This window comes from Callorhinus ursinus, unplaced genomic scaffold, assembly GCF_003265705.2.
Source record: "Callorhinus ursinus isolate GAN/ISIS: 27379988/994484 unplaced genomic scaffold, GSC_fseal_2.0 scaffold10, whole genome shotgun sequence".
NCBI lineage: Eukaryota > Metazoa > Chordata > Mammalia > Carnivora > Otariidae > Callorhinus > Callorhinus ursinus.
This window is the reverse complement of record NW_027397072.1, coordinates 72,146,745-72,218,833: the sequence shown is the minus strand read 5'-3', so window position 1 is coordinate 72,218,833 and position 72,089 is coordinate 72,146,745. Positions and strand designations below refer to the sequence as shown.

General features: G+C 39.9%; 1 protein-coding gene and 2 pseudogenes across 4 annotated transcripts in view; 2 read left to right on the top strand and 1 right to left on the bottom strand.

The window, feature by feature from the left end:
• The window catches only part of FOXN2 (forkhead box N2), a 63,702-nt gene extending 41,536 nt beyond the window's left edge, over positions 1-22,166 (top strand). For all 4 annotated transcript variants that reach the window (XM_025868864.2, XM_025868863.2, XM_073897741.1 and 1 more), the window contains exons 3-6: positions 4,360-4,484; positions 6,882-6,946; positions 15,240-15,308; positions 17,784-22,166. In XM_025868864.2, coding sequence (XP_025724649.1) covers positions 4,360-4,484; positions 6,882-6,946; positions 15,240-15,308; positions 17,784-18,307 — 783 coding nt within the window. In that variant the 3' untranslated portion in view covers positions 18,308-22,166. The remainder of the gene's footprint in view (positions 1-4,359; positions 4,485-6,881; positions 6,947-15,239; positions 15,309-17,783) is intronic.
• Positions 22,167-44,227: 22,061 nt separating this feature from the next.
• Positions 44,228-47,029, bottom strand: LOC141373641 (large ribosomal subunit protein uL16m pseudogene; annotated as a pseudogene).
• A 4,764-nt stretch (positions 47,030-51,793) lies between these two features.
• On the top strand, positions 51,794-64,640 carry LOC112821593 (homeobox protein NANOG-like; annotated as a pseudogene).
• Positions 64,641-72,089: the final 7,449 nt, after the last annotated feature.

Genomic DNA, 72,089 nt, shown 5'->3' with positions numbered 1-72,089 from the left:
TCACTTACACATAAATTACCTTTTTTTTTGTTTAAAGATTTTATTTATTTGACAGAGAGAGAGAGAGAGAGAGCACACAAGCAGGGGGAGCAGCAGGGAGAGGGAGAAGCAGGCTCCCTGCTGAGCAAGAAGCCTGACGCAGGGCTCGATCCCAGGACCCTGGAATCATGACCTGAGCCCAAGGCAGACACTTAATGACTGAGCCACCCAGGTGCCCCTGAATTATCTTATTTGAATCTAATCACAACTCAGTGAAGTGGACTGTTTTTTTTTTAATTTTACGAATAAAATATGAATAAGAACACTGACTCTTAACAGATTAAATGATTTGTGCAATAACATAAGCAATGATTAGGACCTCAGTTTTTATACCTGTGGAACTGTTCTTACATTATACCATTCTGCTGTAATAATTATGACATGATGTTCAGAAGATAAAAGAGCCTCAGTAATAGAATAATATTACCTTGAAAAAGAGTTTGGGAAATGGTAGCATTCTGGAATTCATCACGTTAAATCTTAAGCAATCATAATAGCTTACATCATGTAGGATTTTATTTATTTATTTATTTATTTTTTAAGATTTTATTTGTTTGACAGAGAGACACACACACACAGCGAGAGGGAACGCAAGCAGGGGGAATGGGAGAGGGAGAAGCAGGCTTCCAGCAGAGCCGGGAGCCCAATGCAGGGCTCGATCATGACCTGAGTCGAAGGCAGACGCTTAACAACTGAGCCACCCAGGCGCCCCATCATAGAGGATTTTATATAAACAAAAAGGAACCAGGGGAATAGAACACACATAAATTTTATTGTTGTCCAAGTAATTCTTAATGTAATTGTGAAGTGTAATTCAGATTTTAAGAAAGGGTTTTTTAAATAGAAAAGGTGTAATATAAAAACAAAAATTACCAGTTTGAATCTCACTAATCTTATGAGTTCTGAGGAAGTTTTGTACATCACGTGGTGGGAGGGGGGAAGGTTATACCTTATAGTTGGTTTTCAGTATTTCTAGAGAAAAAGAAAAAAATCTTCAAAAATATTTGTTAAAATGTAATGCCAATATCTGGTGTAATAGAAACAGAAAAACAAATTTGCATGCTATTAGACTGGAGGAAACAGGAACAATTTTTGAAACTACAAAGAAAATGAACATATATCAACAGCAGTAGCCAATGTTTGTTGAGTGCTTATTGTCTGTCAGTGTTCTAAGCACTTTATGTGAATTAACTCTTTTAATTCAGTAATTCTTAAAGTGAAGTAGGTACTATTTTTTTTATAGTTCTATTTTGAGCATACTAATATACAGGAAACATACACATTTTTCTGAAGATTACACAGCTCTTAAGTGACAGAGTCAGGATTCCCAAGGAGACAAAATGGCTCCAAGGTTCACACTCTTAACCACTGTACAAGTAGTGTTTAGCTCTGGGGAAGTGAGATGAGATTGAATTTGTATATCTCCTTCTTGCATGGCTATGGAGTTCTGTATGTAGACTATGGATGTGGTACATGTGTAAGGATATACTCGTAGTCCAGCTTCTGTTCAAGATGTGCAGTTAGGGATGTTCAGCTAAGGAAGTAGAAGAGATTTATCCTGAAGGAAGAGTTAGCAGGTGATAGATAAACAATCACAGCTTCTAAAGTTCTTCAGTTATTTCCTTTGACTACCTCAACTAGGGTGTGTAGCATATTGACGGTTTTTTAGAATACTCTCTTGATTTATCAGTTCCATTCTTTCCCTGATTTCTAGTTTAATAATTTATCAATTTTCATATAATATATTTATATTATATAACATGTAATTTTCTCTCCCCCCCCTTCTCCAGATATGATAAAAGCTTATTTCAGATATTTCAATTGTTGTTTAAGAATGAAAGAGGATAGGGCGCCTGGGTGGCTCAGTCGTTCAGGGTCTGCCTGAGGTCATGATCCCAGCGTCCTGGGATCAAGCCCCACATTGGGCTCCTTGCTCAGCAGGGAAGCCTGCTTCTCCCTCTCCCACTCCCCCTGCTTGTGTTCCCTCTCTCGCTGTCTCTCTCTCTGTCAAAAAATAAATAAAAATCTTAAAAAAAAAAAAGGAATGAAAGTGGATAGGGGCACCTGGGTGGCTCAGTTGGTTAAGTGTCTGATTCTTGGTTTCGTCTCAGGTCAAGGTCTCAGGGTCGTAAGATTGAGCTAATAGTAGGGCTCCATGCCCAGTGTGGAGTCTGCTTGAGGTTCTCTTGCCCTCTGTCCCTCCACCTCATGTGCATATACGCTCTCTCAAATAAATAGTCTTTTTAAAAAAATGAATGAGGGGCACCTGGGTGGCTCAGTTGGTTAAACGGCTGCCTTCAACTCAAGTCATGATCCCAGGGTCCCGGGATGGAGCCCGCATAGGGCTCCCTGCTCAGCGGGGAGCCTGTTTCTCCCTCTGCTCCCCCTGCTTGTGCTCATGCTCGCTCTCGCTCTCTCTCTCTCTCTCTCTCTCTCTCTCTGTCAAATAAATAAATAAAATCTTTTTTAAAAAAATGAATGAAAGTGGATATAAATTTGCCTTTGGCCACGTTCTCTTAGTTTTCATATAACTGTGTTTATACCCTTTATTTACTAGATAGTCTGTAATTGTGGTTTGGATATCTTTTTAATCTAAGAGTATTATAAATTTCCAAATGGTCAGAATTTTGTTGTTGGGATTGTTAATATTTTTTTTTTGGTACTGCAGTCTTAAAATTGTGAACTTTAAGAGGGAATTTATTTTTCCTCCTGGCCTGATCAATGTAGTTATTTCCATTAATATTTGGAAATTATATTCTACAAGAATTAATTACATCAGTTTTTCTCATAAGTGTTCGACAGGACACTAAATTCCTCAAATACTACCTGGGAGAAGGAGGTTCTGTGTCAGGTAACTTTAGGAAACCATATAAAACAAGTATAATGGTAGCAAGACTATTTAGATCCCTTAACCTGCTGGTATGTAGTGTGACCTTCTAAGAAGGAGGGAAGTAAAATGTACAGCATTTTTCAAACCTGTTTGAAGGAATTATCTCATAGCCTGGCCTTCTTTCCTGCATGTTAGATAATATTAGTGACGTTTTTCATATATCTTGTCCACTTACCTTCCTCTGAGCTGTTCCTTCATATTGAGGGAACTGTGGATCACACAAGCCCTTCTTTCAGGTACCTCCCATTTGAAACTTAGCAGGCACTTTTGTTAATGGTTTCTCTGGTTTCCAGTAATCATAAAAATTCCATAATTTTTAGATTCTATTGATTATTTCAATGGAATCTGGGTTTGTGCTCATTGCCATGTTATCTAAAAGTCACTCAAATGTGGTAACTTAATCATCTTGAGGGAAGGTCCGATTCTTCCGTCCTCTCTGTTATCTTTTACAGGAGTCTTTTTCATACCTCAGTTGTTGATTTACCACTCTTTGAAACTTTTGCTATGCTTTTCAGGAAACCATTTGCTTTTGTTTTTTTTTTAAAGACTCTGCTTATTCATATAGAGAGAGAGCACGTATGTGAGCACAGGGAAGGGCAGAGGGAAAGGGAGAGAATCTCAAGCAGACCTGCGCTGAGTGTGGAGCCCAGTGCTGGACTCAATCCACAACCCTGAGATCACACCCAAGCTAAAATCAAGAGTTGGTTGCTTAACTGACTGTACCACCCAGGAGTCCCTGAAATCATTTGCTTTTTAAATTTAAACTTACTTTAAATGAGAACTTAAGCATTACTGTTAATGCCATTAAAAAATAAAATTTTTTTGCTGTATCACCTGATCTCATATTGCTTATCACTTTTGGGGAAATGATGCTGCACAGAAAGCTTAATTTTTCCTTTTCTTTCTGGTTTTTCTATAATAGTAACAATAATGGCTTATATTTGTTAAATCTTACCATGTGGAGGACCACATTGTACAGCCCACCATGCTGTTCACTGTACATCTTGGGATTGTACCATTCTCACAGACTATGAAGTGATTGTCATGTCCTGTGGCCCTGTGTGCTGGGTAACATGCAGAGTACTTTATGCATAATTTAATCCACATAACAGCCCTATGAAATAGGTAGTGTTATCATCCCTACCTTCCAAATGAAGGAGTAATGGCCTGGAGAGATAGAAGTTGGTTATTTTTCCTAAGATCACACAACAGGTAAATGGCAGAGCTGGAGCTAAGAACCCAGGCAGCCTGCCTCCAGGGCTTTTGACCATACAATGCACTTACAGCAAGCTTAATTCAACCTTTGCATTGTACTCAAAAGCATACTGTAGGATTTTTTTCCCCACGCACACATTTAGTGAAAACATTCAGGTACTGATTGTGTATGTCTTAAATTTGCACATTAATAATTCTTGTGTATTTTATTTTAGGTTAATGGAAAAGGTTCCTTATGGTGTGTTGATCCAGAGTATAAACCCAACCTTATGCAGGCACTGAAGAAGCAACCTTTTCCCTCAGCATTAACATTTTACACCCCTCCTGCATCTCCACAAAGGTACAGGATCTTCCATATAAGTGTCAGTGGTGACATAAGATTTCATTGTATGACATGGAAAAACCTAACAAAGTTGTAAGGTTTCGGGTTTTTTTTTAATTGCCTAGAGAATAACTTATGGATAAGACATTAGCCTAAGGCATTTTTACTTATAGTCTAACTTGTGTTATTAGGAAACAGGATATTTGATAGGTGAGAACATAAATTCTGTAAAATACAGTCACTCCTGAGTGTAAGTAAACCCTACAGAAAGTTATAATAATGATTTCAGGTACAAAAAGTTTAAATTATTTTAATTGCCTGCAATACTAATGCAGACTAAAGATATGGGAAATTAAAAGTATATTTAAGCTTTTTAAAATAAGATGCTTAACAGTTTGTCATTGTAACATTTTTATGGATGTATTTGTTGTATCTTTTTCTATTTTAAGTTTGGGTTTCTTTCACAACACATTTAATATTTGAAAATTATGTTCACAGTCTCAAGTTTTAAAATGTCTGACAAAATAATGCTTTGACTTTTTTATTTTGTTTCTGCTGGTAAATATAATTGTAATGTATTTCCTTGGCTCTTGTCTTCAAACTCAGTGACTCTTATGGATCTTACAGCTTTCCCATTTTAAGTCAAAGCTGAATATGACACCTCAAATCTGATTTTGTTTGCATTTCCTAAAGAAGCCTTCAGAATTTTTTTTTTAATTCTATTATGTACATTTGTTTGAATTGAAAATGCCAGATTTTGTTGAGATACTTTTGAGGGTGGCCTTATCATGGCTAATTTGTTTTTTGGAAAATTTTAAAAAGCTTTTTAATAAAATGCTAGATGGAGAATTTCAAACATACACAAAAGGAGGGAGAAAACTATAATGAACTTCTTCAGCTGCAACAATTATCAATATTTCCATACAATGTTTAATTTCTTAAATTATTATTAAATAACTTTAAGTGGAGTGGTTGTAGCTGAAATACAATAAAATATTAGTAAGGCTAAAGTTGAAATTAGTAATATATATCTTCTCACTGAGATTTTAAGCTTGTTTACTAGAAGATTGGAAGGATTATTGTCACAAGAATGATTGAGTGGTTTATCTTTATGAAATGAAACCTAGAAAAGTTATCAGAGTTTATATCCTCGTTGTTTGGGACTTGGTATCTTCTTTATCAGTTAATGTTGGTGCTTATGAGGTATCCTAGTTTTAAAAAAAAAACAATTTAGAAACTAATGGTAAGTTCTGTGTATGGTCATTTATGTGTTTTATTTAGCTATGCTTTTTTTAAATTCAAGATTAAATGAGAGAATTGACACTGTTGTATACCATCAAATACGCACTTCACTGTGCCTTTGATGGGTTGCATTTTCATGATTTTTATCTTTTAGCTTTATCATATGTTAAGTAAAAATGATTTTGTGGTTTAAAAACAGATAAATGACAGCATAAAGATAATTTTTCACTTTAAAACATTACCTTAATATTTTTAGAAACATTTTCTCTTTTTCATTGTTTGGCAAATGATGGCCCCATCTAATAGATCTTTGTGTAGCCTTTTCATATCATAATTGGTAAGTTGAGAAAAAGAATGAAATATAGTATATGTAAAACTATGAATGAGAAATAGACTTACAATTTAGTTAGCAAAACAGATTTTTTTATGGTATCACAAATTCCAAAGAACAGAAGTAGTGTGTCCCAAAAATGATTTAATATTTGGAATTTAAAAAAAAAGCCAAAACTGGGATGTTGGCTGGCTCAGTCAAAAGAGGCATGTAACTCTTGATCTTGGGGTTGTAAATTCAGGCCCCATGCTGGGTGTAGAGATTGCTTAAAAATAAGATCTTTAAAAAAAAAAAAAAAGCCAGGACTCCTAATCTCTTTATGACTGTAGCAAGTTTAATTTGATATTAATATTTCTTAATAAAATCAGGAACTTATCTGTTTTGCATCATTACCATATAGTTCTCTTCACACATTTGTTTCAATAAACGCTTTCATTTCTGTGGTAACACCTATATGAATATCATATCAAACTTAAGCATCCAATACAAAACCAAATAGTAACTATTATGTATTGTCTATTGTTACAGGCATTTTAAATGCATTATTATTATTCATCACAGCAGCCCTATGTGGGAGGTTTAATTATTCCTATTTTACAGATGAAGAAACTAAGAAATTAATTATTTTGCCTAAGAACGTCCAAATAGTTGTGATTTAATCTTGGATCTAATGCTCTTTCTGCTTTGGCAGACTCTTCTAAACTGAATAGTATTAGCAAAGAAAACAAGGTAAAAATAGTTTGTGTTTTTTATTGTATAAATTAGTTGTATTTGTGACTAAGTTCTATAAAAAGTGAAATGAAGGTTTTTATAAGCATATTTATCTTATCTTTATTTTTCAGTGGCTCTTTATCACCTCATTTCTTAAGCTCTGTACTCAAGCAAAACCAGGTGCGAACCCTCAAAGGTATGTACATTATTTTAAATCATAACAGCTCAGGTCAAATATCAGGATTTTTTGTTTATTTAATTTTTTTCTAATTATAGAAGTATTACATGTTCATTGTAGAAGATTTGGAAAATAAAAACATTTATAAAAAGAAACTAAATTTTAAGAAACAAAACTGATGGGGCGCCTGGGTGGCTCAGTCGGTTAAGCGGCTGCCTTTGGCTCAGGTCATGATCCCAGGGTCCTGGGATCGAGCCCCACATCGGGCTCCCTGCTCAGTGGAGAGTCTGCTTCTCCCTATCCCTCTGCCTGCCTCTCTGCCTACTTGTGCTCTCTCTCTATCTCTCTGTCAAATAAATATATAAAATCTTTAAAAAAGAAAAAAGAAAAGAAATAAAAATGATGAACATAGGGGAAGGGATGGAAAAATAAAATAGGATAAAGAGAGTGAGACAAACCCTAAATGACTCCTAGCTATAGAGAACAAACTGAGGGTTGCTGGAGGGGAGGTTAGGTGGGGGTTGGGGAAATGGAGTGATGGATATTAAGGAGTGCACTTGATGTGATGAGCACTGGGTGTTAAATGTAAGTGATGAATCACTAAATTCTAACCTGAAATTAATGATACACTGTATGTTAACTAACTTGAATTTAAATAAAAAAAAAACCTAAAACTTATTCTTTATTATCGTCAACATTTTGTTTTAATTACTTTGGTTCTTTTTACACCTTACACATGAGTAGATGTGTCTGCATGCATACACACACACACACAGTTTTTCTCCAAATGTTAGGCTCATACTGTGTATACTGTTGTATATCCCTTTTTTTTCATTTCCTTTTATGTGTATTTCTCCTTGAAAATAGGAAAATATTTCTTAGTAATACTATCAGTATAGAGTTCACTTTTCAAGTCTTAGACTAGAATAGAGATTGGCAAACTAGGCCTTGGGCCATATCTGGCCTGCCATGTGTTTTTATGTGGCCTGTGAGTTTATATTTATAAATAGTTGAAAAATAATAAAAATAATATTTCAAGGCATGTGAAAATTCACTATAAGAACAGAGTTAGGTAGTTGCAACAGAGATCTCTGTATTGTGTCCTTAGTTATGCCTCTTCTCTGGCAAAACCTAAAATACTTATTGGCCCTCTTCAGAGAAAGTTTGGATTAGAATATAGTTTAGAATATTTCTTTTATAGGTTTAGTGTAAAGAACTTTAAGAAGACAGCAAGTTAACTTTCAGAATTCTGTAGATGACTTTTCTAAAGTACATAAAAATTCTGAATTAGTAGTTTTTGCCCCCTACTCATAGTTAATATTATAAATTAGTGATGTATTAACATAAGATTTTCTAGCATTGTTGCTTTCAGGCCTAGAAACATTTCTGTGACTTTTAAAAACAGAAATCTACAGACCAGAAGTCTTTTCTGTGTATCAGACACATTTTGGCTCTTTGAAACTACACTAAGCCAAGGCTAGGAAGCAGTGTGATGATGGTCTGTAAAAATGAGGGAGGGAAAGGGTGTGAAAAAGCTGAAGAGAATTCTGCAAAGAAGTTAAGTGGATTGAGGGTATGTTCAGATAATGTTCTGGCTTAACGTAATGCAAGTATCCATTTTCTCCTTCCTACATGGATAGATGTGGTTTCTCTTTGCATTTAGGCATTGCAGAAACTGCATATTGTTATTATCCCAATAAGTTCTGACCTTTAGTCTTTCAGGCTCAGCTCATACACAGATTTTGAGAACATTTTCCTTGTGAATTCTGGGTTTATTTAGAATCTCTTCTTGCTCTTACTCCATTCTATCCTAATTCTGCTGCTTCTTTTGGGGAGCAGACACTTGTACAATCTTCTCCTGCTAGTTTTACTTTTTTTTTAAGATTTTATTTATTTATTTGAGAGAGAGTGAGCAAGCTGCAGGGGGTAGGGCAGAGGGAGAGGGAGAAGCCAACCCCCTGCAGAGCAGGGAGCATGACATGGGGCTTGATCCTGGGACTCCAGGATCAAGATCTGAGCCAAAGGCAGATGCTTAACTGACTCAGCCACCCAGGCGCCCCTCTCCTGCTAGTTTTAGCCGCAGTTTTTCATAACTAGAGCTTAGCACTTCTCCTTCGTCTAATGACGTAGACATATGGTGCATCATCTCTCCAGTGCTGCTAATAGCTTACTTCCCTCCATCTCTGTACTGGTGAGTCTTAGGCTTGATGGCAAGGGGCTTTGGAGTTCCGGGTTAAAACAAATGCAGGCCTGTCTTGGAATAGAATATACAGTTCTTATGAGTTTTAGAGGAAAACATAAGACCACACAAAAACCTAAGAAAATTTATATTTAAATCAGGTTGCTTTAGGGCCTGTTGATTGACTTATGAGGAAATTTGCTTTTTCTTCTCTCGATATTATTTCTAGAGAAAAGTTTGAAAAAAACACAGCACTAAATGGACTAAACATTCAACTGTTTATTCTACAAGTAATTGTTGAATTCCCACATAGTGCCAAGTCATGTATGGGTGCTTTGGGATATGCAGAGATGAAAGAGATCCAGGACCTGCTCTCAAAAACTGTACAGTTTAATTGAAGAAGGTTGAGAAGATTATGCAGAGTACATTGGGGAAAAAGGAAGTAAGTGGCAAAGTAAGCTTAGAGGTAGATCAGAAAAGTCCCCTTAGAAAAGAAAGTGGTGCTTGAGCTGGACCTCAGAAGTTGGAGAAATACTTGACCTTGTTGGAGGGTATCTGCTAGGAACTGCAGGCCAATGAGTATGGCTGAAGCCTAGGATTATAGAAGAGGATTCGGCAGCCTTGGTCCAGTAGCTGTAGATGTGATCATTTAGTATGGGCAAGCCAAATGAAGAAGTTTAAGCGAGCATTAGCCAAATCAAGGAGAACTTATTTAGTGTAATGAGTTTGAACTCCTATAATTATAACATTAGCATTGAGTTCCTTACGGTGCTGTAAGTGCATTATCTCATTTAATACTTACAACTCTTTGAGGTATTCTTACCTAATAAGGAAACTGAAATTTGGAGAGATTAAGTAACTTTCTCATGGCCACATCACTAGTAAAAGGCATACAAGGAACTCAGAAACTCTGATTTCAGAACCTGCACTCCTGCTAGGTATGAGGCATTGAGGGAGCTGCTGAAGGGCTTTAAAGAATGAGGCAACATTGTCAGTTCTGTGTTTTATTAAGGTCACTTAGGTGTCATTGAGTTCCAGTATTAGAATCCAGTATTAGATTCATCTATCACTTAACAGAATCATCTTTACTAATCATTATAATAGAGCTACCTTCAAACACAATAAGAGCAATAGGAGACCTTATTTAGGCGGAGAAATTCCAGAAATAGTCACTATCACCCAAAGTAGGTGCAGCAGTTTTAAAGTGTAGTTGTCTCTCTTGCTCACCTTACAGTGACTAATTTTCTGTGCCAATATATATGTTACAGTATTGTATGACAGAGGGCAGGAGGCACAGGAATCTCATACTGAGATAGCAAAACAAAATCTTTTTTGTCAATATTTTGGTTTGGTATGGATTTAGAATAAACTCATCTGCTTAAGAAATATTTATTGAACATACTTGTGTGCTAGGCACAAGGATACATCAGTGAACAAAATGACAAAAATGGAACTCACATTCTAGTTACTGAATTACAGTATTTATACTGAAGCACTAGTATACTCAAGCAAATATAAACTTTAGGACAGTTAATGATGATGTTAGGGGCTAAGTGCAAATCTAGGTTCAAATTTAAGATTCCAAATTAGCATAATTTGTATCTTAATAGAAATGAAACTAAACCACTGGTTCAAGCAGCTTAAAGTATTGGCAGTTTATCAAAATTGCTCTCCTCTATTAGAGAATCACAAGAGACAGCTTCTGTGTTTGGATGCTCTGTAAATGTGTATGTTAGCTTTGATAGATGTAGTAAGTCCTTATAGTTATTACTGAGCTTATAACAATTTAAATTATACCTCTATGGTTCTCATATCATTCCTTAAGCAAATGGATTGAGAATCAGATAACAGAAATGTGTCAGTTTGTGTCATAACTCTCAGTTTCACATAGCTGAACCTAGTGTCTTAGAATTTTTTTCTCAATTATTGTTAGTGATTTCCCAGCATCAAGGCTAAGGAAATATAAACCAGGACATACAAATTAACACTTATGACAGAAATTTATTTGAATCAATTATTAAATCAGTAGCATGTTTTGAACTCCAGTCAGAACTATGAAGGAAAAAAAGAGAAATAATATGACTGAACTAAGTGGGTTTTTTTAATCACTATTTGGGTGGATCTCATGACTCTTAATGACAAATGACTTTCAACTAGAAGTGAATTATTTGCTTAAACTAAATAGTGTCAGAGAAAATATATACAAAAGACTTTATAAAAGAACAAAATTTTTATTCTTTATGAACTGGATATAGTGGTTACCTAGCTAATAGTATGTTTTTAAAAACACAGCTACATTTTAAAGAGCTAAAGTATTATCAGTGAAAAAATAACATGAAGTGTCTTCAGTTGTGACAATAAACAAGTAAGTCTTCAGTTTAATTTTAATACTAAAACAGATTGGGTACTCTAAATAAAAATTATTTGTAAAGTCTACACAGAGTTTCTGTTGTATTTGTTCTAAGAAGTTCAAGATTGTACCTTGGTCAAATCATTGGTAATCAGGTATTCTTGATTACTGAGTGGGGTCATTTCTCTTGCAGTTAGACATTTTTCTAGAGCTAATTGGCAAGGCATCATGGGAAGCATACCTAAAATATTTGAAACCAAACAAATTACATATAGATAAAATTCTTTTGCAGGGAGGTTTTCGGTTTCATAAAGTTAACTTCATGTGGGAGAATTCAGATTAATTTGGTTATAATAAATCTATACAAGAAATAAATGTGTTTAAGGTATACTTTTCCTGCCCTTCTGTTACAAAAATAGTATCTAATTTTATCATTTTAAATATTTGGAAACTAAGAAGAGAAGTGTCCATGCATCTTATGTTGTCAGGATAAGCCTCACCAATTTTCTTTAGTTTTAGGTATTGTTTTTAAGAAATATGACTCCTTGAATTCTAATGAAAGTTTACTATAGGAAGTTAAGCTAGAGATACACTAACTTTTTTGATAAGATTGTATAGGTACTTCATTTATAAGATTATAAATTTTCTGAAAGTTTTTCCTCATTATGCTTTCAGTGTTAGATTCTCCCTCACCATCACCTCCTTTTTTTTTTTTAAATGAAATTGGAAACAAGGTAGACCTTCTTTTATTAAAAGAAAAATTATTTTATGGAACAGGAAACTCTCTGTCAGGGCTTTTGCATAATGCCATGCAGGATTTGTCCTGCACAGGGCCACTTGGCTGAGGCAGTGAGTGGGGTCTGAAATTCAGCCCACGCTCCAGTCTTCAAGCTGTGTGCCTTCGTACAGGGAAGCATTCACCTGGAGGCTGACTTGCTTTTTTCCAGTTCACACAGAGATACAATATGGGCTAGAGTCTGAACCTTTTCTTCTTCAAAGACATGTTAGAATACTGAACTCTATCAAATTATAGTCAGGTCTCATTCTAAAAGACTAGAACTGGAGAGATCTTTTCTTGGCTATGACATGAGAAACACTGATTCATACTCTTTTTACTTACTGTTCTTTCTGCCTTAAAATACTTTTCCTTCGGATATCTTCTTTTTCTCATCTCCCTGAATCTTTGCTCAACGCTTGCTTCTTCTTGAAGCCTTCTCTAACCTCTGTATTTAAAGTGCAGTCACCCTTCCCAACACTCTCTATCCCCCTTTACACTTAGTTTCTCTCCCTCATGTTTGTCACCTTGTGACATACTGTGTTTTAATTATTCCTTTGTGTTCTGAGAGGGTAGGGGTTTTCCTGTTTTGTTTTTTGCTATATTCCCACAGCCTGGAATGATGTCTGGCTCATAACAGGATACTCATTTTATTGAGTGAATAACAGAATAGAGAATTTACAGTATATTCTGTAAATCCTGCAGAATTTCCTACTTTAGTCATGGATACTTAGTGAGTATTAATGATTGATGATTGATAGAGTACAAATAGAAGGACTAGGTTCTGGAAGTAGACTACTGAGAAGTTCAAGTTCCACCCCGCCCCCCAGAGACCTGTCTGTGTCTGTTTTTTTCATTTTTAAGATGGAAATACTAATAGTACCCACATCATAAAGTTGTGAGGATTAGATGAGTTAATAATACTCAGGGCGCCTGGGTGGTTCAGATGGTTAAGCGTCTGCCTTCGGCTCAGGTCATGATCCCGGGGTCCTGGGATCGAGTCCCGCGTCAGGCTCCCTGCTCTTTGGGAGCCTGCTTCTCCCTCAGCCTCTCTCTCTCTCTCTCTCTCTCTCTGTCTTTCATGAATAAATAAATAAAATCTTTAAAAAAAAATACTCAGAACATGCCAAGCCCATTGATACCCAACGTTAGTAATTTGGTGATAATTAGCTTGATCTAAGGAAAGGAGGGCAAAGAGATCACATACTTTATTATTGACACATTTATTTAGGACCTACTATTGTTCCAGGCATTGTGGAACATAGGGGATAAGACCAGTTCCTATCTTAATTGGGAAGGCATTCATAGAGACTCTTGTTTCACAAGGTCACAGTTTATTGAAGGGGAAAGAGTTGTAGTATGATATGCTGTTTCATAACAACCATCTTCTGATTTACTTACGTCTGTTTGGTAAAGTCAGTCACTTTCTCTGTCTTCACAGAGTTTATGGTCAAGTTGGGGAGAAAACAAGTCAATATCTTTATGGCCTTATTATCTAAAATAACTTTATAATTAGGTATTACAAATAAAATGGAAAACAGGGTAATAATTTTCTAGCTTTGAGATAGAAATGGGAAGTTTCATATCTGAATCTTATTTTAAACATCCTTTGTAATCTAAAATTTCTAAATATTTTTTTCTTTTTTTTTTTTTTAAGATTTTATTTATTTGACAGAAAGAGACACAGCGAAAGAGGGAACACAAGCAGGGGGAATGGGAGAGGGAGAAGCAGGCTTCCCGCCGAGCAGGGAGCCCGAAGTGGGGCTCGATCCCAGGACCCTGGGATCATGACCTGAGCCGAAGGCAGATGCTTAACAACCGAGCCATCCAGGCACCCCTAAAATTTCTAAATATTTTCTAACTTTTCCTTCACATTAGATTATACCATATTACTTTTATTTAATTACAGTTATTCAGAATAATAGATCACCAAGATGGAGAAGAACTTCTAGCAGAAAAGTAGATATGAGAGCATAATGACTTTATCTGGAGTAGAACCTGCTGATTTTACCATCCTTTTGAAGCTCATTTTCCTTCTGGAATATCCATAATTATGTTTGACCTCCTATGAAGGCTATAGTACTTGTGGGCTCATATATAATTATGATTAAAAACATTACTAATACTTTTGTGCCAGCAATAATTATTTATTTAGCATCTGTAAATTCACATGATCTAGACTGACCAAATACACATATTTTTAACTCCTGTAACTAGTATGTAATTAATAAAGTACTTCATAACTGCAGATATGCACAGATAAAGATATTTTTTAAATGCTTAGGGTAGGGGCGCCTGAGTGGCTCAGTTGGTTGGGTGTCCAACTCTTGGTTTTGGCTCAGGTCCTGATTTCATGGGTCATGGGAGTCCGCTTCAATATTTGCTCCCTCTGGCCCTCTCCCTGCTTGCGCTCTCTCCCTCTCTCTTTCTGTCTCTCTCATTCTCTCTCAGATAAATAAATCTTTTTTTTTAAGGTAAAAATGCTAAAAAGTAGTAATGCCTTAGTGTACATTTTTAGTTAATTACAGTTGACCCCTGAACAATGCCGGGGTTAGGGGTGCTGACCACTGCTTCCTTCCTATGCAGTTAAAAAAAATCCATGTATAACTTGATTCCCCAAAAACTTAACTACTAATAGTCTACTGTTAACTGGAAGCCTTAGTGATGACATACACAGTTGATGAACACATATTTTGTATGCTTTATGAATAACATACTGTCTTCTTACAGTAAAGTAAGCTAGATATTAAGAAAATCATAAGAAATTTTATTATCTACAGTACTTCTCAGTTCTCCTTTATTCAATACTATCTACAAAACTGTTCATAATTTTAAGTGAACCAAAACAGATTGCAGAATAATGTGTCTCATTTTGTTTAATGTGTGTGTGTATGTATTTAAGTAAAAGAATATACACCAACTCTTAATGTTGGTTACCTTTGCAAATACTTATAATAGCCTCTCTTTTATAAAGAACATTAATATTGTTACTCTTTTCCTTTTTCAGAATCTGATATTGATGCTGCCACTGCAATGATGCTTTTAAATACTTCTATAGAACAAGGCATTTTAGAATGTAAGCAATCATCCCATTCTTCCTAAAATACATTTTTGTGAGTGCTTTATGAAATGTAATTTAGAATGCAAAATATTTAAATATTATAGGCAAAATTGTTTTTTCCAACTAAGTGTGTTTTCTTTTGAATAACTTAGTTTCTATTTTATTATATTTCCATTAATATATGTGAGCAGTTATGAGATTGAAGTTAATACTGTGATAGATATTTTTACATGGACCAAGAAACAAAGAAATAATAGCATGTATAGAAATTAAGGTTGAGAATTTAAAAGTAAAAATGAAAGCCATAAATAAGAAAATACAGGAAAGTATATTTATAACCTTGGAATTGGAAAACCCTTCAGATACAAACTGCAAAATCCATAAAAGAAAACATAGGTAAATTTAATTAAACATCAACATTTTGTAGTTCTGACAACAAAAAATATATGTAAGAAAAGTCACACAAGGAGAACATTTTTTTACTATGTATATAACAAATGGCTAATATTGAGTATATGTATATAAAAGGACGCTACAAGTAAGAAATAAGAAAAATGTTCAGAAAAGCCAAGAAAATATATGAATTAGTGGGTCTCAGGGAAGGAAATAAAGTGGACAATACACATTTGAAAAGATAGGCAACTTCTCTAGAAGACGGAAATGCAAAATGAAACAATATTGAGATACTACCTTTTTTTGTCCATGAGATTATGAAAAATTAAAATGATTGATAATATTAGGTGTTAATTGTGGGAACTGGATATTGTCATACACTGTAAGATGTAAATTAGTACAACCATTTTGGAACACAATTTGAAAATACCAGCTACAAATGCAAAGCAAAACCTCAGTGAGATCTCATGCCAGTCAGAATGTCTAGTATCAGAAAGACAAGAAATGACAAGTGTTGATGAGAATGTAGAGAAAAGGGAACCTGCTGTTGGTGAGAATGCGAATTGGTGCAGCCACTATGAAAAACAGTATGGAGGTTCCTCAATAAACTAAAAATAGAAGTACCATACCATCCTGTAATTCTACCTCTGGATATTTACCTGAGGAAAAGAAAGACACTTAATTCGAAAAGATACATGCACCCCTGTGTTTATTGCAGCATTATTTGCATAGCCAAGATGTGGAAGCAAACAACCTCTGTCCATCAGTAGATGAGTGGATGAAGATGTGATATATATACACAATGGAATATTACTCCGCCATAAAAAAAGAATGAAATCTTGACATTCTTGACAACATAAATGGACCTAGAGAGTTTTATGCTAAGTGAAATAAGCCAGAGAAAGACAAATTCTGTATGATTTCACTCATATGGAATCTAAAAAGCAAAACACATGAACAAACCAAAAACAAATGGATGCCTGGATGGCTCAGTCTGTTAAGTGCCTGACTCTTGATTTTGGCTCAGGTCATGATCTCAGGGTCGTGAGATGGAGCCCTGAGATGAGGCTCCATGTTCAGTGTGGAGTGTGCTTGTCCCTCTCCCTCCCCATCTGCCCCTCTCCTCACTTGTTCTCTCTCTGTCAAATAAATAAAAATCTTAGGGAAAAAAAAAAAACAAAAACGGACACCTGGGTGGCTCAGTCAGTTAAGCATCTGCCTTTGGCTCAGGTCATGATCCCAGAGTCCTAGGGCCTGCTTCTCCCTCTGCCTGCCGCTCCCCATTTGTGCACATGGCACACGTGTGCTCTCTCTGTCAAATAAATAAGTAAAATCTTAAAAAAACAAACAAACAGACTTACAAATACAGAGAACAAACTGGTGGTTGCCAGGGGGAAGGAGGGTGGGGGGTGAGTGAAATAAGTGCAGGCAATTAAGAGGTTACAAATTTCCAGTTAAAAAATAAATCACAGGGAGTTAAAAAGTACAGCATAGGGAATATAGTCAATAATACTGTAATAACTTTATATGGTGACTACACAAGGTGAGCATTACATAATGTATATAGAATTATCAAATCACTATGTTGTACTCCTAAAACTAATATAAGATTGTATATAAACTATACTTCAGTTAAAAAAAAACAATTATAATTTGAAATGTATATATTCTTTTACTTAATAATTCTGTTTCTTGGTATTCTAGAAGAATATTTGCATATGTGTAAGAAGAGGCGTCTAGAATGATTTTCATTGCAGTATTATTCACAGTAGTGAAAAATTGGAAAAACCTAAATATCAATAAGAAAATGGTTAGCTCAACAGTGGCACATTCCCATTGAGGCATTCTGTACGAACAGCTCAAAACAATTATATTTTTCATGGAAAGGTCAAGACATATCATTAAGTGATTTTAAAATAGTTCAAGTTAATACCTACAGGATGATATGTGGTCTAAGTAAAAAAGAAACAAGTGAACAAAAACCTACAGAACATTACTAACCCTAAAGCACTACTCAGTAGTGATACAGTAGTTTAAATGGCCTTTTCTTGCAATCAGATGCATTTGACCTATTGATGGAAGTTTTCTTTTCCACAGGTGAGAAGCCTCTTCCTCTTAAAACAGCAATGCAAAAAAAGAGGAGTTACAGCAATGCATTTAATCATCCCAGTAGTGTGCGATTGCAAGAGAGTGATTCTTTGGCCACGAGCATTGATCCAAAAGAAGACCACAATTACAGTGCAAGCAGCATGGCCGCACAGCGCTGTGCGTCCAGGTCTAGTGTGTCTTCTCTGTCCTCTGTGGATGAGGCATATGAATTTATCCCAAAGAGTAGCCATGTGGGAAGTGATGGCAGCGAAGGATTTCACAGTGAAGAAGATACAGATGTTGATTATGAAGATGATCCTCTTGGAGACAGTGGCTATGCATCACAGGCTTGTGCAGATGCCTCTGAAAAAGGGCAGCCAGGCAAAAAGATGCGCAAACAGTTATGTCAAGAAATTGATGAGGAGCTCAAAGAGGCGGCTGGATCTCTGCTCCACCTTGCTGGAATCCGAACATGTCTGGGTTCCCTAATAAGTACTGCAAAGACACAAAATCAAAGGCAGCGGAAAAAATAGAAATACTTATTAGTGTGAAATTATTTTAAAGTGTGGCAATACTCTTCTACTTAATTCTTTACCAGGGATATCAAAGCCATAATGGACTTCTTTTGTTTTAGGGTGGGGGAGGGGTGCTAATTACTTGTTTATTTCACAACATGTTTGTTTTGATTTTTATTAAATAATTGCTGTTAGGATCATGCCCAACCATAGTTATGCTGCCAAGTCCTAAAAGCATAATTTTTGTGATAAGTGTCTCTAAGATTTGGAAATTTTTATATAAGAAAATCCACAGCCTGTCTTAAAACTTGTAGGAAAAATCTTTTATTCTGTTAATGTGTTAACGTGTAAGAATTGGCAACTCTGTAACTTTTTTTCATTTTCTTTTCCAATCATTTGTAATTAACTGTAGTTGCTGATCCAGCTAAAAATGTTGCTGATGTCTTTCTCACATACTTCTCTCTGGACACATGCAATCCAGTAGAATGAGATTTGGATTTTTTTATTTTGTCTTAATTTTAATTTTTAATTATCTTTTGTTGAAGCATGGACAAAGTTGAATATAAATTGGAAAAGATCCTAGATGTCTAGAAAGCTCCTTTTGGCTACATAGGCAGGAAGTATAGCAAAGAGTTTTGAAATTTAGAAAAGGCAGTTTTGTGGTAAAATTTCAAATAAGAACACTCCAATTCCTATTATAATATTATCTTTGAATTTTTTTTTACTTCCCAGATGTTGCATAACATTTATTGGGGCCTTTTGTTCATTCCCAAAGTGCTTTGCAACCATTTTAGCCACTAGCTGTCTTTGTTGAGTAAAAATAACCCATATATAGCCATAAAGTATGTTATGGAATTAACACTCATTTTGACACACTTTTTGCAATAAGAGAATCTTTCACTTGTTAAATGGACTACATTCTGGGAATTTTGTAGTAGGAATGGAGTGTAACCTAATGTAAACATTTTGAATACTTATTACTTCTGTCCTCTTAAATAAAGATAGATCATTTAGGAAAAAACTTCTGTCCAAGGTTTGTATGAATTAAGTTTGTATTACTAATTAAATTTAAGAGGATTTAACAAAACTGTAGAAACCAAGTACCTTCATGAGTTTCAAAATTCATATAAAATTAAATCTTATACAGTACACCCTTTGGGGGAGGCAATATAATAACGTATGTGCCATTTATTCCATGCTAAAAGATTTTATGTTGCTGTTCCAAAGGTGCATTGACAAAGCACCTTTTTTTTTAAGTATTTGAACAAATCTGCTTTATGAGACATTTTTCCATATCATTTTTATAGTTTGACTATATTAATTTAGAAAGAACACAGGATACTAATAAAACCAAACTTACTCATTATATATATTTTTTTACAGTGGTGGAAGCAACTTTCCAAAATTCAGTCTTATCTCATGGTGCATTCTGTTTTATAACAATGACCTTGTTTTCATTTTTCTGATAATTTCTGTATACATGTACATACATACATACATAGGCTCGTGATTTTGGTTGGTTACTTTCAGCTGTTTCTATGACTAAAGCATTTTCTTGGATTTTTTTTAAAGAGGTATTTTTATTTTAACTTGTAAACTTTATTTGGGCAAAACTGTCAGATGAGAAGCATAATGAAAACATCTTTTTCAATTGGCAAAACTTTAAGCCAGAGCCAGGGATAACAACATTAATATTATCTGTCCTGTTTCCATGTTAATTGTAATTGAACTTGGATAGCCACATTAATAGAATCGGTGCTGTTGAAATACAGTAATTTTTAAATTTGTTGATAATGAAAAATAGTTTTTAAGTATGCAGGATGAGGTATTTGGGGTTGTTTTTTTCTTCATTTTTGTCATATCTACTACAGAAAATGGCTAATCCAAGTTAACACCTTTTACATAGACAGTGACTATAACACACCAAAAAATGCTTATACCACAGTATAAGTAGTACACAGATTATAAAAATCATTTCAATAACAATATCTTAAAGCTGTTTATGGTGGCCCTCTGGATAGACCTTAGTAACAGTGTGTTTCAGTGACCTGGTTCCAGTTTATTTTGTTCTACTGAAATTCTGTACCCCAGATGTTCTCTCTGGTTCCTGTCCATTAGATAATTACTCTTCATAAGCAGAGGAGGATGATTTAAGATAAAGAGGGGGAGAGTTGTTCCCCCTTTAAGAGGGATCTTCAAAATTAATTTGGCTTAATATAAATAACAATAATTCTTTAAACTTAATATTCTCTCCCTCTTCGAATTTAAAAGTTTAAATGCATCACTAGCAAAGACAACGCTTTCATACTAAAAGCTAATGGGAAGAAGTCATATGGTATTTTACACTTAATATACAGAACTTAGTGCATCACTTTTTCCATTTGCTGATTTACCGAGGCAGTTATTTTTAAGGGGAAGTACCTTTTTAATTATGATTCCCCCATTATTACTTTCATAGATACTATGATCCCATTCCTCAGGTGTGTTGAGATAAAAACATGGCTAATAACCACCCAATTAAGGAAAGTCGTTTCAAGTCCTATGGACTGGAAATTGTATTTCTAATAATATATTAATAAATTATACTGTAATAGAAACAGCTTGGCAATCCCAGAGAGGTTATATATGTTCCAGCATATTTTAAGACTGTGATTTAAGCTAACATAATTTGCCTTACATCAATATAAATTGTTATAACCAATTCTAGTTTATAATAGATTTCTAGTGAAGTTTTGACTCAGCACAATTAATCTTCATCTTTCCCATCCCAAATAGAATCAGTGTTTCTTGAATATAGATTTTTGAAATTTATTTGTGCAATATATTACTAAATTCATTAATATTTTATTTTACCTTTCAAATTCAGAGAAAGAAAACATACATGTATTCATGGAAAATCTAATTATTGGTGGATTGCCTCCTTTTTTCCACCTTTGAGCCTTTCCTTTCTTCCCTATAGCCAGCATGACTTCTCTTAACTTAGATTCCCCTGTATATAGTAAGGCTTAGAATATACATTTTTTTCTTTTGCTACTTTCTGAGGCATTATGTAAAAGGTTCGTATTAGGTGGTCAGTTAAATATATGTAAGCACGAATTCAAAGGTAGAGAAAGTGTTGAGGGAATGTGTGTGTCTTTGTAGACGAGGAGGCCTTTCCTAGCAATTTAATCAACAGATGTGAATAATTCACAAAGCTGTAAAGATTTGTCTTAAATACTACAGTAACTTAACAACCATTTGTGAAGACCACACATTTAATTAAAGGCTTTCTGGTTTACATATACTTTACAGGTTTTTTTTTTTTTTGTTAGTTTGAAATGTGTAAACTTTGATTTAAACAAAGTTTACTTCACTATATTAATGATGTACTCAAAATATTTATTGAAAGACAAAGTAGAGTATTTTAATGTTATACCTGCCATTTTTTCTTAAAGCACATTTATTTCTGCATCTAACTGCCAGTGCCATTGTTGTACATTTCTTATTAAACTAAGTGCTTCATTTTAAAGTATTATGTTGCCATCATATAGTGTATAAAAATGTATAATTGCCAATTCACTGTAACTATTTATTTTCAAATGAAAGTGTAAGAATGCTTTCTGATTCAAGAAATTTGAGTTATTAAACTGGTTTCCTTATCCTCTTTTCTAATGTAGCATAAAAATTGCCTTGAGTTTGAGTTATAACTGCCAGTAGATGACCAGTCACAAGTGAACCACTTCTCAGTTGCCAGTCTTTGTTCATATTAAAAGCAACCTAACAGATATTTAGTTTTTGTATCTAATCTCTGATTATTAAAATGTTTATAAAGTTTATTTTTACCAAAGAGATGCAATTCATTATGATAAAGTATTGCAGAATAAACCTTGTTTTATAACATTGGTGTACTTTCTCTGTCCTTTTGAGGTGGGTAGTGTAGATGTAAGTGGCTCATACTTATACATACACACGCCCTTTCCATTTTGGTGTTACAAAGTTGAAGTCATACAAATGAAAAATAAAGTTTCAATTTCAGAATTCTTAAAAGTCTTTTTTAAGTATTGTTTCCCTGGTTTTTACAAGCCATTTTAATCATTTTGAAAGCTAAAATAGTGTTAATTCCATTTTTCTCTTCCTGAAGATGAACTTCTTTTCCTGTGCATATATAAGATATTTTGAAATATAAGAAAAATTGAGCAGATTATGAAATTAAGATTATTTCTAAATATAGTAGTTGTTACTTCAACAATTCCCAGTAATACCATGTGTTTAAAAATTGGGGCATCCATTATAAAATGAAATAATCTACAACCAGTATCTTAATTTTAATCCCCCACCCCCCACTTCCCTTTGAAATTCTGTGCTAGTAATTTAAATGGTATTAGTTATGTAGAGTTGTTTATTTAAAATGAGTCAAATGAGACAGCCATATTGATTTAAACTACCACGTTCTCTAAGGCCTAACTCCTTCCAAAGTACCTTTTTGATAGACAAAATTTTACCAAACATAGGCATTTGGGACTCATGTATTTATTCCTTAAGAGTTTTATTCTCACTATTGCATTCATCTAGCTCATACTAGTTCTGAAGGGGGAAGAAATAGATACCATTTTTAGAGAAATAATTTACTAAAATATGGGTTAAAACATTTAGTCTTTCCCTCAAGAATTTCGGGACATGCTAATTTGCTAGTTGTTTTTTTTTAACTGGAAATAAAGCTCACAGAAATGTAGATGTTAAACTGTTGAAAATCTTTAAGAAGGAAAACAATTATTAATCTTAGTGTTACTATGTTTCATGAAACTTTAAATAGAGAACTGTTAGAAGCTGTCAACTGCAAATTGAAATAGCCAAGTGCTACACATGTGTTTGATAGTTTGTGTTCCAAAAGTTTGTTTACAAGTGCATTCTTGGAAGAGGCATTTTTCACTGAACTCAAGGCAAGTTAGGAAGCCTTATTTACCTCATAATGTAGTGGATAAACAACGCCTTTTTAACTAAAAGTGATTCTTACACAAAATTTTTGTATAAATGGATTTACTTCCATTATAGATTTTCCTCAACTTTGAGATTTTGGTTCAAGTAAATACCTATAAATCAATCTTGTGGGGAAAATTTAATAAAAGCAGAAACTAGCAATTGGACAGAAAGGAGACATTGTAGAGGATATTAGGGGAGATTTTAGAACCCAAGAGGTTTTTTTTTTTAAGATTTTTTTTTATTTTAGGAGGTGGGGGAGGGGCATGGTGCTCCAGGCAGGGCTCGGGCAGGGCTTGATCCTAGGACCCCAAGACTATGGTACTGAGCTGAAACCAAGAGTTGGTCAGGTCAACCAACTGAGCCACCCAGGCACCCCTAATGGCTGAGGATTCTTTTTTTTTTTTAAGGTTTTTTTTAGGTTTTTTTTTAGATTTTATTAATTTGAGAGAGAGGGAGTGCAGGGTGGGGGAGCTGGGTAGAGGGAGAAAAAAGCCCACTCCACGCTGAAAGCAGCTCAGTGCGAGACTCTATCCCACAACCCCGAGATCGTGACCTGAGCCAAAACCAAGAGTACAACGCTTACCGACTGAGCCATACAGGCACCCCAGTGGTTGAGAATTCTTAAGTGGAGACTGCAGCCACATAAAGTACTCTGCAGTGTACTAAATTTATATGATGATCTTGTATATCAGGAAAGGAATTGAGAAAAAATTCCACACCCTTGGTAAACTGAGCATTTTTTCTGGGAATGCAAGATACTGCCACTTTGGAAGAAAGGTTGGTGGCTTCCTACAAAATAAACATATTCTTACTGTATTATCCAGCAGTTATGCTCCGTGGCATTTCCCCAAATGAGTTGAAAATATGTCCACACAAAAACCTGCACACAATTCTTTTTTTTTTTTTAAGATTTTATTTATTTATTTGAGAGAGAGCGAAAGAGAGAGTGCACAAGCAGTGGGGAGAGGGAGAAGCAGGCCCCCCGCTGAGCTGGGAGCCCAACATGGGGCTTGATCCCAGAACCCTGGGACCATGACCTGAGTTGAAAGCAGATGCTTAACCAACTGAGCCACCCAGGCACCCCCCTGCACACAACCCTTATAGAAGCTTTATTCACGGGGCGCCTGGGTAGTTTAGTTGGTTAAGCATCCAACTTGATTTCAGCACAGGTCATGATCTCAGGGTCGTGAGATCGAGCCCCACATCAGGATCCATTCTTGGCAAGGAGTTTGCTTCTCTCTCTCTGTCTCTACCTCTGCCTCTCCCCCAACTCTCATGTCTTCTTTCTCTCTCTCAAATAAGTAAATAAATCTTTTTTTAAAAAAATTTTATTCATAATTATTAAAAACTTAGAAGCAACCAAGATGTCCTTCAATATGTGAATGGCTAAACAAACTCTAGTATATATCCATATATCTATATAAACTATAGTAATATCCATACAATGGAATATTATTCAGCCATAAAAAGAAATGAGCTATTAACATCTCTCCAACAAAGATATACAAATGGACAACAAGCATGTGAAAAGATACTAAACATCACTAATTATTAGGTAAAATGTAAATCAAAACCAGAATGAGATACCACATCACATCACATTAGGATGGTTAGTATTTAAAAAACTAAAAACAAAGTAACAAGTGTTGGCAAGGATGTGAAAGAGCCAGTACCCTTGTACACTGTTGGTGGAAATGTTAAATGGTACAGCTCCTATGGAAAGTATATGGGAGTTCCTAAAGAAATAAAAAATATATATGATCCAGCAATTACACTTCTAGGCATATACCCCAAAGAAGTAAAAGCAAGGTCTCAAAGTAGTATTTGTATACCCATGTTCATCACAGCATTATTCACAATAGCAAAAATGGAAGCAACTCAGGTGTCCATTGATGGATGAATGGCTAAACAAAATGTGGTATTATATATACAATGAAATATTATTCAGCCTTAAAAAAGAAGGAAATTTTGACACGTGTTATAACACAGAAGAACCTTGAGGGTACTATGTTAAGTGAAATAAACAAGTCACAAAAAGATACACACTGTATGATTCCACTCTAGTGAAGTACCTGGAGTCATTTAATTGATACAAAGTGAAAGGGTGGTTGGAGGTTTTCGGAAGAGGGAAATGGGGAGTTGTTTTTTAACGAGCATGGGGTATGAGTTTTGCAAGATGAAAGAGTTCTAGAGATTTGTTGCACAATTGGTTGTACTTAACACAACTAGAAACAAACAACAACAACAAAAAGAAATGAGCTATCAAGTCACAAAAAGACATGGAAGAATATTAAATGCATATTGCTAAGTGAAAGAAGCCAATCTGAAAAAGCTACATACTGTGATTCCAACTCTATGACATCCTGTAAAAAAGCAAAATTATGGAGACAGTAAAAAGATCAGTGGTTGCCAGGGATTTCAGAGGGAGGAGACACGAATAGGTGGAGCAAGGAAGAAACCACCTTTATTTACAGCCAACATGACTGTGTCAGTAAAAAAGCCTAAGGAATCTACAAAAGGCAACTAGAACTAATAAATAAATTTATCAAGACCTCATGATACTGTCAATATTTTCAAAATCAGTTGTACTTCAGTATATTACCAATAAGCTTGGAACATGAAATTTAAAAAAATTACCATCTGCAGTAGTTTACAAAAAATGAAATACAGAGGAGCAAATTTAAATATCCAATTGTTGCAAAATATCTGCCAGACCTGTGCAATGAAAACTATAAAACATTGCTGAAAGAATATAAGAAGATCTAAGTAAATGAACAGATACACTGTGTTTGAGGATTCAAAGACTTAAATATTGTTAAGATGTCACTTCTCTCCAGATTGATCTATACCTTCAATTCAATCCCAACCAAAATGTAAAAGGCTTCTTTGAGGAAATTGACAGGCTGATTCTAAAATTTATATGGAAATGCAAATGACTTAGTATAGCCTAAATAATTGCAAAAAAAAAAGTTGAATGTATTGTGCTACCTGATTTCAAAATTTATTATACAGCTATAATAATTAAACAGTATGGTATTTGACATAAGTTTAAATAGAGAGATGGATGGAACAGCATAGTCCAGAAATAAAATCTACACATATATGAGCAATTGATTTTTAACAAATGTCTGAAGTTAACTCAAAGGTTTAAGGATAATTTTTTTAACAAATGGTGTTGGAACCATTGGATATACATGTGGGGAATGACAGACCTTGACTCTTAGCTCTCAGAATACATAAAAATATATTGGAAATCAATTATAGACCTAAATGTTAAAACTAACATTGGAAGACTTTTAGAAGAAAACAGAAGAAAATCTTTTTGACCTCAGAGTAAGCAAAGATTTCTTAGAACACACAAAGCATAATCCATAAGAGAAAAAAATTATAAACTGATCTTCATCAAAATTAAAAACTCCTACTCTCTAAAAGACACCATTAAGAAAATGAACAGGCAAACAACACATTGGGAAAAAATCTTCACAACACATATATATGATAAGCACTTGTATTCAGAATATATAAAGAGCTTCTACAACTCAATATCAAGGAGACACAAACCCAGTACAGAAGCAGTAAAAGATTGAAACAGACCATTGACCAAAGAAGATACATGAATAGCTAATAAGAGCATGGAAAGATGCTCAACATCATTAGTCATCAGGGAAGCGTATACTGAAACCCCAATGCAGTGCTTCTACACATCCAAGAGAAAGTCTGAAATTGAAAAGTGTTAAAAGACAATTAAAAGTCAATACCAAGTGTTTTTTTAAATGTGAAGCAATCATGGATCTCCTGTGTTGCTGGTGAGAATGGAAAATGGCACAACCACTTTGGAAAACAGTTCAGCAATTTCTTATAAAGCTAAGGGTGCAGTTGTCATATAGCCCAGTGTATTAGTTTGCTAGGGCTCCTATGATAAAATACCACTGACTGGATGACTTAAAAACCCAAAATTTATTTTCTCACAGTTCTGGAGGCTAGAAGCCCAAGATCATGGCGTCCAGCAGGTTTTGGTTTCTTCTGAGATTCGCCCCTTGGCTTACAGAAGGCTGTCTTGCTCTGCCCTCATGTGCCTTTTCCTTTGTGTTTGTGCCCCCCTGGCATCTCTTTTGTGCCTCTTTTTTTCTCCAAGTTCTTTCTTCTCACAAGGACACCAGTCAGATTGGATTAGGACCCACTCTAAATGGCCTAATTTTAACTTAATTTCTTCTTTGAAGGCCCTATCTCCAATACAGTCACATTCTGAGATCCTGGAGTTCATTCCCTCAAGATATGAATTTGGGGCAGGGGCCATACAGATCAGCCCAGAACACCCAGCAATTCCACTCCCAGGTTTTTACCCAGGAGAAATGAAAGATTTGTGTTTTAAAGGTTCACAACAGCCATACTCAAGATGGCTCCAAAATGGAAACAACCTAACTGCTATCACCAGGTGAATAAAAACATTATGGTGAATCCTGAGAAGAGATCACTACTCAGAAGTAAGAAGAAACAAACTGCTGATGCTAGTAACAATGTAAATAAAACCAGTCTTAAAAGAATACACACCATGTGATTCCATTTACATGGAATTTTAGAAAAGACAAATGGAATCTATAGGGACAGAAAGTAGATCAGTCCGCTGCCCAGGGCCGGGGTGTGTGTGTGTGTGTGTGTGTGTGTGTGTGTGTGTGTGTGTGTGTGTTTGTGGAAGGGGGTGAGAGCTAAGAACCGTCCACCTACAGAGGAGAGAAAAGCTCCTTGGGATTCGAATTTCTTTTTTTACAAAACAAAAATAATGTGTCCTATTTGAACTGCAGAATAAGGAAGATAATAAAAATGTGTCAGTAAGCCAACAGATGAGAAGTTGAAATACATTCAACAGCTCTGTTACTTTCAGAGATGAGAGTTGAATAAAAAAAAACCTTGGTTTTGGCTCAGGTCGTGATTTCAGGGTCCTGGGATCAAGCCCCACGTCGGGCTCCGCAGTGAATGTGTAGTCTGCTTGGGATTCTCTCTCCTTCTGCCCCTCTCTCTCTCTCTAAAAATAAACAAATAAATCTTTTAAGACAAAAACAAACAAAAACCTTGAAGTCAGACTGATGGCTTCCACATAGACTCTGAGATGCACTTGGGAGAGAGAAATCTTAAACGGCTTTTGGGGAGGGTTTGGTAGGTGTGGGGGACAAGTTGCTAGAAGTTCAATGGCTCTTTTTACAAAATTAAGTGAAGACCTACCTGAAGCTGATTTACTAATCTGTGATGGGCCCAGATCAGTCTAGAATACTCTAACAACTACTTATTGAGTGTTTTCTACTCAACAGCATGTGAGAACTAAGCCAAGCATTTGGATATTGCTTGTTATCTCATTTAATCTTCACATCAACTCTCTGAGGTTAATGAGGTAAATGCTATCATTTATAGATGAAGAAATCCACACCCAAGGAGCTTAAAGCGCCTGGGTTTACATGTGCTAGTAAATGGCTAAAAAACCAAGTCTGATTCCTAAATGTCTGCCTGCATTACCAGGTGTTACTGCCTCTAGTTTACAGGAATGTCCAGGCGCAAGAAGAACGCTTGACCTTTTACTCATTGATTCCACAAATCTTCCCCGAGCACTTGTGAGATGCCCATCACCGGGCTAGGCCGTGGTGGTTTGGCAGGGGACAAAACAGACAAAAGTCTCTGCCCTCATGGGCCTTGCATTCTCGCGGGAGGAGACTGACGAGACAAAAATTTGACATTAAATTTCAGAAATGGTACATGCTATGAAGAGAACTAAGGTGAGGAAGGGGAGGGAGAGAGGTGACAGCTGCTATTTTAGAAAGGGTGGATGGGGAGGACCACTCATCTAGGTGGCCTGGACAGGGATTAGAATGATGAGCAGGAGGGAGACAAACAAATACCCAGAGGAAGGGCCTTCCAGGTAGGGAACAGGGAAGGCTACAGAGCAGGGGGAGGCTGCAGTCTTGGGATAGTTTTACAGCCGAGCAGGAGGAACAGCTGGGGTGCCTGGAGCATTGGGTTCAAAGGAAAGGCAGCAGGAGGTGACCTGTGCAGGGGGCGTGCCGGCCAGAGCTCTAGGAGTGCCATGGTAAGAAAAGCGTATCTAAGACTGGGGGGTAATGGAATCAAACATACATTTTCAAAGGATCCCATTACACCTAGAGATTGGGAGATTGTTCCTCGAAAATCTTAAATACACTTTCTTAATCAAATACCTTAGGACAAAATACTACACCCTGCACCCTGATACAGTTACCCTTCAAGCCAAAATCTTCCAAACCCCAGAAATGGATAATCCAGGAGTTTAAGAAAGAAGGGGTTGTTTTCTCTAAACTGGTACATATATGAGCAAGGTGTTTCATAGGACAAAAATCTTACCGCTTTTTATTAGTGTAAAGGTCAGCCTACATTATTGAAAAGCCTATTGAAATACATATTTATTACTTTTTAAAATGTAATTGGATCTAAGCCATCCAAGTTTTTTAGGGCATTAAGGGAATAGAGAAGAATAATTTTATGATTAGCCCTCTGACAGTTTCATTAAGTAATACAAGCATTCCCTTAAGATCTTGTTTATAGTATTAAATCTCTTAATAGGTAGAGTAAAAGAATATATAAAACTGGGGGCACCTGGGTGGCTCAGTCAGTTAAGCGTCTGCCTTCGGCTCAGGCCGTGATCCCGCCCCACGGTGGCGGTGGTGGGCTCCCAGCTCAGCGGGGAGTTGGCTTCTCCCTCTCCCGCTGACCCTCCCCCCTGCTCATGCTCTCTCTCACTCATGCTCTCTCTCGCTCGTTCACTCCCTCATTCGAACTCTCTCTCTCAAATAAATAAATAAAGTCTTAAAAGAGAAAAGAAAATATAAAACTGAATCTTGATCAAATTATAGTACTATCAGTTCTCTATAATTTACTGCTACCAAGCAAACACTTCAAGAACACAGATATTTGCAGTCTTTCTTGTCGAATGAGCGAGAACCACACCAGCAGCAGAACTTTCTCCTCCCATGTATCAAGATTTCATTTAAAAGAACTCATACCCGCTTTCGGCTTTCATTTGCACAGCAATCTCAGTTCTTAAAGGAAATTATTTATGAAATTGGTTTTTTCCTAAATGTGTTTGACGATTATTCTGAGAAGAAGTGTTTCCTTGTAACTTAATTCTGTGTCAATACTATCTTTCCCTTCTTTTAGTTGGATTTTCCCCAGGAAATGTTCGGTCAGCTTTAATTCACTTTAAGAACAATGTTGATTATTCAAATGAGAAATTACAATATACAATTGCAATATACAATTACAACATAAAATTACAATATACAAGTGCAGCCAGCTCTTCGGAGAGGCGGGGGTGTACTTACACATTTCAGTTGACATATTACAGGTTCTTTATCAGTGGAGGTAAAAGCAGGGCCATATATAATTTATTAGTACTCTCTCTCTCTCTCTCTAATTGATTTCCAGTAGAATTGCAGGAAGGAATTCGCTCTCTCCTGTTTCCCAGGGGGGATTGCCTTTGTTACAGCTCAACTATAAGCTTTATATGGAGTTGTAGCTTTCAAAATAGAGCATTAATTGAAAGCAATTATCCAATTATACCCAGCTGTGACTATGCTGTATACTGAATATTTACCAAGAAAAGAACACATTTAACAGATGATTTAATATAGCAGCCTGGCATAATGAATCTGCAACCGACACTTCAATCACATAGCTAATGTCTTCAGCGGCTGAAATAGTCGAGAGTACACAAGTAGCTCAAGTCAGTGCAAAAAATAAAGACTATCAGGCTTGATTTTCAAAATAGTGCAAACATGTGTGATGTGAATTTCAAAAGTAATCAAAGAACTTATGTTTGTTTATTATCTACAATGCGTGAGATTTCTCCAATTGCTTGATTTTAAAAGTACGTGTGCTTTCGACTTTAATCAATTTTTTTTTTAACTCTTTTGATGCCTTATATAGGTGCCCTGAAATCTTAGAGGGCTGTCCCTGAAACTGATGCTTTGGAACCACTTTAGGTACTTCTCAGATAAGCACCAAGAAGAACCTGCACTGTGTGAAATTCCACTCTGTAACCAGTGGTGTGATAATGAGCCGCGGGATAGTCATTTTCTGCCTGTAATCTATTCAGCTTCTCAAGTGCTGACCAAGTGCTACGAGGGAAAAGGCTTTGGCTGGGCTGGCCGCTGAATAACGGACTTGAGGATAATCCATATTATCAAGGGATATTTTTAATGGGCAAAAATCCACTGCTAACCCTTGCAGAATGGGCTCTCTGCCAGCAATGAAGACCGTGTTTCATGAAATGTGTTAGCTCTATGTGAAAGAAACAAAACAAAGGAACCACAACACTTTGCTACCAACTCTTGAGTCATCTCATTGGTGCTGTCTTGACAAAGAGATGCCGTTCCTCCATGTGCTATGATGTCACCTTTGTCCAATCATAACCCTCCTTATGAGAGTGGGGGATAACTGTCTGGAGATAAGGTGAGTGACAACAGCAAGCAAGGCAGCAGTCACTAGGCAACAAGATCCAGCCTTGGGTGGAAGAGAATTCTAAAACATTTAACCCTCACACGGTCAGGGCTTTTTGTTGCTGATGCGGCAGTAATCTGTGGACAAAAGGCCTAATATGAATACTACTGCTTTTTCCTAAAGCTTTGCTCCTAAAGGCAACTCGAGGACACTTCCTGTTTGGACTAAGGACTTTATTCGGTTTGACAAGATCGGTAAAGTTAGAAATGTTTACAATCTTTTTTTCACAATGGTTACAGTTTAAGCCACATGATTATCTCCTCAGTGTTTTGGGACCTGTTAGTCGATGGCTCCCCACAAGCTGGGCTGTGATACGGGTGTGTAGTCTGTGCCCTGCACAAAGCCATACCACAGAGGGGTGAGCGGAGCCCAAATCAGCCTGTGCTCCATTTGCCAAGATGGCAATCTTCAAAAAGGTCCTTTATCAAATGTGTTGCCTTGATGAGGCGCCATGTTGTAATTTGTCTGCTGGGAGGGGTTGCTTTTCCCAATTTGCACAAAGTTGCTGTGTGAGCTCTTCGGGGCCAGGGGGTGGGGGGTGGACTACAAGTACCTCTTATTTTTCCAACTAGTCAGATAGTTCTGCAAGATTGTCCCTCCTCTTTCACTTGACTCAGCTAGAAAACTTAGCACAAGTCTGGATAGACCCAGGTGTGGCCTGGTGGTATTGTTTCCATACTGGATTTCTATCATCATCTCATTCAGATGACTGTTTTGGTTTGTTTCGAAAAAAATTTAGAATTTTTCTCATAAAGCTAATTTTTTACTGATTTGAAAGATCTAATAGTTTAACATTTTTTTCTGTACCCCAACAGTTAACATAGTATAATGATTTCCTCAAGAAGAGAAATCCTTTTCATTTTTTCTTTAGCCAGATAATACATCACTTAGCAAACAGGTTTGGGGTTGTTTTTTGGGGGGAGGAGGGGGGTTTAGTTTATTATTTCACTTTTTGTGTGTTGTTTTTGGTTTTGTTTGAATCTAGTTGACACACAATGTTACATTAGTGTCAGGTGTACAACATAGTGATTTGACAACCCTATACATTGTGCTCTGCTCACCAGAAGGATAGCTCCCATCTGTCACCATACAACACTATTACAATCCCATTGACCATATTCCCTATGCTGTGCCTTTTATTCCTGTGCCAGAGGGGTGGGGGTGGACCGATGGGCCAAACGGGTGAAGGGAAGTGGGCTATACAGACTTCCTGTTATGGAATGAAGAAGTCACTGGAATAAAAAGACAGCAGACACTTTTTAAGTGAGGACAGCAGGTACCATGTTTTCTCTAACAGGGCCTAGCATGTAGTAAGTGCACATATATCTTTGCATGAATGAGTTAATTGTTTATTTGATTAATTAGTTAATGGTATTCAGTTTGGGGGGTAACCAACAGGAGAGTTATATATGTTAAAATTGTCAGACACCCTCCACGTTATCTAGTACAACATTTATTTTGCAGTTGAGTAAACTGAGACCCAAATAACTAACCAATCAATGTATCTAGTTAAAAGCATAGCCAGGTTTCCATGTCCCTACAACTAGGTCAATGAGGAGACTAATTTAGATGTCAAATAAATAATTAAAAGAATAAAGTAAAATAAATACATAGCCATTAAAGTAAAAAAATGTTGATCTGTGTGCCACCTAAAATCATATCAAGGCTTCAGTGATAATTGTGGCACCCTTTGGAAAATACTACATGTTTTTAGAAGAGCAATGATATTAAACATAATGAAGCTCTAAACAATGCTATGGATTGTCCAAAAGAGGAAATGTCAGTGCTGACTGCAGCTGATTTAATCTGATTCTAACAAACCCTTCATGAAATTATATTAGATATTACAGTCTTGTGTTCAAATTTAGCTACTGGCTTGAACTTTGTTCATAAATGGTGTATCTTGTAAGCGGCCTATTTCCTCATCTGTCCTAGAGCAGATTGGATTAGACAAACTCTGAAGGCCAACATTCTATGAGCTAAAATGATCTGCATTCCTTATTAATCCCTCCAGTCAGAGAGAAGATCCCTACACAAAGGGAGATCCATATAATGTAGTGGAAACAGTGACCACAGTAAATGTGAACATATTAAATTCCCTAGTGAAGACTTTCAAATGATTTTTTGAAAAAAGCAAAATAATATATGCTAATGAGACATCCTTAATTTAAAAAAAAATTTTTAAGTAGGCGCCATGCCCAAAGTGGGTCTTGAACTCACAACCCTGAGTGTGAGAGTCACATGCTGTACTGACTAAGCCAACCAGGTGCCCCAGCAAAACATCCTTAAACAAAAACAAAACCCCTGGGGTGTCTGGGTGGCTCAGTCGGTTGAGCATCCCACTCTCCGTTTTAGCTCGGGTCTTGATCACAGGATCATGAGTGCAAGCTCCATATTGGGCTCCACGTTGGGCATGGAGCCTACTAGAAACAAACAAACAACACACAAACTAAAAATAAAGAGCTGGACAAACATATCAAACAAGAAAAAAGAAAGTGGTAAAATTAGTATCAGACAAGACAGAATTTGAGGCAAAAAGGAAGGATAAAAAAGAATATTTTATTTTTACAAATGTATAATCCATCAAGATGTTATAATATGTTGCAAATATTTGTGGACAAAATAAAACAAAAATTGGTAGAAATATATAATTTGACAAAATCACAGTTATATGGAAATTTTAATAAATATCCCTCTGGATTTATACAATACAAAGAACAAAATGAGATAAAGTTTGGATTATATATAGTTAGAAAGCTTGAATTGATAGATACTGTAGGACTTTGTATGCAACAAAAATCTCCATCCTTATCAAGTAGATATTTGAAATGTAAAAATTATACTGTCAGTTTCTGACCACAGTGAAATAAAACAAGAAATTAATAAGAAAAAACTTTCCTCTCATCAAATTAAATTACTCAGAATTATTCATGAGAATTTAAATCAAAGAGGAAATCAAAACTGAAATTATAGATAATTTAGACATTAATATGTGAAAATATACAGTAAAAAATGTATTCAGGGGAAAATCATAAAATTAAATGCTTTTATTAATAAACATGAAATGTTGAAATAAAGTAGAAAGAATAACAAAATAATATGAAGGCAAAAGTGAGAATTAATAAAAAGATAAAAGCAGAATCTAATTTATTAGGAAAAAAAAGAAAAAAAAGGCTTGATATATAAAACCAAGAGTTATTACTTTGAAGGTCAATGAAATAGAGAAACTTCCTGCAAGTCTGATTATGGAAATAAGTGAAACCACAAATATACAACATTAGAAGTGTAAAAGGGAGGCAACAAGAGGCACAACAAATTTTTTATAAGAATACATGGAGTTTTAGGCCAGTTAATCTGAACATTTAGAGGGGTGCCTGGGTGGTTCAGTCAGTAGAGCGTGTGACTCTTGATCTCGGGGTTGTGAGTTGAAGCCCCACATTGGGCGTGGAACTTACTTAAAGTAGAAAAAGAAATCTGAACATGTAGATAAAGTGAATAATTTAACAGAAAAATTGAAAATCCAAAAAGACCAATTACCAGAAATTATTGGAAAAGTTTTTCAAACACCTCCCACCTCCATTCCCCAGAAGAGTACCAGTCTGATGGTTTACCAGATGAATTTTACGTCTTTCAAGGAGCAGATAATTTCTCTCGTATTTCAACTGTTCTAAACAACAGGGAAAGGAGGGAAAGAAAGTGTCTTAGTTTATTTGACAAAGTTATGAAGCCCTGATACCAAAACCAGCAAAATGTCACAAAACTGCCATAGATCAGTCTCCGCAATAGCATAAAACTATAGACTTACGAGGCTGATGTAACTCGGTGTTGGCTTCGTGTTGATAGGGATATACATTGATATAACCTTTATGGAGAGCTGTCATTACAACTTGTTAATGTTCCCATTTATTTTTTTTATTTTTTTAAAAGATTTTTATTTATTTGAGAGAGAGAGAGAGCAGGAACACAAGCAGGGGGAGTGGGAGAGGGAGAAGCAGGCTCCCTGCTGAGCGGGAGCCCGATGCGGGGCTCGATCCTAGGACCCTGGGATCATGACCTGAGCCGAAGGCGGACGCTTAATGACTGAGCCACCCAGGCGCCCCAAGATTACCACTTTTATAAATAGATAAGTAGATAGGTAGGTAGGTAAAAAAATAAATGCATGAATATATAAATAGATAAAGGTGTTAAAGTGTTCCTGTCTCTCTTGCTCTTACCCCTTGAGATCAAATATAACTTTTGACTTTACTAATTTCCACTATTATTATACCAATATCCTTGCTTTTTCTCTTCCTTTTCTTGATTCTTCTTAGGGACACAAAGGAAGAAGAAATAGCTCATTTGATGGCCCACTTCTGAGACATGATCCTCAAAGTTCTTCTGAAATTTCTTTGTTTCTTCAGTTTTCCACTTATTTTAAAGTCATTTAATACCCTGTAATACATTCTTTTTGTTTCAGCCAGTTAGAATGGATTCTATGTCTTACAACAAAACCCTGAACAGTACTGAGAGTTATTAATACACACAACAAAAATAATGGCTCGCAAATTGGGTTCATTTTGCAGATATGCTTACAGTTGCATCATCACAATCAATAACTGAAAAACAAAATTGACTTACTTTATGTGAAATTCGCTACACTAACAATGAAGTTTCAGAGCTGGATGAAAATGGTTGCTTGTTGGGATTGTGAGTTATGAGATTCCAAGAGTACGTGTATCCACTGAAATTGTGAAAACAGTAGTTAAAAAAATAATGTCAGCAGACTTTCCATGTGGAGAAAATTCGTTGATCAGTTAGTTGTTCCTAGAGACAGTTAAAGAGCCCAGCCAGGGATTTAGAAGCTTTTTGGGTCTGTCGTGAAACATAGGTGTGGGAGGCAAAATAATGCCTCACCAAAGACGTCTCTGTTCTACTCCCTGGAACCTGTGACTATGTTGTTACGGAACCTGGACTGGATCGCCCGACAGCAGAACCAAGCGGCACCCGGAGATCTTGGAGGATAGGAGGTTTATTTAACGCCGGCAGGCCCAGAGGAGAGTGGTCTCCAAAGGTCTGAACCCGAGCACAAAGGGCAATTTATACACGTCTACTTTGCATACTTGGTACTTTTGGCGCGTGCATGAAGCGGGGCAGGGAGAAGGACCTGGATTGGTGCACGCAGGAAGCGGAGCATAGAGAAGAACCGGGAAGAGCCCCAGAGCAAGGACTGGGACACTCTCTCTCTCTGGCTGGGTCGGCCATCTTAGGACACAGATTTTCCTTATCAATGTTACCATTAGATGAGAAAGGGGAATTAAGTTTGCTAATCAGCTGACTTCAAACTAAGATTATCCTAGGTTATCCAGGTGGGCCCGTGTAATTACCGGGTCCTACTGTAGAAGAGGAAGGCAGAAGACTCTGTCACAATGGTGTGATGGGAGAAAGCCTTGCCAGTCATTGTTGGCTTTGCAGAAGGATGGGGGCCCGTGAGCCGAGGAATGCAGCAGCCTGCCCATTTGTAAGAAAATGCCATTTTCTTTTTCTAAGATTTTATTTATTTATGAGAGACAGAGAAAGAGACAGAGAGAGAGAGCACGAGCACAAGTAGGGGGAGCAGCAGAGGGTGAGAGAAGCCGACTTTCTGTGGAGCAGGGAGCTGGATGGATGCGGGCTCCATCCCAGGACCCTGGGATCATGACCTGAGCTGAAGTCAGGCACTTAACCGACTGAGCCACCCAGGCGCTCCCAAAACGCATTTTCTTTTTCTTGTTTTTTAAGGAACTTATTTATTTATTTGTCAGAGAGAGAGAGAGAGAGCACACAAGCAGGGGGTGCAGCAGGAGGAGCAGGCAGAGGGAGAAGCAGACTCCCCGCGGAGCAGGGAACCAGATTCAGGGCTCAGTCCCAGGACCCTGGGATCATGACCTGAGCCGAAGGCAGATGCTTAAACGACTGAGCCACTCAGGCTCCCCCAGTTTTATATTTTCTTTTAATGCATCAGGGGATGCATTTTCTAAGGTAGACCTTAAGAGTAGTCTGAAAGTATGGGGCAGATCACTTCTTTAGTGATATTCTAAGCATTTCTCCAGCAGTGCTAATAATGCAAAGACTAAATGCATCTCATCTGTAATAATCTATTTCTGTGAGTCTGGGCCTTCAAACATTATGGCATCAGGAAAAATTACTTGCATGTGGAACCTCTTCAATTTTTCCCGAATTTCCAAAATTAATAATCTTCATGCATCAGCACCTTGCCCATTAACCAATGACATAGGTTGCAGACCCCTGCCTTGCCAGGTGGTAATTGTAACCCGGATGCTGGCTGCCTGGATGTCCTTCAGTCCCCCAGTTTTTCTGAGATCATCTTATTTTAGTAAAATCGTTAGTGCTGAAGTAGAATTGGCCTCACTTCTACTGAAATACCTGATGGGAAATCAACATCCTTGTGAAGATTTCCAGCGATTCTGAATCCACCATAGGTTGTATAGGAATGCTCTTTTTGCTAGAAATACCCATCTCCAAATTGCTACTGGCCTTTCCTGATCTCCACTTTGTATTTTACCTCCCACAGCTGTTCCCTATTTTATATACCGTGAGACCCAACCTAGATATTTTGCTTTTCAATCTCTTCACTCTCCCGAATACCACCATGACTCAAGGCAATGGCCATAGCAGGCTTTATTAATAGTTTGGAGCAAAGGAGGGGTTGCACTGAATAAAATACAGACAACCACTTAATGCTGAGTATTAGACTTCCTTATCTGTAAATGCACACTGGCCGTTTTCAAGACTGTGGAACATCTTGTCACTTTCGCTTGTCCTTCTGTGATTCTGGGTTTCCTCTCCTTCCTTGATCCTCTTTTTCCTCTTTATGTATCTTTAAAGATTTATTTAAGAGAGAGTGAGCTGACGAGGAGGGACATAGAGAATCTTAAGCAGGCGCCACACCCAGCACAGAGCCCAATGTGGGGCTCAGTCTCACAACCCTGAGATCATGACCTGAGCCAAAATCAAGAGTTTGGTGCTCAACTGACTACGCCACCCAGGCACCTCTCTTTTTCCTCTTTAATTCAAAGATCCCAAGACCCCACACCACTGCTCAGTTTTCAGGGAGAGCAGTTTACTTATGTCTCTGTCCCCCTGAGGCCATCCAGCTACCTTAGAAGAGCCTTGTCTTTTTAACAAAACTGCCAAGAAGGGGCATACCAAGATGAGACAGATCTCTTGCTGAGAGGAATTCTTTTGTCAGCTTGCTGCAACAATTGTTTTCTCCCTCTACCCAAGTAATTTAAAACTTTTTACATTTAAAATGTCAACCTAGCAGAATATAAAATCCGTTTGAATTTTTGAAGTAAAATAGGAAACTCAGATACCTTTATTGTATTGGAGCTACTTCACACAATATCCCCCAAATTCTCCTGGGGCATGAGTACTTTTGCTTTCCTTTGCATTCAGAGGTACATACCTGGAAGCTGAAGAAGCACTGGTCTTTTTCTATTTCACTTTTTTCATAATAAAAGTTTTCAAGCAAACGCAAAAGTAAGGCACAAAAAATAGGATAATGAACTCTCATATATTTGTAACCTAGCTTCAGTAATTGTCAACATAAGGCCAATCTTTTTTTTTTTTTTAAAGATTTTATTTATTTATTTGAGAGAGAGAGACTGAGAGCACAAGCAGGGAGAGGAACAGAGGGGGAAGTAGACTCCCCACTGACCAGGGAGCCTGATGCAGGGCTCGGTCCCAGGACCCCAAGATCATGACCTGAGCCAAATCACTTAACCGACTGAGCCACCAGGTGCCCCTCCACCTATGCCCGTCTTGTCTCGGATATACCTCCCCACTCCCCGTTTTCAGATATACCACCCCCTCCCACACTGGATTATTTTTAAATGAATTGCATACATCATATTCTATCCATAAATAACTTCATTATGTGTATCTAAAAGATAAAGACAATTATCTAGACAGTGTTCAAATGTCCCCAATCGCCTCACAAAAGTCTTTTTACGATTGTTGAGAAGAGCTATTTCCAGACCTTGTCCCTGTTACAATCCAGAAATGCACAGACTTCTCAGGTGCTTGCCTCAGAGTAGTTGCCACTTGGTAAAAAAGGGACATACTGTTTCAGGGCGCCTGGGTGGCTCAGTGGTTATGCGTCTGCCTTCAGCTCAGGTCATGATCCCAGGGTCCTGGGATCGAGCCCCACATAGGGCTCCCTGCTCAGCGGGGAGCCTGCTTCTCTCTCCCTCTTCCTCTCGCCCTCCCCACCACTCGTTCTCTCTCTCTCTCTCTCTCTCTCTCAAATAAATAAAATCTTAAAAAAAGAAAGGAGATATTGTTTCAAGACTTGTCCAGCTTTGGTTTTCTTTTTGTTTTTAGGTTTTTTCTTTTTTCTGGAGTAAGACATCTCCAGAATGGTGTTCTATTTTCCAGGCTAGTTGAATGGCATTTTTAATTTGCTCCATGAGCAGGCTTGTCCTTACAAGCAATTAACCAATGAACAACTTAATCATACGCAAGCCCTTCTTTGGGCCCGGGCCCTCTGTCACTCAACAGCAGGGAAAGAACTTTGAACTTTTAGAAAATCTGTGCCTTTAGGAAGCAAAGAAGAGAGCTGGGCAAAGAAGGCCAGTTGAACCAAATATCTCCGGAGAAGCCTGGCCACCGGGTGGAGGCTCCTTTCCCGCCTGCAAAACTGGCCAGATGTGGTCCCTTGGAAGTCCAAGCAGTCCTGCCGAGTGGAACGCACTCACCATTCGCTGGAAGATCCTGTCGGGCAGATACCGGCATGTTAGTCCCTGGGTCTGCAGCGGCTAGCCCCACAGCAGCACATAGGAGACCCTTAAGAAGGTTGAGAGGCTCCCAGTGCAGACCGATGTCCTCCTGCAACTGGGCAGGGATCCTGTGCACTGGAGGAATTGGGGGCCTTGCTGGGGAGGAGGTGTGAGAGGTGGTAGCAAGGGTGGGCAGCTTGAATTGGGCAGGCCCAGGGAGCATGGTGTAGGGGTGCCCTGTGGCTCCACCTCTTTGGGGCGAGGCAGTTAGAGGTGAGCTACAGATGCTAAGAGGGTGACCAAAAAGATTCAACGACAAAGTTTGCATTTAAAAATGTGCCCTGCTTTGGCTAAACCTGCAACCGGAGCCTCGTGGTCAGGATCCTGGAGCACAAACCCACACTATTGGTACTTGAGTTAAGTACTTTAAGCTGTGGTGAAATGGGTTCTTGTGGGAAGGCCAAGGACCTGTCAAGAACCAGGGTAAGGGGTTGGGAAGATGGGTCAGATTTGGCAAGATGAAGACTGGGGGGTCTAGACAGACGGGCAGGGGTAGTTAGTTGGGAGATGGACAGATGTATGGCAGTGCGTCTGCCCATTCACCCAAATGAGATTGGTAATCAGTTAACTGACAGGTAGAATTAACAAGCTACAAGAATCATTCAAATTGTCCTCTGAGGACTGTCCTTTGTTGAAGGCCGTGGCCCCTCCTATACTAATCCCTACAAAAAGGGGCGGGTCCAGATGAGGACTGACAGTCGCCCTAGCTGAGTCAGGATCAGTGGTTGGTGGGTAAAGGATCAACAGGCAAGCAGTTCTCCAAGATTTGGGTACTAAAAATAGCAGGAAGAACCCATCGGCGTGAATCGGGAACTTGATTTACAAGGAAATATCGTAGAGCTGGGACTGAAGAGCTGTACCGCACTGCCTTCATCAGACAAGGACTAGGTCACAAGGAAACATGGAGGACAAAATGAAAGAAAAGAAAGCTTCCAGGCCTACTCCACACTGAGTCAGTCAGCCTCAGACCAGGGCTCCTGGTCACCATGCCTTGGCCTTGGATGCTTGGCCCTGGAGCACAGGGTGGAGATGAATCTGTAGGCAGGAGTTCCAGAGGTTATAGGGTAAGGGTAGAAGTATTGCAAGGTCATGGACTTCAATGCATCAAATGATATGAGCTTCTCAAATGACTTGTATATTTCTTAGACAAGTCCACTTGCTGAACTGAGCTCTGTCTCCAGGTGACACTTTTTGTGGCACGTGGGAGGATGCTGCACAGCCCTGGTCTCTTGTGGGGGCTGACCTCCAAGCAACATTCAGATGTCAGTAGATGTCATTTCCTCTCTGACCCTAGAACTCTACCTACGTGTCTTTGTCTTGTGTTCCCTTAGCGTGCAGACACAGCACTATCACACTGCAATGTAGTGGCCCATTTCCTTGCCCACATGCTCCCCTCATGGCATTTAACTATTGTAAATTGGTGTACCCAGTGAGTCTGAGTGTGATGTTCTTTGTATAGCTGTATAATGTTGAGATTACTGATGATATGTCTAAATGAAACTTTTCACCCTTGGATAGCCAAAATAAAGTATTATGTGGAAAATAACCGACAAATCGCCTAACTTGTGTGGTGTGAAACAACACTCATTGTTCAAACCAATCCCAAGGGGAGCCCGGACAGCCCAAATATCATGGCAGGGTAGGACTGCCAAAGGGGAAATTTACAACTAAATGCCTATATTAGAAAAGAAGGAAGATCTCAAATCAATTACCTAAACTTTCACCGTAAGAAACTAAGAAAGGAAAAAATGAACTAAACCCAAAGGAAGCAGAAGAAATGGAATGATAAAGAGAAGAGTGGAAATAAAGTAGAAAACCAATAGAAAATGTAACAAATGAAAAGTTGTTTCTTTGAAAAGATCAAGAAAATAGACAAGCTTTTAGCTTGACTGACCAAGAGGGGGGAAAAAAAGAGAAAAGACACAACACAAATTACTGAAATCAGGAATAAAATAGGAACATGGTTATCAACCTTACAGAAATGAAAAGAATTATAAGGAAATATTTGAACAACGGTATGCCAATAAATTAGTTAACTTAGATGAAATGGAAACTTCCCTAGAAAGACATGAATTACTGAAACTCACTCAAGAAGAAAATAGAAAGGGGCGCCTGGGCGGCTCAGTTGGTTAAGCCCCTGCCTTTGGCTCAGGTCATGATCCCAGGGTCCTGGGATGGAGCCCCACATGGGGCTCCCTGCTCAGCTGGGAGTCTGCTTCATCCTATCCCTGTCCCTCTGCTGGCCACTCTGCCTACTTGTGCTTTCTCTCCCTCTGTCGAATAAATAAATAAAATCTTTTTTAAAAAAGAGAAGAAAATAGAAAATAAATGTTTTTAACATTTTTTTTCCTGGAAGAATGTTTTTTTTTAGAGCAGTTTTAGTGAACAGCAAAATTGGGAGGAAGGGCCAGAGATTTCCCACATACCCTCTGTCCCCACACGTGCATCCCCCATCATCGACATCCCCCCAGAGTGGGACATTTTGTGACAATTGATGAACTTACATTAACACGTCATAATCACCCTAAGTCCGTAGTTTACATTATCACTCTTGGAGCTGTACCTTCTATAGGTTTGGACAAATTTATAATGATATGTATCCAACATGATAGTATCCTACAGAGTATCTTCACTGCCCCCAAATCCTCTGTGCTCTGCTTATTAATCCCTTTCTTCCACACCGACCCCCAGCAACCATTGTTTTTTGTTTGTTTGTTTTTATGATTTATTTATTTGAGAGAGAGAGGGAGAGAATCCTCAAACAGACTCCAGGTTGAGTGCAGAGCCTGGTGCGGGGCTCCATCCCAGGACCCTGATATCATGACCCAAGCTGAAATCAGGACTCAGATGCTTAATTGACCGAGCCACCGAGGCACTCCCCATTGATCTTTTTACTCTCTCCATAGTTTTGCCTTTTCTAGAATGTACTATAGCTGGAATCATACGGCATATAGCTTTTCCTGTTGGATTTCTTTTCCTTGGTAATATATATTTAAGCTCCTTCCATGCCTTTTCATGGGTTGACAGATCATTTCTTTTTAGTGCCAAGTAATATTCCATTGCCTGGATATACCAGGTTTACTTATTCATTCACCTACTGAAGGACATCTTGGTGGCTTCCAAGTTTTGGTGATTATGAATAAAGCTGCTATAAACATCCATAGGCAGGTTTTTTTGTGTGGATAGAAGTTTCCATCTCCTATGGGTAAATACCAAGGAGTTCAAGTGCTAGATCATATGGTACGAGTACGTTTAGTTTTGTAAGAAACCACTTGTCTTCTGAAGTTGTTGTACCATTTTGCATTCCCACCAGCAGTGTATGAAAGTTCCTGTTACTCCAGCATTTGGTGTGGTCAGCGTTCCAGCTTTTGGTCATTCTAATAGGGGTGTAGTGGTTATCTCATTATTTTTTGTTTGGTTGGTTGGGGTTTTTTTGAGGCGATACTCAAGCTTTATTTAATGTAAATATAATACGTTTTTAAAAATCAACAGATATTGTACAGTTTTTCAGAAATCACTTACTCATATGTTGCTCCTTAGTTAGATTTTTAGGGCTATGCACAGACTTTAAGGGTAGGCCGAGGGGAAGAAAAAGGTAGATTCTTTCTCAATAGCCTTTTTACGTGTATTTCTCACATTCTCATTACCCACATTTAGACATATAGGGCTTGCCCCAGTCATGCCTCTTCTGGGTCAAGTCATATGGGCTCAGGACTTTCTGTACCCCAGCATGTTGGCAGTGGCTATGTGCTCAAAGGTCCAGGGGTTGTGGTTGTTCTGTTTTCGTTCCTCTTGATCTTTCTGCCTCTTCTCTAGAGTCGCATGGTACATGGACTTTGCTGGGCAGGGCAACAAGCGGGTCGAGGAAACGTGGTATCTCTGGATTCACCGCGCCCACCCATCTCTACTGTGAGACTGCCAGCCTTCCTTCACGGGAGCCACACACTGACCAATGGCACCTTGGTGGCCTCCCCGCCATGGGCTGTCCCGTATCCTTGCAGGTGATGGACTTGAAAGGGGCTGGTACCCTCTATCAGGCAAACATGTTCTTGGCATCCATAGAGTGGTGGATTGTCAGGTGCAGCATTTCAAAATGTCCCCCGTGGAGGTAACCACCACCTTCTGTGAACTCAGGAGCTTCATCCAGTACAAGGTCCCCGGAAGTCACACAGGTATTGAGGTTATCTTCTTCCCTTTGGCACGGTGGTGCCCTTTCCACAAATCTAAGCGTGGACTTTTCAGGTATGGAAACATCCTCAAAAGTTGGCACCAGGAGCAGTGTCGTTAGGCCAGTGCGTGGCGGGTGGGGCTGCCCCCAAATCGGACAGTGGTGCTCACAGGAGTGGCACCCTGGCACAAGCCAGCAGCCACCGCGTGGCCACATGGGTCGGGCCAGCCAGGGTGGCCACAGCCACTGCAGCATCTACCTCCACCAGGGAAGAGGGCGGTGCCCCGAGAGCCACACCTGTTCAGGCTGCTGGTATTATGTTGATTTAATTTGCATTTCCTGTGGCTCCTGGGTGGCTCAGTTGGTTAAGCGTCTGCCTTCGGCTCAGGTCATGATCCCAGGGTCCTGGGATCTAGCCCGATGTGGGGCTCCCTGCTCTGTGGGGAACTTCTCCTTCTCCCCCGCTTGTGCTCTCTAGCTCTCTCTCTCTCTCAAATAAATAAATAAATAAAATCTTCAAAAAAAATTGCCATTCTCGTTAAAAAATAATAATTTGCATTTCCTGATGACCTATGATGTTGAGCATCTCTTCATATGCTTATTTGCTATCCTCTTAGATGAGACGTCTCTTAAGGTCTTTGGCCCATTTTTTTAATCGGTTGTTTCTTACTGAGTTTTAAGAGTTTTCCATTTATTTTGAATAACAGTCCTTTATCAGAGGTGTCTTTTGCCTATATTTTCTCCTTCTCTGTGGCTTGTTTTCTCATTCTCTTGAAGTCGTCTTTTGCAGAGCAGACAGTGTTCATTTTAATGAAGTCCAGCTTGTCAGTTATTTCTTTCATGGATGGTGCCTTTGGGGTTGTATCTAAAAGTCATCACAGTACCCAAGGCCACCTGCGTTTTCACCTGTGTTTTCTTCTAGGAGTTTTACAGTTTTGCGTTTTACATTTAGGCCTGTGATCCATTTTGAGTTAATTTCTGTGAAGGCTGTGGTATCTGTGTCTAGGTTTTTTTTGTTTTGTTTTGTTTTGCACATGGAAGAGTATTTTCCTTCTAAGAATAGCTTTTCTTTTAAAATGTGCTCAGTGCGTTTTAAAGTTCAGTAGTGCGGTACAGATGAAGTACTGATAAGCACAAAAGAGGAAAACAGCTTTATGACCTGAAGATAACTGATGCCCTTTTGCAGCAAAACCTTCAGACACGTGCACGTCCACAGGAATGTCACAGGAGGTTAAAATGGGGCTCCTTGTGCTTACTTTTGCCCAAAGCCCTAAAGGTTGATGACAATACAACAGGTTAGCCAAGGACCCCATATCCTGAATATCCTAATTAAGGTGCTATGACTTCTATTCAACTGACACAGGGTAAATGGAGAGATTATGAAACAGGCTCTGCAGGCTTTGAGCAATCCCCCCTCTAGCCTCTAACAGTGAGGGCTGAAGAGCAGTGAGAGAAAATTCCACCGAGAACCTTGTTGATGGGCTGGATCCCCTGCCACCTCCCAGGGGGAGAGGAGTGCAGCCCCTCATCCCAAGCCAGGTGGGACACCCTTGAGAAGACCCACTCAAAGAGCTAGATGTGGCCCTCCTAGAGTTTGGGGACGGGTGTCTGCCTTTTGCCAAGGGATGCCCATAGGTGAGAGACTGTGGTTGTGCCTAAGTCTGCCCAACAACAAGGAGAGAGAAGGATTGCCCTTCCTCAGTGGCAGGCAAAGGTGTGTGAGCTCCACCAAGGGGACATGGGAATCTGAGGGGGGAGCTGGCCTGGGTTATTTGAAAGGGGAACCACATGGCAGGACTCCTGAGTGGGACGGCAAAGGGCCCAAAGGAGAAAATCAGCGTAAGGGAGGCTGCTGGAGAGCATGGGCTGAGGGGAGAACAGGAAGCTTCCAGCTATGAGAGAGACAGCATCCCCCACAGAGAATCCTGGGAGCGCCTGCAGAAGCACCTGGCAGAGAAAGAGGCTGCCAAGGTGCATGCAGTCCACCCACAGGAGCCAGTGATGGTCCAGGACTGCGCCTGCTGTGGAAGGCCTGCCCTTCCCCCAGGCCCAGCCAGGGCCCTGCCTTGGAGGGGTCAAATGCAAAGGGAAGAGGAGCAGTTGTGAGAAGAAATCCTTCCAGGATTCCGAGCTCATAGCAGCCCAGCCTGAAGGAGAAGAGTCTCTTCAAGTAGGGAGAAGTTCAGATTGGACTGGACATTTCAATCCTCAAAGTAAGACAGCCCCGCTGACTGCAAGGGACCAGAAATGCCAAGACCTGCCTGAGATGTCATCCATGGGCCGCAAAAGGACAAACCCAGAGAGCGGGTTTGACATAAATGTGAGAGAAAGAAAACAGTTGATTTATTATTGCACTTGTGCCTGTCTTGTTCAACAAAATAGTAATGAATATAAAAATTATTTGTTAAACAAGCATTGGATCATATCGAGTTCTTACATAAATAAAATGACTAATGTCTGTAAAGCTCCTAACATGATGTTTGGTACATAAGAAATACATTAGTGTGTTATCTACTACTATCATCATTATTATTAATGATTTTGTAACCTGCCTTTTTTCATTTAATGATATATGCTAAATATATTTTCATGTCAATAAATATAATTATGGCACATAGCCAGAATGTGAGATCCACATTGTCTGCTTATTCAGTAATATATCCTTCTGTTTACAACAGCGCCTGGCATATAGCAAGTAATCAATACATAATTGTTAAATGAATAATTTCAAGTGAATGCAGTGTTGTTGTATGGAATGTACTACAGTCACTGATCTTTTATTATTGGTTAGTAAACATTGCAAACAGCCACATCTAGGTGCTTTCATGGTTATAAACCAGTCTCTAAAAATATCCTTGTTTTGTATTTTTGTGTATATCCTTAATTCTTTTCTTGGTATAAATTCTTAGAAGAGGAACCGCAGGGTCAAAGGGTATAAACGTTTCATTAAAACTTTGAAAATTCTTGCCACATTGCCCTCTGGAGGGATTTTGAGGCTAAGGAAGAACTAGGAATTTCCAAGTACAGAGATTTTTTTTTTTTTAAACTTTGCATATCTCTGGATATTTCCCAGTTCCAAGAGTTTTGGCATGGCTTCAACACAAGAAGGGTTTCTGCAAGGTTGAAAATAAAAACATATTTCAGGAACTTATTCTAGGGCATAGTTGACTGAGTGAAATGGAAGGAAAAACAGAGCATTTGGCAGTAGAAACGTGGTGAGTAACTCCTCAACCCAGGAAGCCTCAGCTTGGAAGAGCAGATTCGTCTCCCAAGCATCACGAAGAAGATGACAGGTCAAAGCGCCACTATTTATTGAGCACCTACTAAGTATGGCAGTGCACTGACCACTTTGGAGTGCAGTGGCCTGTCACTGCCGTCCCTCGGTCCCCTCCCACCGCCTCCCAGGCCCAGACTGCCAGCTCTCCACGGAAGAGCCTTTGTTGGCTTCATCTTTCATCCCTGGCATGCAGCAGGAGACAGGCAGTTGATGCACTACATGTTTGTAAGACTGAACAAAACTCTTCTAGGAAAATTCTAGAGGGGTTGGCACCGACTCTGGAAAGCAAGCACACATACATACGCTCGAATGACTAATATCAAATGTGATAAACTAAACCAGTGTCATCTTGAGCTCTCACACTAGAAGCTCCAGCAGATTTTGGGTTTTGATCGTTGTAATGAGGCTTCACTGTGCTTCCTCGGGTGAAACGGACAAAAATGGAAGCCGTTAGAAGTTTGAGACCCTGAGCCAAAGAACTCAAAAGGTTGAATACCCCTCTTAGGATCTGTGTGTTGAATCTGCATTTGGGGTTTTGGCAGTTTCCCTGGATATTGTCAGTGGGTGAGAGAAACAATATGGCAGGAATGGCTGTCTGCCCACCCAATGTCTATTCCCTCCTGCTTCTTTACTATAGAACCCAATATTATTATTAGAGACAGCAAAGCACTTAACTAAAAAGTTACATTTCCAGGCCTGCTTTGAGGACAGATATAAAGGGAGCTGTTGGGTGGGACTTCCAGAAACATTCCTAAAGGAGCTTTATCCATCTTCCTGACTTTCTCTCTTCTTTCTTCTTCATACCCAGATCACAGACACAATAGCTGGAGCTCCAGCAGCCATTTTGCAGCCATGAACTTGAGTTTGAAAATCAATACTAGGGGGGCACCTGGGTGGCTCAGTCGTTAAGGGTCTGCCTTCGGCTCAGGTCATGGTCTCAGGGTCCTGGGATCGAGTCCCACATGGGGCTCCCTGCTCGCGGGAGGCCTGCTTCTCCCTCTCCCACTCCCCCCTCTTGTGTTCCTGCTCTCACTGTCTCTTGTCTTTGTAAAAAAAAAAAAAAAAATCTTAAAAAAAAAAAAAAAAGAAAATCAATACTGGGGATGTTAAAGCAGAAAGGATAGGAGACTTGAACAGACCAGCCCAACACTGCTTGCTTTCAGCTTTATTTCACTTGAGAGAGAAACAAACCCCTATTTGTTTAACTACTGTCACTTGAGGACTCTGTCAGTAGAGGCTAAAGGTAAGTGCTAGTGGAATAACTTTCTATGGCGTGAAGGGCCCAGTAGTATCCCCTTGGAGCATTTTGCAAATTTTGGCGGGGGGGGGGGGGGGGGGAGGGAGGTATGTTTTTTGTTGTCACAATATATGGTACTACTTGTATTTAGTTGACAAGAGTCTGAGATGTCTTGTCCCAGATATTCATATAGATCTAAAACAACAACAAAATGTTTATAATTACCTGTGCCTTAAACATAATTATATTTTACAAATAAATAAAATATATTTTTTGCATGGTTTCAGACACACCTAATTTTCCAGGAATGTGACTGCCATGTAAAACAAAAATTTGGGGGGCACCTGGGTGACTCAGTTGGTTAAGCGTCTGCCTTCAGCTCAGGTCATGATCTCGGGGTCCTGGGACTGAGCCCTGAGTCGGGCTTCCTGCTCAGTGGGGAGTCTGCTTCTCCCTCTCCTCCTACCCCTCCCCTGGCTTGTGTTTTTTTCCTCTCTCTCTCTCTGTCTCAAATGGATAGGTAAAAAAAAATTTTTGTACTCTTTTTTGGAACTTTACAAAGATTTGTTCACTATTTGCAAAATTATATCACCAATGGCAACACTAGTTGTATGCAGTGTAACACACTATATTGATCTAAGTTTATAGTTGTCCCATTCATGGTGAATGTGAGTGATTACAGCACCCGCTCTTTTGTTTTATCTTCTATTATCGTTGGGCCCAAGCATTTTCATGCTGAAGTATGTATTACTTTATTACAAATTACCACCCTTTTATTTCTTCTTTGAATCTTCCCAGTCAAGGCATTATGATTTTATTTTTGAGAAGGTACGTACAGGTAGGTTATATTATCTATACATTTCAAGTCAGGAGCATAAAGTGTGTTCCATTAAGCGGGGAGGAGGGCATTGGTCTTGACAGTGCCTGGCGTCCTAACTGATGAGACTCATGCACACTCAGCCTCCATCTGCTTCTTCACTTTAGTGTGAAGAGGCAGAAAGGACTGGCAGCAGAGAGCTGAGTGTTGGGGGTCTGCACGTCAAGCAAAAAAGGCATATATATATATATATATTTTTTTTTTACATTTATCTGTGGCAAGCCTGGCTTTCGGCAGAAGTGCAGAAGCTGCATCATGTGCAATGCCATTTGAGAGCTAATTATCTCTGAGCGGGTTGAGTGTTAATCCATGATCCACCACCGACAACTCTGTCCACATTAGTTTTTCAGAGGACACAGAATTAGGACAGAACTCTGTGTTGACAGAGGGGGAGGGAGAGCACGACACAGTTCTGGGACTCCGGGGACTGAGAAAGGAGAGCGAGGGGAAGTAAAGAAACCACAGCGGCCATCTGGGGGTAGTGAAAGAGTGCCAGGGAAAACCGCATGGCCAAGACCACCGAGGGGACCTGCGGCCGGCAGGGCCAGCCCACCGCTCGCTCGCCTAAGTCACCCCCACCCCCAAGTGACGGAATTAACCACATCTCACACTCCTGAATTGGAGCAGATAATTGGCGAGCTGGCTTTGTGCACAGGAAGTGTGTGCAGTTAGATTTGGCCGAGTGGAACAGGAAGAATGGGGACCACCTGATTTCATCTTGTGCCAAGGAGGGCGACACAAAGCGGCAGTGTCTCCTATGGAGCTTGGCCCAGGCAAAGCAGGGGGACAGAGAGCCCCGTGCAAACTGGCGGGTGAATGGGGTCTTCCTGGGAAGATCGCTAGAGCAGAGGACAGTCAGGAGCTCTAGGACTGAGCTCCGGCTGCTTTGTGACTTTGGGCAAGCGATTTAACCTCTGTCTGTTTCCTCATCTGTAAAACAACCAAGGAAATAAAAATCCCTCGTAAAATCCCGTCACTCCATTCCATGTGATCCCCAGATGTGGCCTGAATGCCTCCTCTGTGGGTAGAACTGTGCCGACTGTGCCGGGCGGCGGGGGGGGCGGACGGAGGGGGGCCATGCCTGCTTCCTTGACACCGGGGCACGCCCCTCCTCCACCCTCTCCTCCCCCCCCCCACGCCCGCCCACAGGAATTTGGGAGGGGTGTGAAGCAGATAGTCCTTGCGGTGCGGTGGGGGTGGGGGTGGGGTTAAATCTTTACCTTCTTTCCAGATACATCTCAACCCACTTTTACTTCCCGCTGGGAGGTATCTTGGTCTAACCTCCTGACCCAGCCCTTGGCGGGTCTTCTCTCCGAGGTGCCCCGATAGATACTGGTTAGAGAGGGCTGTTGCCAGGACAACGGAAACCAAACCCTGGCGGAAGCGTCATTCTTTCTAAGGATGTGGTAAGTGAGGTATTCACCTGATGACCATCCCGTGACGGTCGGGCTTCTTTTCTAGCTACTTTTTGGAATCTTCATTCTTAGAAAACCCTTTGTTATGAAATGTGCTCAAGTCCGGAAAGGAAGTGAGGGTCAGTCAGCAATACCCCCACTGTGAACTCTGGAATAGCATTTCCTTTTGAAAGATTCCTCCTCATTTTGCTCCTGGCTTTGCGCTGGGGCCGGATGACTGTGTTTCCTGGGGATTTCCAACCTGAGCAGCAAGGAGCCCGGCCCAGCTCACTCCCACACGGAGGGCAGAGACCGCTGTATTTCTTGCATGCCTTTTTCTGTCCCACAGTGGTAGACAAAGGGAGTCAAGAGACCGTGCTTGTGTGACCCTGGGTGAGTCTCTTTACTTCCCTGAGTATCAGTGCAGCAACTGAGGCATTTAATAATTTCTATTCTTTTCTTTCTTAAAAGATTTTATTTATTTATTTGACAGAGAGACACAACGAGAGAGGGAACACAAGCAGGGGGAGTGGGAGAGGGAGAAGCAGGCTTCCCGCTGAGCAGGGAGCCCGATGCGGGGCTCGATCCCAGGACCCTGGGACCATGACCTGAGCCGAAGGTAGGTGCTTAACGACTGAGCCACCCAGGTGCCCCAATAATTTCTATTCTTGAGGGGAAGTTGAGGACAAGTTACCGAAGCATCCTGAATACCCATTTGTAACAGACATTATTATTTTTATTATTTTGCTTTTTGCTCAAATTTTATTTTTCATGATCTAACAATTAGACAAGTGGCCAAATGATTTTATAAAGTCATAAACTTTTAGTAAAATCATTTGGCCTAGAGTTATTCATGAATATTACTATTCATTAAAAGTGTTTAAATGCAGAAATGCATTAGTATTTTTCTTATTACGCTTGGTCATCACACATAACTTAGTTTGGATTACAGACAGTGTAATCTCATAGAAGTGATAAAGTGTAGGGGCTCCTGGCCGGCTCAGTTGGAAGATCATGTGACTCTTGATCTTGGGGTTGTGAGTTCTAGCCCCATGTTGGGTATAGAGATTACTTAAATAAATAAAACTTAAAAAAAAAAAGTGGTTAAGGGCACCTGGGTGGCTCAGCTGGTTAAGCGACTGACTTGGGCTCAGGTCATGATCCTGGAGTCCCAGGATCGAGTCTCGCATTGGGCTCCCTGCTCAGCAGGGAGTCTGCTTCTCCCTCTGACCCTTCCCCCCTCATGCTCTCTCTCTCAAATAAATAAAATCTTTAAAAAAAAAACTGGTTAAGTGTAAAAAATATGGCCTAGTTGTAAAAATCATCAAAGAGAAAATGAATCAGAAAATCTCATGTCATTCCCACAACTAGCCTGTAACAGATTTATTAATCAGAGAATCCAAAATAACATTTTCCTCACTGGGCTGTTGTGAGGATTCAATGAGAATATCAAATGATTGGTGCCCAATAGGCATCTAGTAAATGATAGTTATTAATATGTTTCTACCTTCAAAACAGATACAGCTATACCCACGCACATGAGTGTGTATGTGCACACACGTTCTCTCTTCTGGTTCTTTTATACAGTCCAACTGGTGGAGATGTGTGAACACGAGAGGTAGTCATCTATTTTTTGCTTTTTTGGGTGTGGGTCATTATCAGAGATGAGTAACTATCCCTTAGTGCCCCCGAGAATCCAGCCCCAGCTAGGTCAGCCCCTGAATCCACACTCCCAGGCTAACTGGGGACATGAACCTTGCAAGTATGAACAACAATCCAAGATGGCACTTGAGTAAGTAACAGCTGGATTTTGCAGTGTAGGTGGGGTTTGGATTTCATGATCCATCTGGAACAGTTTATGGGTTTGTGACTACAAGTGCTGTGCAGAAAGCCTTTGTGGAAGAGGTACGCATGTGCCCTGGCCTTGGAGGAGAAGAGAAGCCACTCATGGGGCAGGGATCAATGTGAAGGAAAAAAAAAGGTCTGATTTCTCTGGGTGAGGTGGACCATGAGGCTGATGACAGCGATTTATGGTGTTATAAAAAATGGTGTCTTGGGATGGTTCTGCATCACTTTGGTAAGAGACAAATTAGGGCTCCGTGAGGCTTGTGTTGTGGGCCAGCCACCAACAGCGGTTCCTTCTGCCCTTATCACATACACTTTAAGGTGTTAATTTCAGTTGAAAGGTTTGGATGTTACACATAATCCCAGCCACGTGGATTTTCAGCAGCAAACTAGTGGGTCAAGTTTACAGGTTGTTGTGTTCTGTCTACTCCCCTTTCCTCTGTCCTAGCCCAATACTAATGGCTTCTTCTCCCGCCTGGAAATGGGGGCTCAGTCTAAGGGAGGGCTCTGTGCTCTGTCATTTACATGGTAAAGTGAATCAGTATGGCCAGTCAATAGGTATATTCCTACATCAAGGGAGGTGCACAAATGTGCATTGTATAGCTTGAAGAACCTTTCTGTGGGTACACCCATGCAAACACCCCCTAGACTGGGAGTGAGAACACTTCCAGATCCTTCACAGGGGCATGAGCGTTTGAACCATATTTTTGTATAATGAATGTATTTGTCCTTTGGAAGCGACATTTAACTTGGGAGATAAGTGGGGGGATGGGAGGAGATTTGAAGGATAAGATTCACATCAAGTAGCTGATTAATTATTGAACAAACATGGACAGAGTGCCCACTGTGTTCTGTGCTCCATGTACATTCAAGGTTGGCTTTGGAACCGGTGCCATGACCCTCAGACTCACCTCTACCTCTTCTCTCTAGCTTCACCACTACCGTCCGGACGAAACTCTCGCTGTCTCTCCTGGACTCGTGATACAGCTTCCTAACTGGTCTCACCGGCTCCAGCTTCTCTACTTATTTTTCAGTTATGAACCTAATCACATACTTCTCTGTCCCTATGCCTGGAAATGCCTTTCCTCACATTCCACCCCCCTCCCCCCAATCTTCCACTCAACCTCAGAGCCATCCTTAATTGCTTTCTCTCTCTCACACCCCCTATCCAGTCTGCCAAGAAATCCAGGTGGATTTCAATAAATCTACTTCAGAATACTCTCTGAATCTGTCTAGGACTTGCTGTCTCCACTAACGCTAATCTCTGAGACCGCTCTCACCTTGATCATGACGCTAACTTCCTGAATGGCCCCTTGGCTCCTGTCTGTCCTTGCCCTGCCACCCACCCATAGCCTGCTGTCAACACAGCAGCTAGAGTGACCTTCTTAAAACACGTGTCAGACTATGTCATACCTCTGCTCCAAAGCGCCCAAAGCAAGAGTGGGTGCAATGGCTTGTCCCAGCCATGGAGAGGCATTCCCACACATGCCCTCCCTGCTCAGTGGTGTCACGTTGGTAGCTTGAAACTGGCTATGGTGGGAGTATTTACACCACAGAAATTGGCAAATGCTAAAAAACCAAGTTTTGTTTTGCTTTTTCGTTTGTTTGTTTTTGAGACCCAATCTGCCAGCACACCACTGCTCCAATGGTATATGTATTTCTTCTCCATTTCTCTCAGGGTTAAGAGCCAAACTTGTCCTGACTGCTTGCAAAGCCTCTGCAATCTGACCTTGTCTCCTCCTTCCCCTTTGCTCTGGCCCCACTGGCCCCCCTGCCCTTCCTCACACATGCCAGCACTCTAGGGGCTGAGTATTCCTTCTCTTTCTAGAAGTCCTTGCTCAGATGTCACCTCCTCAAGGAGGCTTCCCTGACTTCTTCAGCATGAATTCTACTGCCCACCTTAGCTGTTCTGTTTCCCCCACAGCATTCTAACTACTATAGAATTGACTTGTTGCTCATGTTTATTATTTACAGTCTGTGTCTCCCTCTGCACCGCTCCCTGCCCTCCCCCCCAATAGAATGCCGTCTCGGTGAGGGCAGGGATTTTGGACTGTTTTCTTCACTGATGGGATCCAGGACCTGGCACCCAGAAGGCACTCTGTAAGCATTTCTTAGCAGGCTGGCTGACTGAATCTCCAAATGCCCACCTCCTCTGTAACAAACCTTCCTGAAACCTGGTGCTTTCCTCCTCTCCATCCACAAAAGGTCCCGATTCTTGTCTTCTATGTGCCACCTGCAGCTCCTGAAGTTCTTCCGTGGTGTCATGATGATTTTCTTATGACCACCTCCCCCACCGGATGGCTGTCTGTGGGCTCTTCAAAGGCACCCCCAATACCTGTACCTACACACGGCCCCCATTGCTAGCTGTTAAGTGAACCCATGAATGTACACATGAACGGTAAGCAGAGTATAATTCTCACACGGATTCATCTTCTCATCTGGAGGCCCCCTTGCAACGGTGTTGCTGGGAAGGCCTGAGGCAAGGAAGGATGGGGGGCGACTGTGGAGAGAGAAGCAGCCTGAGTGTGGGGGGCAGGAGGGAGTCTTCTCTCTTCTGAGCTCTGAGCAAACTGGTTATTATTTCTTTCTATTACGCTCTTCACACCCTCCCTGTCCTCGGCCGTTTCTCTCACCTTTCAAACCTCTGATCTTTGATCCCAGGCTAGGGTCAGCTTTAAGTACAGGGAGAGAAGACAGCTGCCTCTGTGGTGTGATCTGGGGGCTTCAGGAAGGTTCTTCACTCTGGTGCCACTTTCCTCGGGTCTTCTTTTTCTTTTTCTTTCAGTTTTATTGAGATATACTTGATACACAGCTGTGAGTTTAAGATGTGCAGCATAATGACTTGACTTACATATACTATGAAATGATCACCACAATTAGTTAAAATGCATCATCTCATATAGATACAAAATAAAAAAGGTTTGAATGTTTTTTTCTTGTGATGAGAACTCTTAGGATTGACTCTCTCAACAACTGTCAAACATACACAACAGTGTCCGCTATAATCATCAAGTCACACATTGTATCCTAGCTACTTACTTATCTTATGACTACAAGTTTGTGCCTTTTGACCACCTCCTCCAAATACCACCCTCTCTTCCCCCTCCTGGGTTAACCACAGATCTGATCTCTTTTTCTATGAGTTTGGGGTTTTGTTTTTTGTCTGTTGTTTAGATTCCAAATATAAGTGAAGTGGCCTAGAACCCACTGGTCTCTCAGCAAATGGCCACACAGAACTGAGAGCCCAGGAGAATCGGCTCCCAGAGTTTCTAGAGCACATGGCAGTTTAGGGCAGTTCCCAGCCTGGGGTCTTTGCCACACAGAGCTTCTGAAGGCTGCGTGTCAGTGGCCTCAGAGCCGGAGCCAGGGAGGGGTGGGGAGGAAGGCTTGTCTGTCCCAGTGAAGCCCCCTGTCCACAAAGGCAGCTCCACTTCTGGTCTGCCTGCCCAGCCTCCCCAGGACAGCAGAGCGGCTGCCCTGTGGGGAGAAGGGGGACTTGTCTCCTTTCCCAGCCATCAGGTGAGGAAGCAGAGTCCACACCCTAACTCTAAGCCTCGAGGAGTACAGGATGTCCCAACATGTCCTGTAGAACGACTTAGTAATTTTCCAGTTACTAATTTGCCTTACCTGTTCTGTTCAAACAGGCTAATTGTTTCCTCAAAAAGACTCAATGTAGTGGGATGAGGTCACCAGAGACATGCCTAAACAATTACAAAACACTGGTCATGGGCGCGCCGGGAGACTGGTAACCAGCTCCTCAGACTGTCGATCTGATGTTATCTTTCCTAAAGCAAATTCGGTGAGGACGCGCCCCCTGGTGGTGACACGCGATTATGCCAGGCAGGAAGAATCCTTCCACCAAGTGAGTGTCTCTTTCCCTGGGTAGGAGAATAACTGGGCGTGGGTGCTGCTTTTGGAACGTTCTCAGTAGGGCATAGTACTGTTATTTCTCAGTAACTATTTATTGATTGAAATATGAAATAAATGTGATTAATATAATCTATTCATACTTGTGAACTTGGAAGGTGTGAATTTTAATCAAAGCAAAAAATCTGCGAAGGCAGAAAAGAGGGAAATTGATCTCTGGTCTGATAAGAAAAGAGAATATAATTTTGAGAGCTTCCACATACTTTCTGCTTTTACATTGTGGGTATTATATTCTCTGTTGACTTAGAACAGTTCAATTTTTTAGTACAAAAAATTCAAACATACCAAAAAATAGAACATATAGTCACTACCCAGGTTTCAAAGCTATCAAGATTTTGTCATGCTCAATTTTATATCCCATTAAATGTTTTTAGTTGCTTTTCCCCTTAAATATTATAGCCCAGACATCTTATTACCTGACCCTAAATATTTCAGTATGCATTTCTAAAAAGTGGGCATTTTCTTACATAACCACGTACCATTTTTACATCTAAAAATTCATAATCCCTTGGAGTCATCTACATACCCATAGAGTCTACATTCCAATTTCCTTTGAATATAAAACTGTCCTTTTGCAATAGTTTGTGAATCCAAGAAGTCCACGCATTGCATTTCGTTGTTTGGTTCTCTCTCTGCCTGTCTGTCTCTCCCTCTCTCGGTCTCCCTCCCTCCTTCCCTCTTAATTAACTTCTCCTTATACAGAGGGAAATGCACAGGCATTAAGCATACAGTTCCAAGAGTTTGGATAAATGCATACACCTGGTAGCCCACATCCTTATCAAGATAGAGAACGTTTCCCTCACCTCAGAAAGTTCCCTCCTGTGCCTTCACAGACAACTCTCCCTTTGCCCCCACCCCAGCCACTGCTCTGACTTCTCTCACCATGGATGAGTTTTGCCTGTTCCTTGTTTTATGTAGCTACTTGCCCTCAACATAGTATTTTGGGGGTTCATCCCTGTTGTTGCATGTTCCTTTTATTGTGAGTCATATCCCATCATCTGCATGTACCACAGTCTGCTTGTGCATATTCCTGTTGCTGGACATCGGGATAGTTTCCAATCCGGCTACTGGGGAAAAAGCTGCTATGAATATTTTTGTACGAATCTTTTTGTGGACATATGTTTTCATTTCTCTTGGGTAAATACCCTGGAGTAGAATAACTTGTCACCGAATGTGTATGTCTAACTTTGTGAGAAATCCCTGCGTCTCTTCTCCTGAGCACACCTCTACCACTTTCCAGTTGTCTGGTAGTCTGCATTCTGCATGTGGCCAACAGCTTCCCTGAGGTGTCACTTAACTTGTCCCTCTTACCCCTGGGTTGCCTATAAACTAGAAGTCTGATTTAAAACCTGGGTGTGTTCAGTTTAAATGCTTGGGCAAGAATGCTTCAGAAGTGATGTTGTGGACTCCGCCCTACTCTCATTGGGAGGTACCTAAGTGACACCTAAGTAACCTCACTCTTAATTCAGACACTGAGACTATCAGTAGATCCAGGGGGTGGCAGCCTGATCACCCCAGTGTAAACCTCCCCCAGCAACCTTCTTCTAATGGTTTCAAATGATCTTTGCCTTGAATTTTTGTTAGGAATGGCAAAATGTTGATTTTTTAAAAATTCTATCAACCCTCCACATATATCACATGAGATTCTTCTGCAAAAAGGAAACTCTCACAACTTTCTCTCATTTGTTGTAGAGGACAGGCAGGAAAAATACTTAACTATTTGTCTTAATTTGCTAGTGAAAATTTTCAGTTTGGCTTATTGATTGTTAGAAACTTTTTTAAAAAGGCTCCGACAAGAAAAGCTCTCCCAATCAAGTATTACTCAAATATAAGAATTCCCTCACTTTGCTTGAAGAAAAAGATAAAGAATATAGAGGAACACTGATATGTCAATGGACCTGGAGAGACTGTGAGCTAAAGAGTAATAATTGTTGGGGCACCTGGGCAGCTCAGTGGGCTATCCGGCTGGCTCTCGGTTTCCGCTCAGGTCATGATCTTAGGCTTCTGGAATCGAGCCCGGCGTTGGGCTTCCCGCTGAGTGTGGAGTCCGTTAGAGGATTCTCTCTCTCTCCCTCTGCCCCCCACCACCACTTGGGCGTGTTCACGTGCTCTTTCTAAAATAAGTAAATACATCTTTTAAAAAAAAGTAATAATTGTAATGATAATAGTTACTATCATTTATGGAATATTTCCTATTGATTTAATGAACTAATAATGAAATTTAACTCATTTTCATAATAATTATTTACAGAGAAAATAAGAGTGCTAGTCATTGTGTAACCCAAAGGGGCTTATTCAGGTTAGGTTTCACTTTTTTTTTTTTTTTTTTTTAAGATTTATTTATTTATTTGAGAGAGAAAGAGAGAGCATGAGTGGGGGAGGGGCAAAGGGAGAGGGAGAGAGAAAATCTCAAGCAGACTCCATGGCTGAGCGCTGAGCCCTATGCGGGGGTGGGGGTGGGAGGGGGGTTGGGGCTGATCGCAGGACCCTGAGATCATGATCTGAGCCAAAATCAAGAGTTGGACGTTTGAGCCACCGAGGCGCCCCTAGGTTTCACTTTTTAACCTCAAAGAAACCATGGATTCATCTCTTTATTCACCTGACATTTATTGAGCACTCACGCCTTCAGGAAAACAAAGATGTATTAGACCCAGATGCCGTGAAGCCTCAAGGGGCCTTGCAGATGAATTTTGCCTCAGTGGTTCCTGGGACTTGCCTTGCACAGATGTTTGTGGCCTTTGTTACGAGACTCACAAAGAACACACTGAAGTCGTAGGCGACACTCCAAAATGAGATATCACCTCCCCCTATACACAGGTGGCAAATGTAACTGGCTCTGGTGCTGCGGGGCGGCGGGGCGGGGGGGGAGCCCCGATCAGTAGTATCTGCCTATTTCCCAGAATAAACTGTAAATACTCCCATCAGGGCCAGTTTCAAGCTACCAACATCATGTTGTTGGACGCAGAATTACAAACCTATGCATAGCACGCCATTATATAGTAACTTCATCATACAGATACAATAAAAGTAAATAACTTCAAGAGCGCAGATAACAGTTAACTTCAATATAGTGAAATAAAGAAGTGATGAGTTTTAAGTATTTATCTTTGTAATGTAACTTATTTAATTATATGTTTATATAATTTAATTTTTTTATAATGGCTATATTTAATAGCTGGCTTGCACAATTTCTGAAAATTTCACCATTGGCCCTGACAAGTTAGTATGAGTCAGCTCCAGCACCCCACCAATACCGCAGCGTAGCCATGGTAATACACAACATGCCCCTGGGGACTTGGAAAAATATGGCTGGGACGATGCTCTGAGCCCGGATGGTCAACAGCCTCAGGACACAGTAGAAGAAAGGAGCTAGGTGTAGCATTAGGAATTATGTCCTATCTCAGCAATGGGGGTTATCATTTCCTGTTCCTGGTGTGACAAATTACTCCAAACTTAGTGGTTTAAAATAACACAAATGTATTATGTCACAGTTCTGGAGGTCAGAAGTCAGAAAGGGGTCTCACTGAATTAAAATCAATGTGTTGGCAGGGCTGTGTTCCTTTTGGAGGCCTAGGGAAAATCCTTTTATATCCTTTCTCCAGCTTCTGGAGGCCACCTGCATTCCCTGGTTTGTGGCCTCCTTTCTCCACCTGCAAAGCCAGCCATGTTGGGCTGATGCCTTGTCAAGCTGCCATCTCCCTGGTTCTCTCTTTGGCTAGCTGATTAGCAGCCTTAATTCTCCTTTGCCATGTAACCTGATGTACACGTAACTGCCACAGACTAGAATATCTGGGAGGTTTTTATTCTGTCTAGTGCAGGGATGTTGAGAGATACTGCAGTTAGTTCTCCACAGACCGCACCCCTGGAGGCCCGCTGGAGAAGGTACTTGGAGTCCTGCAAGGTGGGATGCAAGGTGGATTTCATAAAAGCTGCTGATTTGCCTCTAGCAGTTTCAGGCGGCTGTAAGTGTTATAAAGAGAGTTCACATCACTCTCTTGGAACCTTTCTGTGCTGCAAAGAAGCTCACCAAGCTTACTCGCTTACTAAGAGGCCACAAGGAGAAGAACTGAGGAGCCCAGTCAACAGCCAATGCCAACTGCCTGACAGGCAAATGAGCATTTGGACCCTCTGTGCACCACTGCACCGTCAAGATGACTGCAGCTGTATGAGTCGTCTTAGGAGAGACCAGCAGAAAAACCTACAGAATCATGAGAAATAATAAAACATTACTCTTTTAAGTCACCAAGTTTTGGGGTGTTTTGTTATGCAGCAATGGATAACTGTTACATGAAATGGGGAGGTCACAGGAACAAGATCATGTAAAGGCTTATTAGCATGGTAAAGAATCTGAATTTTGTTCCACGTGCTCTGGGGAGTCATGAGGGTTTTAAGAAGAGTGGTATGTTTTAAAAGATCACTCTGGGGGTGCCTGGGTGACTCAGTCAGTTAAGTCAGTTAAGTGTCCAACTCTTTTTTTTTTTTAAAGATCTTATTTATTTATTTGAGAGGCAGAGAGAGATAGCAGGTGCAGAGGGGAAAGGGAGAAGCAGGCTTCGTGCAGAGCAGGGAGCCTGACGTGGGGCCCAATCCCAGGACCCTGGGATCATGACCCAAGCCAAAGGTAGATGCTCAACCAACTGAGCCACTCAGGCCCCCGTAAGTGTCTAACTCTTGATCTCAACTTGGGTCTTGATCTCAGAGTCGGGGGTTCAAGTCCTGCATTGAGCCTACTTAAAAAAATAAATAAATAAAGATCACTCTGAGTGCTGTGTGGAGAAAAGATTGTAGTTGGGTAAGAATAGAAGCAGGGAGACCAGCTGGGAGGCTTTTTCAGGCATCCAGACAAGAGTTGGGAAATAGTGGAGAAATTTGGGTCCTGCTAATGGATTGGCTTGGAAAGGATATAGTGAATAACAATCTTCTTTCTTGAAATGCAGGGCTATATAAATATATGTACTATGTATGTGGCAAATCAGGATTTTTTTGGTGTGCCATTGGTGGAGAGGGGGAGTTCTTGGCAAGCAAAAGTAAAGAGACAGAGACTTGGTAGCCTGACAAGCACTGAAGTTATGTTTTGGGATGCAGTCAACGTTACAAATTTTTTCTTAAATAAAGAGAAAATAGGTTGCCTTGTATGTGCTCTGCTCTGAAGATTACGACAAGTCAAAGACTCCACTGAGCTCATGGAATGGAGTGCTTCCCCCAGGAGGATGGGCCTCTGTAATAGAACCAAGAGTGGTGCGGAGGGGAAAGTGTGGGTACCTGGAGGAGAGGCAGTGGTGGAAGGAGAGGAGAGGAAGACATCCCAGAGGGGAAGGGCAAAACTGGAAACGCATCCAAGACAACGTCTAACTGGAAGAAATGCAATGGGAAAAGTAAAGAAATGCTCTTTGTTGACGGGAGTGTGATGAGACTGCTTTCCTTCTGGTGATGGACTGCCCCCCCCCAGGCCCCTCCAGGTGCTGCAGGCACATCTGGGGCTAACCTGGATGTGTGTGTATTCCCATCCATCACTGAGTGTGAAAGCTGAGTGAGATATGGTTCTTGTCTTAAAGTTTTGCAGTTTAGTTGAGGGCACATGTCTTAATACATGGTGTAATAACAATATAAAGAAAATAAATGCTGACCTTTTGCTGGATTGGGCTGGTTAGCTCTTGCTATTGTGGTGGTGACCCACTTCATCCCATCTTTTTTGATGCTCTTTTTTTTTTTTTTTTTTTAAGTAGGTTCCATGCCTAGCATGGAGCCCAACATGGGGCTTGAACTCACAACCTCGAGATCAAGATCTGAGCTAAGATGAAGAGTCAGACACTTAACTGACTGAGCCACCCAGGTACCCCCCTGACCATCTTTCTGATACTCTTACATCTGGAGATCTTCATATTTCTCTAAGGTCTTCCACCTAGATACATAAACCTGGACCTTTCTTACAATCTTGCTCTTTGTTGGGGCGCCTGGGTGGCTCAGTTGGTTAAGCGACTGCCTTCGGCTCAGGTCATGATCCTGGAGTCCCGGGATCAAGTCCCACATCGAGCTCCCTGCTCAGCAGGGAGTCTGCTTCTCCCTCTGACCCTCTTCCCTCTCGTGCTCTCTATCTCTCATTCTCTCTCTCTCAAATAAATAAATAAAATCTTTAAAAAAAAAAAACAATCTTGCTCTTTGTTTTTTCCTCCTCTACCCACAACTCAGCATCATGAATGTGGGTTCAGCTGAGCCCCAATGCCCACCTGGCCCCGAAGCATCCAATTCTAGGGACTCTTGTGCAATGCCTGAGATTTATGGGCCTGGAGAACATTATGCATCCTTGCAAATGTCTTCTGCTGAGACACCCCACACAACGATCATCTCTCTCCTTTTCCTTCCTCAGTGGATCTGCTTATTCAGGACAGCCCCGATTCTTCCACCAGTCCCAGAGTAAAACTGTTACCCACTTCTGTAGAGGAGAGCACAGTGAAGAAGGAAAATACAACCCACAGAAGAAACAGAACAGTCCTCCCTCAGACCCAGCTATGTGTACTCAATGATAGATTTCAGAGACAGAAATACCTCAGCCTCCTCCAGATGCAAGAACATTCCAACATTCTGAAACTTAGCTCTAAGCAACTAAGACCTGGTTCCAGAACCAGAGATAGCAGAACAGCAACTGGCCAGAGAATAGCAACAGGGTGACTCAGAACAACTCAGCAACTACAGAACACCTAGCCTTCTCTTCCTATCACCAGGGATACCTGACGAACACTTCTGGAAACGATCCAATATGGAGCAACCAGACCTGGAATGACCCCATTTGGAGCAACCGTTCTTGGAACAGTCAGACCTGGTGCCCCCACACCTGGAATAACCAAGCCTGGGACAATCAGCTCCACAATTGGGGAGAGGAGTAATGTTTCTCATTATGCTTATTATGTCAAATGAGGGGATACAATTGGAGTCTAATAAAAGGAGTTTCAGTAGCATTGGCTGCTGTGGGCAACATGATAAAAGATGACTAGATATAATACTAAGTTGGATATTTTTAGGCTCTAGACTCTAACCTCAAGAATAGGAAGTAAAAATACAAAGATGTGTGCTGAAAGATTATTTGCATTTTCTGAGAGTGTGAGGCTTTAACTTGTTAATAACCTCATTTGTTACCATGAAGGGTTAAGCTATACTGTGCTTCACTGATTTCCTCTGCCCTTTGTGCTGTTTTACTACACTCCTAATTTGTTCAGTATTCTTGTATTTGTAGGAAGATGTTTGCTGTTTTCATTTATCATGATAATAGTACCAGTTTGGCTGATTGGTTTATAGGTTTAAGTACGAATAAATAAAATAACCACTTAAAAGATAAAGAAAATAAATGCCAATAGTGGTCCAGAGTTTTAAAATGCTAGAGGACTTAAAAAGGATAACTGAGAAAGAGGAAAAGGAGTTAATGTTGTGAAGCATTTGTCCAGATGGTGGGGAGCAGGGAAGCCATTTAGAGTAAGAGGAGGGGTGCACACACAGACGGGAGAGTGTTGGGGAGGGTGATGGAAAATCACAAGCAGTGAAGCAGAGTGTGGGAAAGGAGGGTGGAGCCCAAGGATTCAGGTGTTTTCCTATGGAAATAGGAAACTGTTCCTACTCTATGAAGCTAGCAATCGGCGGCAACAAGGAGGGTGGCCTAGAGTCAGGGAGGACAGTTTGGAGGCCATTTTTAGGTAGACCAGTTGCCTTAACTGAGGCCTGCTGCTTTGTAGAGCTACAGAGAAAGGCAGTACAAACTTGTCCCAATACAGCCATTTACAGAGTCAGAGAGGCTTGTGCCCTTACACTCTGTCCCTCTGTGTGACACTGGCAAGGAATAGGAAGGTGAAATTGGCAGTAGAGTATGCAAATAAACAATGGGCAAGGGTAAAGCATCTTTAAAAATTAAGGATACCAATAAGTACATGAAAGGATGTTCAACATCACCATCATTAGGAAAATGCAAATCAAAACCACATGAGATACTACTTCATACCCATGAGGGTGGCTGTTATCTTAAAAATATTTATTTATGCATGAATGGATAAGTAAGATGTGGTGTATTATTCAGCCTTAAAATGGAATGAAATTCTGACACATGCTACCTCATGGATGAAACATGAAGATCATATTTTAAGTAAAATAAGCCAGACACAAAAGGACAGAGACTGTAGAATTCCACTTATAGGAGATACTAGAGTAGCCAAATTCATAGAAAAAGAAAGTAGACTGGTGGTTGCCAGGGGCTAGGGGAAGAGGGGAATGTGGAGTTAGAGTTTAACAATATGGAGTTTCAGTTTGGAAAGATGAGAAATTCTGGAGATGGGTGGTGATGATGAGTGTACTTAACACCACTGAATGTGCACCTGAAAATTGGCTAAAATGGTAAATTTTACCTTATGCATGTTCTACTACACACACACACACGCACATGCGCACACACACACACACACACACACACACACAAAATGAGGATGCCCATACTGCAGAATTCAGGAGTAGACTTTCAAAAATGTGAAAGTTAAATCTTTACTCTCCACCTATTCTACCTCCCCTCATCCCTTGCCAAAAGGCCAAACTTAAAAGCTAGTACGTGGGGCACCTGGCTGGCTCAGTTGGTATAGCATGTGACTTTTGATTTCAGGGTCAAGAGTTCAAGCCCCATGTTGGGCATAGACCTTAAAAAAAAAAAAAAATCCAGTGCTTTGTGTCCTCCCATTTCTGGTCTTATGCCCCATTGTCCCTCAATATACATCTTTTGTTTTATAGCCATTGTATGGGCCAACACTCCAGAGAAAGAGCAAAATCGGAATATAAAGGCAGAAGAATGGAGAAAGAAAAGGCCCCATGCTTAAGCAAATGCAACTCTTTAACACTGATATCTAATAGATTATCAACATCTCGTAGATTATTAAGATGATCAAATTTAACATGTTGCTCATATTGCCCTTGATGTGATATATGATATGTTAAGAATGGCACTTTAGCTCTTTGGTCTCCTTTCCAAAAATCTAACCCCAGTCTAATCATGAGAAAACATTAGACAAATCCCAACTGAGGCACACTCAACAGAACAATTGACCAATACTCCTCAAAACTGTCCAGGTCATCAAAAATGAGGAAAGTCCGAGAAACTGTTACAGTCAAGAGGACCGGAAAAAGGACATCAGGAGATGTAGCTACACTTGTGGGGAGCACTGCATGATGGATAGACTTGCTGAATCACAATGTTGTACACCTGAAACTAATGTAACATTGTGTCAACTAGACTTCAATTTGAAAAAGATATGTATTTGAGTTTGAAAACTCTCTTGCTAGAAGAATAAATAAAAAGTTACAATATGAGGGGCACCTGGGTGGCTCAATCTGTTGCCTTCAGCTCAGGTCAAGATCTCAGAGACCTGGGATTGAGGGATCCAGCCCGGTGTGGGGCTCCTTTGCTTCCCCCTCTCCCTCTTGATTTCAGCTCAGTTTCTATCTCAGGGTCCTGAGATGTAGCCCTGCTTTGGGCTCTGTGCTCAGCATGGAGTCTGCTTGAGAGTCTCTCTCCCTCTCCCTCTCTCCCTCCTGCTCATGCTCTCGCTCTCCAGTAAATAAATAAATATATTTTTAAAAATAATAATATGACATATGGGATTTGTTTCAAATTAATCAAGTGGGGTGGGAGAACATGGATGGGGTTGTAGGCCAGAGCTGATTATTGTCAAAGCTAGGTTATGGGCACATGGGGGCTCATTATATTATTCTCTTTTCTTTTGTATGTGTTTTAAAAACTTGTCCATAATAACAAGTTACAAACTTAAAAAATATGTAATAGGTTCATTTATAGAAATCTGGGTGCTGTTCATGACTATTTCCTCATATAAGACAGGGAGGCAGAGAAAACCAGTCTTAAGAGAAGGAAAAAACAATAATGAAGCAAAGACACAGGGGAGTAGGGGTAAAGTAAGGCATGAGCAGTAAAATGTTTCTGTTGCTGCTTCCCACCTGCACCTCCTTGACCCCAGACTTTGCCCATGGCTTATGTGAAAAACCCCTGAATTCTTAGACCAGCCCCTGCTCCTTCCCTTTAAAAAGCTCCAGTGGTATCTATTTCATGAAGGTGCAAGTCCGAAGAAATACCAAGGTATATAATGCACCCTTTGGCATCCTTACCCCTAATCTAGGACTCATTCACCTTCTGATTCTTTTTATTTTATTTTTTTAAAATTAGTTTAAATTTTTTAAAATTTAAATTCAATTGATTAACATATAATGTATTATTGGTTTCAGAGGTAGAGGTCAGTGATTCATCGGTCTTATATAATTACAGTGCTCATTACATTACATGCCCTCCTTAATGTGTGTCACCCAGTTACCCCATTCCCCCACTCCCCTCCCCTCAGGCAACCCTCAGTTTGTTTCCTAAGATTACGAATCTCTTGTGGTGGGGCGCCTGGGTGGCTCAGTCATTAAGCGTCTGCCTTCAGCTCAGGTCATGGTCCCGGGTCCTGGGATTGAGCCCTGCATCGGGCTCCCTGCTCCGCAGGAAGCCTGCTTCTCCCTCTCCCACTCCCCCTGCTTGTGTTCCCTCTCTCGCTGTGTCTCTCTCTGTCAAAAAATAAATAAAATCTTAAAAAAAAAAAAAAAAAGAATCTCTTATGGTTTGTCTCCCTCTCTGATTTCGTCTTGTTTTATTTTTTTCCTCTCTTCCCTGATGATCCTCTGTTTTATTTCTTAAATTCCACAAACGAGTGAGATAATACAATAATTGTTTTTCTCTGACTTATTTTGCTTAGCATAATACCCTCTAATTCCATCCATGTTGTTGCAAATGGCAAGATTTCACTTTTTTTTGATCACTGACTAGTATTCCATTGTACATATATATACCACATGTTCTTCATCCATTCATTTGTCAACGGACGTCTTGGCTCTTGCCATAGTTTGGCTATTGTGGACATTGCTATAAACATTGGGGTGCAGGTGCCCTTCGGATCACTATGTTTGTATCCTTGGGGTAAATACCCAATAGTGCAATTGCTGGGTTGTAGGGCAGCTCTATTTTCACCTTTTTGAGGAACCTCCATACTGTTTTCCAGAGTGGCTGCACCAGCTTGCATTCCCACCAACAGTGTAAGAAAGTTCCCCTTTCTCCACATCCTCACCATCTGTCCTTTCCTGACTTGTTAATTTTAGCCATTCTGACTGGTGTGAGGTGGTATCTCATTGTTCACCTTCTGATTCTTTAAGCTAAATAGCAAAAGGTTTCTTCCATGTGGGCACTTAACCTAACTTAGAGAAAATACAGCCTGCAGTAGAGACAAAGGACCTGGGTTCTAGTTACGATTCTGCCAGTGTTCACTATTTGACTTTGGACAAGCTAAGTCAGGGCTCTGTGCTTATTCTGTCATTCTTCTGTCTTGCTGCGACCAAGGGAGGCAAAGCATTAGAGCACAGCCAAAGAAGGGGGTTGCAGACCTTCAAAGTCCAGAATTCCTATTTAGTAGAGCTCCTCAAAGTTGCAAATCATCACATTTGTCAGATTTTGCCTCACTGAGCGCTCATTACAAAACCTGAACTTTGGAGCTAACTGCTCAAAAGAAAATCAAGTAGAGGAAAGTTCTTTTCTTTCTCCCCCTTCTCCCCACCCCTTCTTTAATTTTACCGTAGAGTGATACGCATTTTCCCACTGGGTTAAAAATATAAATAACACAAGGACAATATGCCATAACAAAAGACCCAAAGGTTGCCTTCTTTAGTCCTTTCCTTATATCCACCCATGCAAATGCTCTTTGTTGTCCATTATCTCAGTGGCCAGGTGTGGTGACCAGCCATGGGGATTGTGAAACTAGACCAGAGAAAATTGTTACTTAGTTATCTTAATGCCTGTGTGGGGAGATGCGGGTGGGCTAGGTGGTCTTCCAATGTCAGTGTAGGGGCTGCTACATACAGCAGGTTATTATGAAGTAAAATGTATGATTTCAAAAGATGGAGCTTTGAAGATTGAAAGAAGTTCTTGATTTTCAGATATATGCTAAGATGGAAAACATGACTCCATTGCACCAAGAAATCATGTGCACCCAGAGATTGACAATATCTTCTAAGTAACCCCATGGCATAATTGGTCACTGTATGACCAAGAGAAGTTCCACATTGTTCTCAATCTATATACATTACATTTGATTTCCCTTACTTGGCAATAGTTATGTTCTCAAATTGCCATAAACACTGAATTAGCAATTAACGGGATTAGAAGATACAGGGTTAGGTTCCTGCAAGCCTCTGGTCACAGCATTTTCATCAATGAATCAACAACTTCATTTTAGGTGTGTTTCTTTAAAGACCCCTTATTTAATATATAATTGTTTATTCATCAACATTGAACTAAGGGCCAACATCTCTGTTCTCCATCATTATCTTTTCATGATGTATAAGGAAGTCCCAAGTCTTGTTTTAAGCCAGATGTTTTATTGTTCAGGATGGAGTTTGAATAGCACAAACCAAAACTTTTTCTTGCTTATGCTATGTTGCCATAACTGACTCATGGTATGTTTAGATGTGCAGAGAAAATGGAGCCTTTCCTTTCTCTATGGCAGATCTGGTCTTCTCACAATCTCCTCTCCATTGGAAGGGGAAGGCCTATTTCTTCAGTTAGTAATTTCCCAGTCTCCAGTCAAAACTCTTGTTTTGTTTTATTTATTTATTTATTTATTTATTTTGGTTTACAATAGTCCCTCCTTTCAGGAAATACTCATTTATTCTAAGTTTTGGTCCCTCTTTCTCACCTCCCAAGATGGCTTCCAGGTGTGCGGAGAGCACGCTATGCCCTTGGGGAAACTTGGGTCTGCATCAAGGGGTCCCCAGTGTTGCTTTCTGGCCCTTACCGGTCTCTGTAGTTGTGTATCTCTTGCTTACCTTGGTGGCATCTGCCGTAGAAGTCTTCAGTTGGGGAAAGAGTGATCTATTCTCTAGGTTTGGTCAGGGCCTAGGGGATTTCTCAGCTGACCTGTCCGTCCTGTGTGACTGAAAATTCAGGTCAGAGCTGATGGACCCAAGGATGAGCATCTCACCCAAGCTGTCAGAGACCTTCCCTAGGATTTTTCAAACTGGAACTAAGCAGCCTAGTTTCTCTTCGGAGGCAGAGTTGTGAGATGGGAGGCTCAGGACCAGTGCGCCGCTTGGTTTTGCTACCTCGCAGAAGTAAAGGAAGATACGGGGAAGGAGCACATGTTGGGAATGCGAGAGTTGCAAAAACAGATCCCTGGGCTGCGTTGTACTTGAGATCCTGTGCTCCTCTTTTTCTTGTTTTTCTGTGAGCTATTCACAAAGCTTTCTAGTAAATTCCCCCTTTGGGTGTAAGCTAGTTTGAGTTCCATTTCTCATACCTGCAACTGAAAAAAAAAAGTCCTAAGACAATTACATTTTTTAAATGATTTAATGATCATCATAACACTTGCATATTTACAATAGTTCCAAGCAACCTTCATTTATACTACTCCCCATAAGTATGTTATTTTTACAGGTTGGGAACTATTGCTGGCAAGCATATGAGATAATTGAGATTTAAAAAAGAAAAATTTGCTATTGCGAAATGGAACACTCATAGAAAAAAGTACACAAAACAAAAATGTACCTGATGAGAAGTTAGTTATCACCCAGTTAACACAGAAAGAACACTGCCATCACCCCCACAGCCCATCTCATGCCCCCTTCCAATCAGGTTTCTCACTTTTGTGGCTATCACTTCCTTATTTTTCTTTCTAGTTACATTACCCCAGCATACATCCCTGAACCTTATAATTGAATTCTGCCATTTTTTGAAAATCATGTAAATGAAGTTATACAATATAATTTTTAGGGGGGAGCTGGCTTTCGTTCTGGATTATATTTTGATTTTCATCCAGCAGTTAGCTATAGTTCAGTTGTTTTTAATTGCTGTTTAGTGCTCCATAATATGAATGTACAATCATTTATCTATTCTGTTGATAGGTTTCTTTTTACTCTTATGAATAATAGTGGTATGAATATTCTTGGTGAATACATGCACGCTGTCTTTTTTTTAGTGTATACCTAAGAGTAGAATTGCTAGATCATGAATATGTATGGATGAGTAAATAATACCAAAATCTTTCCTAAATGATTTTTCCAGTTTATATTCCTACCAGCATTTTATAAGAGTTTCTCCTGTTCCATATCCTCACTAACACTTGTGGGTATGAATGGTATCTCACTGTGGTTTTAATTTTACTTCCTCCTGATTGCTAATGAAACTGAACACTCTTTTGCATATTTAATGGATATTTATATATCTTCTTTTGTGAAATTCCTGTTGAAGTCTCTCGCCTATTTTTCTTTTTGATTGCCTTTCTCTGTTGATTTGTAAGAGCTCTTTATATATTTGAATAAGAGACTAAGAGAACTCTGTTGGATATAAATGTTGTAAGCATCTTCTCCCACTCACTTAATGGTGTTGCCTTTTCACTCACTTAATGGTGTCGAGGGAGAGAATCTTTAATGTATTCAGACTTATCAACTGGGATTTGAAAACCGTGCATCTGACAGAATAACTAGACCAAGCAGTGGAAAGCAAATTTCTCAGTTCAGTAAAATGAACTCACATAGGCTCTCTAGCCAAAGTTGTACATTCTTTCTGTGGAATGTTGTTTCTGAGATGACGTTTTATTTTTTTTTAAAGATTTTATTTTATTTATTTGAGAGAGAGAGAGCACATGAGAGGGGGGAGGGTCAGAGGGAGAAGCCGACTCCCTGCTGAGCAGGGAGCCTGATGCAGGACTCCATCCTGGGAC